General features: G+C 45.1%; 3 protein-coding genes and 3 long non-coding RNA genes across 13 annotated transcripts; 3 read left to right on the top strand and 3 right to left on the bottom strand.

Moving 5' to 3' along the window:
• The first annotated feature begins 7,946 nt into the window (after window positions 1-7,946).
• Window positions 7,947-20,014, top strand: LOC127345503 (uncharacterized). 6 transcript variants are annotated; one of them, XM_051371984.2, is made up of 11 exons: window positions 7,947-8,236; window positions 8,572-8,963; window positions 9,940-10,326; window positions 10,414-10,590; window positions 11,316-11,607; window positions 15,921-17,723; window positions 17,820-17,893; window positions 18,048-18,298; window positions 18,391-18,477; window positions 19,003-19,102; window positions 19,224-20,014. In XM_051371984.2, the coding sequence occupies exons 5-11, from the start codon at window positions 11,562-11,564 to the stop codon at window positions 19,779-19,781; spliced, it is 2,919 nt and encodes a 972-aa protein (XP_051227944.1). In that variant the 5' UTR covers window positions 7,947-8,236; window positions 8,572-8,963; window positions 9,940-10,326; window positions 10,414-10,590; window positions 11,316-11,561; the 3' UTR covers window positions 19,782-20,014. The 6 variants fall into 6 exon arrangements, with proteins under 6 accessions (XP_051227944.1, XP_051227943.1, XP_051227947.1 ...); XM_051371983.2 differs by having other exon boundaries at window positions 10,425-10,590; XM_051371987.2 differs by having other exon boundaries at window positions 9,940-10,279.
• Window positions 20,015-20,847: 833 nt separating this feature from the next.
• LOC127345505 (uncharacterized) lies at window positions 20,848-28,185 on the bottom strand. Of its 2 annotated transcripts, none has more exons than XR_007878724.2 (5): window positions 27,965-28,185; window positions 22,419-22,664; window positions 22,107-22,356; window positions 21,948-22,030; window positions 20,848-21,555 (listed from the first exon to the last, which is right to left on the bottom strand). It is a non-coding gene; the product is annotated as an uncharacterized lncRNA (long non-coding RNA). The 2 variants fall into 2 exon arrangements; XR_007878725.1 differs by lacking the exon at window positions 27,965-28,185 and adding an exon at window positions 25,788-25,924.
• On the top strand, window positions 22,428-27,298 carry LOC127345504 (potassium transporter 5). Its single transcript, XM_051371991.1, has 9 exons — window positions 22,428-22,592; window positions 22,968-23,190; window positions 23,565-23,813; window positions 24,378-24,428; window positions 24,523-24,783; window positions 24,935-24,987; window positions 25,246-25,360; window positions 25,451-25,705; window positions 25,923-27,298. Exons 1-9 carry the CDS (start codon window positions 22,428-22,430, stop codon window positions 26,900-26,902), a joined length of 2,352 nt encoding a protein of 783 aa, XP_051227951.1. The 3' UTR covers window positions 26,903-27,298.
• Window positions 28,186-48,180: 19,995 nt separating the features above from the next.
• On the bottom strand, window positions 48,181-49,335 carry LOC127345506 (uncharacterized). The gene has a single exon (XM_051371992.2). The coding sequence runs from the start codon at window positions 49,207-49,209 to the stop codon at window positions 48,541-48,543; it is 669 nt and encodes a 222-aa protein (XP_051227952.1). The 5' UTR covers window positions 49,210-49,335; the 3' UTR covers window positions 48,181-48,540.
• Window positions 49,336-62,215: 12,880 nt separating this feature from the next.
• LOC127345507 (uncharacterized) lies at window positions 62,216-64,021 on the top strand. Of its 2 annotated transcripts, none has more exons than XR_007878728.2 (2): window positions 62,216-63,382; window positions 63,498-64,021. It is a non-coding gene; the product is annotated as an uncharacterized lncRNA (long non-coding RNA). The 2 variants fall into 2 exon arrangements; XR_007878727.2 differs by having other exon boundaries at window positions 62,216-62,650.
• Window positions 64,022-64,556: 535 nt separating this feature from the next.
• Window positions 64,557-66,097, bottom strand: LOC127345509 (uncharacterized). Its single transcript, XR_007878729.2, has 3 exons — window positions 65,781-66,097; window positions 65,285-65,466; window positions 64,557-64,805 (listed from the first exon to the last, which is right to left on the bottom strand). It is a non-coding gene; the product is annotated as an uncharacterized lncRNA (long non-coding RNA).
• Between the last annotated feature and the right edge of the window lie 5,505 nt (window positions 66,098-71,602).

Genomic DNA, 71,602 nt, shown 5'->3' on the forward strand with positions numbered 1-71,602 from the left:
GCGTATGCGTAGCGGACAAGCACGCAACCACGTAGCCGCCTTCGCTTTGGCCTCCCTGCCGTCCACGTCGTCACACACACGCACACCGCTTCTTTTTTTCCGGTCTCCATCTTGTGATAGCAAATTTATCATAGTTGTGTAGAGTCTATATGTTGAAAAAGCTACTTTATTTTATTTTATATAATAACTGGTAGACAGACTCAAACCTTGGTCTCCGCCTCTGAATTCCTTAAATCGACACCCTGACAAAAGCGAGGCGGTGTGCAGGTCCTGGTCATTCGGTGATAAACCTCGACCCGCATATCCAACCGTCCACGTGGAAGGGGATGAGATCATTACCAAGAAGTCCAACTCGGCCATTTGCGTTGGTTCATAGAGTCGTTAACATGTGCACAGTCACCTTTGGGAGTTGTCCGATATCACTTGAGTGTGAGACCTAGACCGTCCAATGAATACAACGTCGAACTTTACGATGCAACATTTTCATGTATGGTTTTAGCATCGCTTGCAACATTTCTTTCCTATGAGTAGTACAAGTTGCGAAGAAGTGTCACAACATGTCGAACATGGCCATGTAGCAATAAATCAACATACGCAATAAATCCACTTTTGGAAATCCGAGAAAATGGAGACCCCAACAAATGCAACATGAAAAACTATCGTGCATACATAACCAACCTGTGCCTGTGTGGTTAGGAGGGTAGTGGCACCCCTAGCCCACCAGAGTTTAAATCCCAGATTTTACACGTTGGTGTCTTACTAAAAGATGAAATATTCTTCAGTTCGAGGCGACGTTCCCGTCGACAGCGAGACGTCTGTGGTGACTTCGTCAATCTCAAGACCCGTCGGATCAGTTTCTTGGACTCAGTCTCTCGGAGTGCTCATAGGCGTAAGGTGTGTGTGTGTGCATGCGTTCATATGAGTGAGTGTATGTACGTATGTATGAGCGTCTGCATCTGTACCGAGTTTCACAAAAAAAAAACTAGCGTGCATATGTGAACATCGTGGACAACAAACGCATAACACACTTGCAATGTTTTTTCTAAAAAAAAACGTGAAACATAACCCTAGAGTGATTGCAAGCTTACAACTATATGCATGCAACAAATGTAGGTGTGCTTACAACATGCTGAAATATCGTGCGCAACACAAAAAGGACTTGCCTGACGTGCCTCATGCATCAACAATGGGGGCTTGGGATCTTCGTCAATCCAAACGCGTCGACCGTGAATTCCACATGCTAGAGGCTCGCTTCCATGGTAAAGATCAGACACGCCGTTTTTTCATGGCGATCGCAGCCTTCACTCGGGGAGAAACAACAAGAGAAGAGAAGGGAGGAGACGACGGAGGCAGCGGCCAACGGGCGGGCAAAGGCGTGTGCTTGATCAGTTATCAGTCGATGGGGTGGTGGAGAGAGAGTGGTTTTCAATTGAGTTTTTTTGGGGGGGGGGGGGGGGTGGGTGGGGAGGTAACCAGAATTTGCCATCCAACACCATTGGATGCAAGATCGTGCGACCTAGACCGCGTCTCCCCGTGAGGATAGAATCCTCACGTGCGCGCGATATAATCTTGGCTCTCGAAATTAGTCGCCCCCAAAGATATTCTTCACTCATCATAATTCGTTCAAGGCGCTCACGTCGCAAACCAGAGAAGAAAAGAAATCGAACCGAGCTACGTGCGCACGTACGACCAGTGGCCCGTCGCCGTCGCAGATGGCCGTATCGCGTTCGCATCCGCCTATGGCCGATCGAGCAAAGGCGGGCGACGACCGTTCGGGCGATCCGAGAGGTGAGCCGAGTGGAATCAGAATCAGACGAAAGCGGGCGGCGAGGAAAGTTCCCAGAAGCTGGTGCCTGCCTGCCTGCCTGCGGCTGGCGGCAAGCAAAGGCGACGCCGACGTCGACACACACACAGCCGATTGACAGCCCAGTCTCGCAGGCAGGCCACCTTGTTGTGCCTCTTTGGCCTAGCGTCCCTCTCGCCCTGCTTGTCCCCTCTGCAGCTCTGCTTGTTGCGCTCGATCGGCTCCGTGCCCGCCTCGTCTTGTCTCCACTCGATCTGGCTAGTGGTGGTAGTACAGTCCAAGGGCCGTTTCCTTCCTTGTGTGCTTCTTGCACCTAGCGTTGGACGCTCCTGAGGTAGATCTAGCTTGTGAGTTGTGACTAGCGCGCAAGTGACTGCTGCTAGTTGCAACAGCGACCAAGGCACAAGGGCATCTTCTCATCCATTTTGAGTACAATTAATTTGGTTTTTTTTTTAGATTGGCTCCTTGATAGGAATGAGGACGTCCATATTTTTTTTTGAACAGTACCGGGGTCTAGAAGACCCCAGGGGAGCTTATATTCAACCACGTGGTAGGTACAAAATTACAAAGAGGCCCCTTACATCACTTGCCCTAATGAACCTATTATTTGAAGATAAGGCCTCTTTTTTTTTTTGCAGAAAACACCCTGTAAGAAGATTGGAAAAAGCAATCAAGGACAACGGGCACTCCACCACCAGATCGCCGGCGACCTCGAGGCTCTACAGCCGAGATCAGAGAGCAGACTGCTCGCAAGCTCTTCTCCAACGATTGGATCCCGCCGCCAGCTACACCAAGGACACCGGGGACGAACCACTTGGTTTCCTGGGCGTGGCGAGCTCCGGCGACGGATCCAAAGACCTCCGTTGCGGAGGATGAGATTAGGCCGCTCGAACGGCCGAAGATCGCGACGACGACGGTCACCGCGTGTTGTGCGCAAGGACTCCCATGGCACCTCCTCTGCTTGGTAGCCAGACCAACCACCGCCTGCTCTTCTCCCTCGCCACCGGGGCCGGCCAAGAGCAGCATCGATGCTGGTTGACCTCCAGAGAAGAGGAGGCAGATAGGATGCTTATTGTTGCAGGAGCTCACCGCGGAAGCAGGTCTCACCATCTCCCACCTCGGAAGCGGGGTGAACTCGCTCAGCGACGAAAGCCTGACGAGGCGTCGACACGCCAGGCTAGAAGAAGACCCCCGCCTACCTCGAGAATCACATATGCTGGCTCCATCCTTCCTCTTCTCCTCGCCTCCATGGCCGGCCAGAGGAGGAAGAGATAGCAGCGCAACATCCAAGATCCAGAGGTAGCAGAGCTGGATCTTATACACAGAGATCCCTGGGGTGACGAATTTTACCGTCTCCGACCGCCGGAGCTCGAGAAGACGCCGCCACGAGCACAGGATGCTCAAGATCTGATCCAGACGACCTTGAGCCCTACTCCAAACTACCGGCATATAGCCGAATCCTAGAAAACTAACCCTATCAACTACTCCGGCACCCCTCCTTCGCCATCTCCGGCCGGCATAGCCACCGAAGAAGGCTCGGGAGCGGCCCGACATCTTTGGAGAGCCTTTCAAGGAAAGGGGGGAGGAGAGAAAGAGAGGAAGGGGGAAAGTGAGCCCGATTATTTGGCTCTGAGGACGTCCATTCAGGAAGGGGTAAATCTAGACCCATTTGGTCCACGTTACCGATGACTTCATTTTTAAATTATTTACAACCTTACAAACAATATACTACCTCCTTCCCAAGGAATAAGATGCACGCGTATTCCAAGGTGAACTTTGATCATAAAAATTAAACAACAAAATCTTGGTTATATTATATGTAATTAGTATCATTGGATTCGTATTGAAAAACACTTTCTAATGATGTTAATTTCATACAAACAATCTTTATATATTTGAAGTGATTCTTAGTCAAACGAAAAGCACGTAAAACGAGGGCGTCTTATTCCTTGAATCGGAGGTAGTAGTTCACAATCAGATGTAGTTAACAAATCAATTAAAAACAAATAAAATGATAGGAGTTGACTACCGGTTTTTTTGCGTCAGCCCACATATGCTCGATCAAATCACATTGAAGTCAATCATGAGTGTGTGACAATCACGGATCTCATGATAGTATGGGGGAATTATGCAAACGATTGATGGTTACACTCCATCTCAACTAATTCATGTTGGAATTGCCACCATTGGTCATGAAGGCTACCATCACGCTCGTCCTCAACAATCATGTCGTGCATAGCCACACAAGCAGTCATCAACCTTCACATGGTTTGAGAGCTCCATGTTCTACCTGGTACCGAACAGTAACCCGCCTACATTGGAGCACACCTAATTCCTGCTCCATATTTTTTCTACAAGCCTCTTATTCTTTACAAAAACTTTTTTTTTCTCTTATTCGGGAGCGCAAATTGTCTTCACAATTGTTTAACAGTCACGGTAGATGCTACCAGCTTCATAATAACCCTTGTTGTATACATGGCCATTCACCTCATGATGAACCGGTGGAGCATTGCCTTCCGCAAGCCTAGAGAATATCAGAGAATGTTGATCACGTTGATGTCACTGTGAGAACCTATCGGGCTGACAAAAGAGTGCCAAATCCTAAGATCTTGTGATGCAACAACATCAAGAAATGACAGTGCACCCGTCCACATGACCGTTGTATTGCCCCTGCCAAGCAAAATCAAAGTTCTTCGACTCTCAATGCATACAATCTATTCTTCCAAATATCCCAGGAGACCCAATGCCTCGTTGATCGGCAACAACTGAACAGTGTCGCTAGCATTTGGCTCTCTCGAGTAAACATCACCAAACACCACAATCACGGCTTTGCAGAACTTATACTTGTTGTCAAGGCTTGTGGTCTCACTAATGCGCATGTAATCATCAACAAGATCACCGGCAACACCATATGCAAGCATGCATATATCCGCGTACCAATTTTGGTAAGAAGTGAAGCCACGCTTACGGGCGACATCGGTCTTCCATCGAAGTACGTGTCATGGTCCCTCGTGCCATCGAGAATTTGCATGAACAACTTTCTTGAGATCACAAAGAAGTGCGAGAATATGCGCTCCGAGAAGAGGGAATTGGTACACAAGAAGTAGTCTTTGAAGAGACAGTTATGGCCAACTTCTAGTTTACATTTGATATTTCCCTTACGTGTCATCGTCGAGCCCATGAACAGTGGCATCTACCTATCGTTGTGCTCATGGATGAGGGCTGCCATGGCAATCATCGCTTTGGTATCATTATCAAAGTCATCGTCCGATGAGGTATCGGTGACATTATTGTTGAAAAACATGATCGAGTGTATGTGGTCCATCTAGGTACAACATGAGAAAATGGTCATATAATTGTCACTCAATATCCACGCCAACACAAATGGCCGATAGCCAAGTTCTTACCTCAAATTCAGTTGCGCAAATGGCCGATTGGCCTCAAATCCGATCGTGCAAATGGCCGAACAAGTCCTGGGCGACTCTGTTGGTGGGATGGGTCCGAGTCGATGGACGAAGAAGTCGACATGTTCACGCGGGGGCAAGTGCATGCAAGAACACCAACAACAAGGTTGGCCTCCGATGAGCAAGAACCAAAGCCGCCGACGACAACAATAACGAACGACGCATGCATCGGCGTCAGGGTGGTATTGTGGCGCAAAGGGAGGGAACGATTTGGGTGTAGAGTGGCATGTGTGCCACTAGCGGGCGGGTCCAGAGAGAACGTAAACCGGGAGGCGCTATCCACACGACCGCATTCCAACCCAAATTTGGGTTGAAAATAGATCGGCACGCGCGTCTCGATCCGTGTGCGCAAGACCGTTAGATCAGGTATTCTGCGTCCTCGTGTCCACGCGAACCAATTTGAATAGTCTCGATTCGTTTGGATTGGCCTCGCGGAGGTACCTAAGACAAGCATGACCCATTTTAACGTATAAAAACAAATATCTAGCACACGTAGTTGCAGAAGTACTCCACTTATTAGGTTGTCGTTGTAGTTTATTTCTCTACTAAATCAAACGATTGATGTCTTTGCACTTTGACCGAGCCACCATGGGCATTGACTGGCTTTTGTCGCCGGCGAACAAAAGAAAAACCTGGGTTTGTGCTCGCGTGCACTCCAGGGCTGGGTGCTGCCCCACCATCTGTCCCCGTCGATGCAGTCCCCAATTCCCTAATCCCGGGTTCCTGTCGCCATTGCCTTGCTCACCTTTTTCTTTACTCCCCAATTTTTCCTTTTCCAACTTGCATAATTCTATATCCAGCTCAAAAGAAAAACTAGTGTAATCTTATAGACCCAAGACGAGTCCGGATTTTCCAACCAGATAGTAGATAGGTTGTCCATCAGAGTTAAGCCTGGCATTGACAGATACACTTGACTGATGCTGCTCCTCAGCTAAACTAGTACCGCTGCACAAGGACAAGTCGTCCTCCTTCATTTTCCTTGGTAGTACCTAGTCGTCCTCCTGCTCTGCAGCAGTAGTCCGATGCACGATCGGTCTCATGTTTGAAACCGCAGAAACAATACTAATGGTGAGGTTGAATAGTTCAAGCTGCAAATGTTCCGACCTTGACAGCTTGGTTGCCTCCTGGCATCCACATGACCGTATCATCCTTGCCTAATCACTGAACTATTTATCATATGGGCTGCAATCAGTTGAACATTAGCTGTTAGATCGAGCCTCGGATAATCCTTGACCGAGTCTTGGCTTTGACAACACGCTTATATCAAATAATCTACATGCATGGCACTCAGCTCACTACCTGCTTATCAAGAACAGGAACGCACGCACGAGTACAGCCGACAAGGTACAAGGCTCTACGCGTAGGCGTAGCTGTATATGAGATGGCCGGAGGATTCCATTCATGCATGGTTCATGGAGGTATGGTCAAATAGAGTCAAACATAGCTGAGACAATGATCTAGTTACTACCAAGAATCGCCACGTGCATGGCAAAGAAGAACAATTGCACCGAAAGGGGAAACAATGGAATGAGAGGTTGCCTTCGGAAAGGAGGAACGAACAAAGCCGCCCACTTGTAAAGGGCAAGAAGACAACACACACATACATACTGTATGTCCTAATTCAGAATCCCACTACCCAATTGCAGCATAATTCCACTGGGGCCGCCGCTATATCTATATAGAACTCGACATAGCGCATATGTAATTCCCTGGGGGTGGTGACGCGCTGATAGACAGGGACCTCCATGAACAAGAAGCATATCCTCATCTTGTATTTTTCTCGACCGAGTTTGGCCGTAATTTACGTGGCCTGGTCCACTTGTGGAAAGCCAAAGATAGCTCTTTTTCATAGGAAAATGGGAAAGCAAGGTCATCTATATGGGAGGTGGCGTTTTGGCTCGTAGGAGAGCAAATGCTCTTATTATACAAAATAATTAAAAAATAATTTTAAAAATGTCAAAAAATTCTGACATAAATTTTTTGGTGTACATCGTGACATTCTTTGTTAGTGCACAAGTTTTTATGGAGAAATAATATTTTATGTGGCGTGTACAAAAAAGACAAAAAATATCCTGTACGTAGTCGTGTTTTAGCATAAAAATTTGTCTTTTTTACAGGAGCCACAAATTTTTTTAGTTTCTTTTGAAAACTTGTGCACGAACATAAAATGTGTAGATGTACATGAAAAATTTTACTTTAGAATTTTTTGACACTTCCAAATGTAGATTCACATAGTGAGAGCAAATGCTCCTATGAGCCAAAGTGAATATACCATCTATATGTTCCTCTTATATGCATTTGTCCTCTTTTAGTGCATGCAAACTTTGGTTATGTGCTAGTGGAGACCCAATGATAGAGCTGGGAATGACAAGTTGCAACCATAATTTGGCAGCACTGATGTAGGTCAAGGGAAAAAGGCCAGTACAGGTGTCGTCCTAATGTTCAGAACTAAAATCCGGTCATCTGAATTCTGATGCCAGGAAAAAAAAGACATACAGTATATTAAAAGTTTCCATGCGTTGAGAAAAGAATTCTGGCCCAGGGGTCCATTAGCGTGCAGGCTGCTGAAGGAGTTAGGAGAACCAGAAATTAGGGCTGCCACAGCTGACGGCCCAGTAACTCCCCAACCGATGGGCTCCTGGGCCGGCCCATGCACCACCTACGCGTGCGAGCTCCGGCCGCCACGCCGTGTTCGCCGACCTCTCCCTCTCCCGCCGCCGCCTGGACACCGCCTCGTCCGCCGCTCCGCCTCCACGCCTCAGCACGAATCCCCTCGGCCCCATGTTGTCTCTCCGCAGGCGGGCCGCCGCCGTGCAGCCCTCCTCGTCCCGCCACCTGCAGCGCCGTCTATCCGTGTCTCCTTCCGCCGGACCGCGCCACCACGAATCATTCTTCTATCCCAGCCGCCACCGTCGCCTGCCTCTCTTCCGAGCTGGCGCCAGGGCTCGGATGATGTCTTCTTGTCTCGGTAAGGGTCCTTGCCTTGCCTCGAGTATTTTTCACTGCGTGCTAGACTGGTAATCGAATCCATCAACCTGTTGCGTGGTTCATTCTGTTCTGGTTGACCCTTATGCTAGCACTAGTGCAAACCTGTTATAGCTCAACAGAAAAAGTTAGCCAAACCCATGCGTCCAAAAATTAGGTCAAGTTCTTGCCAGTGAGCCGGCAGCCCGTACACAGGCTCGATACTCTACGTTTGCTTAAATTGATCATGCAGTTCTCAATTTTGAAATTTTGAAACAATTGGTTGCTGGGAGGCAGGTAATTCGTGTCAGTGTGTAACAAATGTTTCGGTGGCTGCAGAGCATCATGCTTTTATCACGAGGACTGGTTTGTCTGCGAAACCCAATGTTGTGAACACTCTTCGTAAAGCTGATTGGCAGCGAGCATCCATTATGCTATCGAATCTTCAGCAAACCAAGGAAGCATTACTTCGCAAGATTTGTTTCTATATATTGGAGCACTGTGCAGAAGCACCTGGTCCTTTGGTAAAATCTACTGCTGGATGCATATTTTACCGAAAACATGGAGTTTGCTAGTCATTTTGGGCAGTTCTATTTTTTGGGGATCTTTTTCCATATGTATAGTTTGCTATGGAGATGTTGGAGATCGTTGAGAAGAAGGCCATAGATATTGGTAAAGGCAATTACAGATCTGTCACTCGAGCACTCACTGAAGGAGGGTATTGCAATGAGGTACGCCATACTTCTCATGTCCCGAGTGCAAGTTTTTGTATTTTTAACTTGGTCTGCTGTTCAATCATAGAAAGACACATGTGAAACTGCTTTAAGCAGAGATTTTGGAGCAGTAACAATGCAGTGTACACTTGCACCGTCCAATTCACTGTGTCGTCTGTGTAAACTATCCTACTATTCATGTCCAACTTACCGTTTCTTAACGATACTAGCTAGTAGGCAGTCAAAATTTCAATACCACTGTGTCTTCTTTGTATAAAACGAAGCTTCAACACTAGGCAAGGCCTGTTTTCCAGGTACTCGATAATACTATTTCATCCTTGGCCAAACTGATGAATCAGTTATTTTCTTTCGTGTGCCAGTGTCTCTAAGTTCTTGCATGGTTATGTCCACAAATATTTTCATGCTCACTCATGACATGCAGCCATTGTTTCACTTGTAGACCTTGACTTTGGCCATAATTTGGTTTCTGTACCTAAACTTCAAATTACCATCTGGAAGTAATCCTGATCGCTCACCATCGGCAACCATTGTTTTTATATGACCTGGCAGTGGTCTTCCCTTAGGCAACAGTTTTTTTTTTTACCTTCTGGTTTGCTGGTGACTATCTGTTCTTTGTTTTCATAATTAACAGTTGATTACGTTAATTTGTAATTTGTATTCCCTTCTAGTCTATAACTGAAACTATCACTTAGATTCTGATGTTTTTATCGGTAACTGTTGCATGTTGATCTTAGTTTCTTTTACTTCTGGTCACATGTTTTTTCCTTTTCTGTAACTCATGTTTAGGGTGTCTCTTAGACATTGTTTTTCCGTTTCATGTTATGTTAAATTTCACATGTTTCTGGGTATAAATCAGCTCGTGCCACATATATGTTACATGCTATGCTGATTGAAATATGCTAAAATGTTCATCTGAACATAGTTTTAGATCGAATATTGCGCGAGCTTGCTTTTGATTTATGTATCTTTCCAGGTTGCAGTTTTGCAGAGAAATTTGTCTGCTAGGTATTATAGTCCAAGCATTATTACTATGAGGAAATTTCGTGAAGGCTTTCTCTACATTAGGTGACCTTGAATCTGCAGTGTATGGTCATATCTTGCAGCGTATGGTAGTCCTTGCTGGAGAAGGCACTGACCATCCGAGGGTGTCTTCTAAAAGGAGATGCCAATCAAAAAGATTAGACATTTCTGTACCTGCTTTCAATGGAGTGGAAGATCTCAAACTTGTATCAGACTATGATCTGCCATCGTCATTTCAAGGAAAGATGGGAACCGAAGAATATTTGGTTGATGCTAAGCCGGAACCGTTCCAGGTGGAAACTCAATCATCAAAACATAAGCAAGTCATTTATTTCTGCTGGTCTGTTCTGCATTCCAATTCCATAAGCCCAGTAGTATACTTGTAAACTCCTTTTTAATTATATTTATGAAACTTGTTTAATTTCAGTCTTATTCCAGGTGACAATCTTGCTGACAATTCTGGACTAGGCAGTGGGAGGGTGACAAAGACATTCAGTTTTGCACCAGTTGCAGTAAAGAACATCTTGCGATGGACTTTCAATGATATCTACATATGTGCTTGCAACTTGACAACTGCCAGTTGTCTGAGCAATTATTTCTAGAGGTAACACATATGTATGGTTTTGTTAGCTTAAGGTATATTTTGATTTGCCGTCTTTCTGCTAACTTATGCCTTCACCTAAGCACTTCCGTTAGTATGTTATATTTTAGGAAACTTTGCCAGCAGCCACAGTTATTTTCCAGCGTTTGCCAAAACACACCACCCTATTGTGCCTTTGCCAGGTATCATTGAAATGTTGTGTACTCCTTATAACCCAAAACAGAATGTTTCACTTTTCTCCGTGAAATTACCAGTTCTGTCTTCGAATCGTTTTCTTCTCCAGCAAACTCTAGAGACGAAGGGGAGGGTGCCGTGGTATCAAAGACAGATAAGCTGTAGAGGGTACCTCACGGTGGAGAGAGAGGGGGGGGGGGGGGGGGGGTGTTACCCGGCGATCCACTGCGGTTACAGCGAGGTTGATTCTCTGCCCTAAAGGGGCTGTCCCTGGACCGACTTATAAAGGTGCTGGGTGCTGGTCCTAGGGTTACAGTAAAGTCCTAACCGACCAAAGGCAGAGTCCTACACCGATACATGATTCGGGTGTACGGTCCAAGTCTGTGGGCTTCATCTGGATTCGGCTTGGGCTTGGCGAAGCCAGTTAGGCCTTTGTCTTGGACCCGGGCGGATGTGCTTTACAGTGGGTTCGCCAGCTTCACTCTTCGTGGCCATCCTGGTTCATTAATATTTGGCCTTGTTATGACTATAACCCTAAAATATATCCACAACAGAGGAACCCCCGCATCAACGAGAACCCTAGCGGCCGCCGTCCTCCATCTTGCTCGCCGCGGTTGCCGTTCTTCATCTCGCTGGCCGCGGGTGCCGTCCTCCGCTGCGGCCCCAACACCTTCTCTACGTTGTCTCTGTCCTGCGTCGCCGGCCAGGCCCCAACGGCGACCGGCGTGGCAAGGTGCCGCGCCGGCACCACCCAGTGAGGAGCCTGGGCCCTGTAGCCTGCGTTCTCGTCCGCACTCACCATGTCGCGCTGGACCATGTCACCAGCGCCCTCCAGTTACATGAAAGGTATCTTCTATCTTGTTAAATATGGTTGTGCACAGTAATTATTTTCTGAAACCCTGAATATAGTAATACAGTTATGATATACGTAGTTACCTACACTTGCATAAAAGTAAAATGTTGTATTGTCTGATATTATTTACAGATAATATAATTCTGATGTTAATTACTGTTATTACTCGCCTTGAAAGCTACCATGTCAAACTGGACTGTACCTGCTATATTGTGACCGCTAATCGCTATATTTAGTTACTCTCCATAAAACCTACTAGTACTATATTTATATTCTCGTGCTTTCCCGACTGAAGTGATGGAGAGAAGGGGTATTCAACCTTATGATGATACAGTTGTTGCTCTCTCAGTTGGCCATAGCAAAAGTTTAAAGTTGGGTCTGGCTGAGGACTTGTTGTGAGGAATTTCAGAACGAGTATATTCCTTCTTTAATGCTTTGCTTTCTGGTGCTGACATTATGGTAATGCGTTGATTTCTTTTGAGAAAACACAGAGGACCTTTGCGTTTCTTTTCATTGAAGAGATAGAGTTTGTTACAATCCTCCTAATAGGTGGAAATTACAAAACAATGACAGTCGTTGCGCATTTTCCATATCATCCGTGGGGTTAGGAGGGTCGTTGAGGCGAGGCCCTTATGCAGGGGTTTGGGAGTGCATTGCCTGGCCCTGAGTCTTGACCCACCACTCGAAGAGGGACTCCTCCTGGTCTAGGGGTGTGTAGGTTAGCTGCGGCCACGATAGGATTTCATGCCAAATCTGCTTTGAGGCAGAGCATGTGACCACCAGGTGTGACATCATTTCAGGAGCCTGACTACATAAGAGGCAGACTGAATGATGCTGCAGCCCGCAGCGGGCAAGACGATCAGCTGTCCAGCAGCGGTCTTGATCTGAGTGCCAGTGGAAGAATTTCACCTGTGGCGGCGCCCAATTTCTCCAGATTAGCTTCGAAGCCTTGCCTGCGATTGAACCCTGGAACGTCCGCAAGATCTTGTTTTTTTTCAGTTTATTCTGTTTTTTTTTTGCTTAAAAAGAAATAACTGTGGTGGACCTGAGATTCGAGACCACGACGTAATGCTACTTGACCTGATGTTGTTACTGCTGCGTTGCATAAACAGCCGTACTAATATACTTTGTTTGGTGCTAGAATTTTTTGAATTCAATTTTCATTTGAATAAACTCGTATGAAAAATTCCCAAGATTTCCGAGATTTCGCGGTAACCGTATTTTCCGGTGTCCTCTGGTAAAAAAATGTCACCGAGAAAAAAAAACCTTGGTCACAAGTACAGTCGGTGACAAGTTTGGAGCAAGGTGAGCTCTGAACGCACTATCTGGAAGCTGGCAAAAAAACGTGTTCTCATTCCCCATACCAGCCATGAACTCAGTAGGTTTTGGAAGCTTTAACACAGGACACCTCATCACCGAGTGCATCTTGTTGCAAATATAACAATAGTGATCCACCTTCCAATATTTGTTTGCATGTGGTTAGGAGGGTACCTATTGGTGAGAAGCTCTTCATAGGAGGAGACCTCAATGGCCATGTGGGTACATCTAACACAGGTTTTGAAAGGGTGCATGGGGGCTTTGGCTATGGCATAACCAAGAAGGAGAAGATGTCCTGAGCTTCGCTCTAGCCTATGACATGATCGTAGCTAACACCCTCTTTAGGAAGAGAGAATCCCATCTAGTGACGTTCAGTAGTGGCCTACACTCTAGCCAGATTGATTTTGTCCTCTCTAGAAGAGAAGACAGACGCGCCTGCATCGATTGTAAGGTGATACCTGGAGAGAGTGTGGTCCCTCAACATAAGCTGGTGGTTGCTGACTTTTGCTTTAGGATCCGTGTCCAGCGGGGTAAGCGCGCCAAAGTCGCTAGAACAAAGTGGTGGAAGCTCAAGGGTGAGGCATCCCAGGCTTTCAGGGAGAGGGTTATTAAGGAGGGCCCTTGGGAGGAAGGAGGCGATGCAAACATGATGTGGACGAGTATGGCGACCGCTTGCGTAAGGTCATTTGTAGAGGAGTTTGGGGTGACTAAGGGAAGTAGAAGGGAAGCTAAGGATACATGGTGGTGGAACGATGAGGTCCAGAAGGTTATTAGGGAGAAGAAGGACTGTTTCAGATGCCTATATCTGGACAGGAGTGCAACTAACATGGAGAAGTACAAGGTGACGAAGAAGGCTGCAAAGCGGGCGGTGAGTGAAGCAAGGGGTCGGGCGTATGAGGACCTCTACCAACGTTTAAACACGAAGGAAGGCGAAAGGGACATCTATAAGATGGCCAAGTTTAGGGAGAGGAAGACGAGGGATGTCAACGAAGTCAAATGCATCAAGGACGGAGAGGATCAGCTTCTTGTGAAGGATGAGGCGATCAAGCGTAGATGGCGGGAGTACTTTGACAACCTTTACAATGGAGAGGTTGAGAGCTCTACCATTGAGCTAGACGACTCCTTTGATGATACCAGCATGTGCTTTGTGCGACGTATCCAAGAGTCTGAGGTTAAGGAGGCGTTAAGGAGGATGAAAGGAGGCAAGGCGATGGGTCCTGATGGTATCCCCATCGAGGCGTGGAGAGGACTTGGAGACGTAGCGATAGTATGGCTAACTAAGCTTTTCAACCTTATATTTCGGTCAAACAAGATGCCCGAAGAATGGAGGCGAAGTATTTTAGTACCAATCTTCAAGAACAAGGGGGATGTTCAAAGTTGTACTAGTTACCGTGGAATCAAGCTGATGAGCCGTACTATGAAGCTATGGGAGAGAGTCATTGAGCACCGCTTAAGAAGGTTGACAAGCGTGACCAAAAACCAATTTGGTTTCATGCCTGGGAGGTCTACCATGGAAGCCATCTTCTTGGTTCGACAGCTGATGGAGAGATATAGGGAGCAAAAGAAGGACCTTCATATGGTGTTCATTGATTTGGAGAAGGCCTATGATAAGATACCTCGTAATGTCATGTGGTGGGCCTTGGAGAAACACAAAGTCCCAATAAAGTACATTTCCCTCATCAAGGATATGTATGATAATGTTGTGACAAGTGTTCGAACAAGTGATGGCGACACTGATGACTTTCCAATTAGAATAGGGCTACACCAAGGGTCAGCTTTGAGCTCTTATCTTTTTGATTTGGTGATGGATGAGGTCACAAGGGATATACAAGGAGATATCCCATGGTGTATGCTCTTTGCGGATGATGTGGTGCTAGTCGGTGATAGCCGAACGGGGGTTAATAGAAAGTTAGAGTTGTGGAGGCGAACTCTAGAATCGAAAGGTTTTAGGCTTAGTAGAACTAAAACTGAATACATGAGGTGCAGTTTCAGTTCTACTAGGCACGAGGAGGGAGAGGTTAGCCTTGGTGGGCAGGTGGTACCGGAGAGAGCCACTTTTCGATATTTGGGGTCCATGTTGCAGAAGGATGGCGATATCGATGAAGATGTGGGCCACCGAATCAAGGCTGGTTGGATGAAGTGGCGCCAAGCTTCTGGCGTACTCTGTGACAAGAGAGTGCCACAAAAGCTAAAAGGCAGGTTTTATAGGACATCTATCCGACCTGCGATGTTGTATGGCGCGGAGTGTTGGCCAACGAAGAGACGACATATCCAACAGTTAAGTGTAGCAGAGATGCGCATGTTGAGATGGATATGTGGCCACACAAGAAAGGATCGGGTACGGAATGACTATATACGGGAGAGAGTTGGGGTAGCGCCGATTGAAGAGAAGCTGGTCCAACATCGTCTCAGATGGTTTGGACATATCCAACGGAGGCCTCCGGAAGCGCTAGTGCATAGCGGACGGCTAAAGCGTGCTGAGAATGTTAAGAGGGGTCGTGGTAGACCAAACTTGACATGGGAGGAGTCCGTTAAGAGAGACCTGAAGGTTTGGAATATCGACAAAGATTTAGCCATGGACAGGGGTGCGTGGAAGTTAGCTATCCACGTTCCGGAACTATGACTTGGCTTCGAGATCTTATGGGTTTCAACTCTAGCCTACCACAACTTGTTTGGGACTGAAAGGCTTGGTTGTTGTTGTTGTCATTGATACTGTCCCGGCAGAAGGCCGCGGCTAAATCACTTTGCCTGCTATTTTTTCATTGGCAACTAATAATGTTCTTGCCAATGTTTTTATGTATCTCTACTGCAAAATAGAGGAGAAAGCATTGATAAATTGTTTATGTTGGTGTGCAATGCTGGATTACAACCAATGCCTTCCGTGTTTCCATTTTAATTCGCTTCCTTATTTAGCTTCCTTTTATTTAGCTGCCTCGTTAATTTGCAGAAGCAAATGCATTCTGTTAACTTGTTCTTGATCCTGCACCAGAAATCGTATCTGAAGATCCAGCAAGCAGCATGCCTCTATTCCCGGTGCTGGCAAGGTCTGAGAATGGCACCGCTGCCAACCAGTTCCACGTGCTCAACTCTAGCAGCGGCGGCTCTGCCAGACAGGCGAACGACGCCCCGAAGTTGGGCCGTTCGGTGCCGGTGCACGCCATGACCACTTACAGCCCTCCGGCCACCGGCTGGGCTTCAGCGATGGCAGTGGCCCTGCGTCCTCCGTTCGGAGCTGTGACGTCACCGATGCAACAGACGCCCCCGGCGCACCTGCTGCAGCAGCTCATGATCTTAGCGGGGTCGTCTTCGCGGGCGCCGTGGATGCAGAGCTACACGCAGGCAGGCCAGCCACCATCGCTATTCTCCCCTCCAGGAGAGCCCGTGGTATGCTCTGCTTCTCCACAGATACCGGCAGCTAGCTCTGGCGCCGTCCATGGCGCCATCTCCGCTGTACAGAGCTATGCCAGCGGCAGCCACTTCAATCCCATGGACATCGGTGCCGGCCGTGCCATCGCAGCCATACAAAGTGACGCCGGCGGAATGCACAGTAGTCCCAGGGGCAACGGCGCCGGTTGTGGCACCAGCGCCATTGAAAAAAGCGACGCCGGCGGTAATCCCAGGGGCACTGTCGCCGGCTGCGGTAGACTGGCGAGCGCGCGGTCACTCGAGATCGCCCCTGTCAGTACCACTGCCATGCCACAGGCCGTGGGTGATGGAGACACCGCTGCGATGCAAGTTCTGGGCCCTGTGTTGGCCATGCCGACCACCGGAGCTGCTGCCAAAAGGAAGGCTGCAGTTCGATCGCCAAACGGCCGCCTACGGAAGCCACGCACGCCCATGGTGAGCAGGGGCACTCCTGCGGGGCCTAAGAAGGTCCCCAACAAGAATGTCGTTGCCATCTCCGGTGAACCGGCAGGCACGCAAACTGGTGCCCAAGGCAATGAACTGCCGAAGGCTGTCTCCCCCGCGGCGCCGCTGACCAAAGGCAGGAAGAGGAAGAGCGTGGCCTCCGGCGCCGCACCCTCACTGGCATCAATGGCGCCGAGCAGCGCAGCCACCCGGTGCAGCCTCGTCACCAGGCGAAACAACAGAAGCAGCAGCACGGCGTCCACAGCGCGAGCAAAGAAGCACACCATCCTGACATGGCTGATGGACAGCGGTGTGCTCAAGGAGAAAGAGAAGATGTTCTACATGACGAGGCCGGAGCTTGCTGCTGCAGGCAACAACAGCAACTGCGGCACCGCAAAAGTCGTCACTGGCACGGTCACCCGGGCCGGCATTCACTGCAGCTGCTGCAACACCGCCATGCCGCTCCCAGCTTTCACCTCCCACATCGGCTTCAGTGACGAGACATCGCAGCCGCTAGCGTGGGAGCAGCTCCTGCTCACGTCCGGCAAGCGGCTGCTGTGGTATGTGCAAGAGGCGTGGAAGAAAGAGAGCATGAGGATATTCCCCGCGGAGGAGAAGGCGGTGCTGGAGCAGGACAGGGACAGTAGCGCGCAGGCGAAGAAGAAGCTGATTCTCAACGCCAGTCGATGCAGGAAATACGATCTCGCCGTTGAGGGGGTCAATGGTGGCGGGGACCAGAGTGACGATGCGTGCGGCGTGTGTGCGGACGGCGGGCAACTGCTGTGCTGTGACAGCTGCCCGTCGACGTTCCACCCGGAGTGCCTCGGCGTGCAGGTGCCTGAAGGCTCCTGGGTCTGCCACTACTGCCGGTGCTTTGTGTGTCTCGCCCGCGATGATTGCCATGACGGCGGCCTGTCCACGTGCCAGCAGTGCGCTCGCAAATGTAAGCAATCTATCCGTGGTGGTCGTGATCTTTGCTCGTACATGTTTCTGAAGAAAAACAAAGCTGATGGAAATTACTGCATTTACAATTCTGCAGATCACCAACAATGCCACCCGTCCCTGTTAGCCGGGCACGAGATCAGCCCCTACTGCAGCAAAACCTGCAACAAGGTGAATGTAACATCTTACAATTATTCAATAACTTTCTTTCACTATGCTGAATTCACTGATACTATTTTTAGAACTCCTGATCATGCTACTGCCACAGTGGCAATGACAGTGTGTGCCTTCTTCTTCTCAATGTCTCTTTGTGTGTTGATTCTAGATGGCTGCGAAGCTGGCTAATATATTGGGAGCTACAAATGCCGCCGGTGGAGAAGGCTTCTCATGGTCCCTACTGAAGATCCACAAGGACTCTACGCCTGGCTCCTCCTCAGATTCTTGCTCCGACATTGCCATACTCGAGCGCAACGGGAAGCTGGCGGTGGCGCTGGGCGTGCTGAACAAGTGCTTCAACCCCATGAAGGACAGGCGGACCGGCATGGACATGCTACACCAAGCTGTGTACAGCCTAGGGTGAGCTGAAATTCTTTCTCTCTGTCAGACAAATCAAGGTTTAGAGCTCTGTTCTGAATTTCAACACTGTTCTTTATGATGTCGTTGGGCAGATCGGAGTTCAAGCGGCTGAGCTACGAAGGATTCTACACCATGGTCCTGGAGAAGGATGCGGAGATCATCTCAGTGGCATTGGTCAGGTACGTATCGGTCAGAAACTCTGTTTTCATGAAGAAAAAAAATCTTCATGCTGTTTTGTTCACTGCATTGGATTATTGGATATGAATGGTGACGATATGGTTGAGATGGGCCTGCTGATGTATGGGTCTCTTTCCGTCAATCGTTGGGCCTGGGTATATTTGTTGCTGTGGCATGAGAGGAGGCATCTTTTCAACCAACTATGTTCTACCATAAAAAAAACCATCTTCTCATTTAAAAAAAAAACTATAAATATGTTTCCCAACTGCGTTTCGTTTCAGTTGTTCAACAACCAAACATATAGAATGGCTAGTAATTATCTTGAGCATAATGTGCTATGTTTTGTAACTTTGGAGGGTGATGGAGTTTAATGTGAGTGGGCAATCGGACAGTGGGATTCAGACTAATCCTAGAGTTTTAAGCTACCAAAGTACAGGCAGCAGATTCAGAGTTACACATGAGAGTACTTATTTGTCTAGTACAGATGAGCACGCTAAGATACGTACATCTCTCAACTAAATTTGCAGGTTTCACGGCAGCAAATTGGCGGAGATGCCGTTCGCGGGCACGCTGCCGCACTACCAGAGGCAGGGGATGATGCGCCGCCTTGTCAACGCCGTCGAGCAGGTGTTTTCAGAGACCGATCTGTACAGCCGGAAAGAGAGAGAAATCATTTTCACTTTGGTGGCTCAGAGATCACCTGCAAAGTTCTGTTCTTATCTCTGAACATTTCTCGTGTTGTTGCCAGGTGCTGTCGATGTTGGAGGTGGAGAACCTGCTGATACCGGCGGTGCCCGAGGTGGTGGACACGTGGAAGCGTTCATTCGGCTTCGCGCCCGTGGAACCGCGGCTGAGGGAGGAGACCAAACAACTCAGCATGGTCATTGTCACCGGCACCACACTCCTCCAGAAACGCATCATCGCCGCTGCTGCGTCACCCTCCTCGAAGCAGCAACCACATGCTGAGGACCAGGGTCAGGCGGCACCAGCGGCGCCGCCGATGAGCGAGGACGAGCTGGCGTTCCTGGAGATGGTCTGGCCGGTCTGCAGCTTCACCGACCTCGTTGCCGGGATTGCCTACTCCCCACGCCCATTCTGCGCAGACCCGCTGGCCGCGGCCGTCAGGGCTCCCGTGGGCAGTGGTTGTAGCCTGGGGAGGAGCTCTGCTGGTGGTGGCGCTGGGGAGCGGCGGTCCTGTGGCAGCCAGGCGGCGGGCAGCTCTGGCGGCGGTTGCAGTAGCAGCGTGTCCAAGATCTACGCTGCGGCCGCGCGCGGCGGCAGCCTCCGGCTCGGCATCAACAAGTGATCGATCGTGCCGTACGTGCGCGACGACGACGAGATTTCAGAAGACTCTGTTGCGACTTTGGTTTTTATTAGAGCCGACTTGCTGTGACTTTGATTCGGTCATTGTGTTCTGTCGGTGACGTGGACCTGCATGCTACACTGCTCTTTGGCGCTGGGTTGCAACAAAAGGACATGACTTGGTTACTCTGAAACTTTGACAATAATCGATGTTTTACATGTACTTCGTATATTAAACGTAGGTAGAGTATATCGAGATCTAATTCAGCTCACAGGAGCATATGAATCTATTGTGTGAAACATTTCAAAATGCCAAAAAAAAAACTGAACTAAAATTTGATGTAGGAGGTGGTGTTTTGGCTCATAGGTGCATATAAATCTATTATGAAAAATGCATAAAAACAAATTGTTAAAAAAATATGAAACAAAATTTCCATGTATATCCAGATATACTATGTTCGCACATAAATTTTCAGGAAAAGGAACATTTTATGTGGCTTGTGTGAAAACTAAAAAGATAAAAAATTGTCCCATGAGTAGTCATGTTGAGGCATGAAAGTTTGTCTTTTTCACCGGACACAAGAAGTGTCCGCTTTTCCAAAAATAAATTGGGTGCGAACATAGAATATGTAATGCGATGGTGTTTTGGCTCATAGGCATATGAACACCACCTGCTACATAGAAGAGGATGTTGTTTTGGCCAATAGGTTCATATTCAGCTTTTATTTACAACATATGCACCTATTTGTTACTTACTACAGTACAACCTTTGATCCATAATAGGGGTCAAAGGTTTTAGCTCAAATTAGCTCGTATTTAAAGTTTTAAACTAAATTTTGACACTAATTATAGATCAGATGGAGTATTTGGGGACGGAGTGAATATATGGCAAGGGAGTGGTTGCTGCCTGGGAGGCGATGGGTCAACATTCAAGGAGGGCGGTGGCATGCGCAGGAGGATAGGACCGGAACCCAAACAACGGCCATGACATCATACACACGCGACCATCAATCCATCATCATTGTACACATGACGAAACACCACAAACAATGAAACAAACACCACACGTCAAAGAAAGCATCGAGTATTCATTCATGCACCCTGCGTCTTGACGTGTTATCTTCAAAATGAAACTCATTTACCGGCACTCTGCATATTTTTATTCAGAAGTGGAGATGGAAGTCGACAAAAAGGTAATCCGACGGTGACAGAACGCAACAGCAGTAATATAATGGCGTTTACTAGTGTTGCCAGCCTAGTAATCTGCTGCCACGTTGTGGGAACCAGAAGAGACAAAACCTGGAATTTCTACAAGCAGCCAAGCCAAGCCGCAATCGATGCGCAAAGTGTCCATCAGACGTACTGCTACCTCCGAGAATCCGAGATCACGCGCGCATGGTCAAAAGAGCTTGGCAGCTTTAGCCAGGCAACTGGCTCCTCCCCTCGGATGCCACCATCAGCAAGACCGTTCTTCGCAAAGATCCTGCCGGCGTGCGCTCGCTCTGGCGAGCAAGTGTATCCAGTCAAGTCCACGTTTGCAGCAACGCATCAGATTTCAGCGAAAGGGAGTTGAAACCACCGGGCTTGCAGCGGAATCAACAGCTCGCCTAGAACAGCTGCTCGAGTTGGAGACACGGCAACGAGGTCAATACTGTTGGCTGCCACTTTGGGCCATCAGTTATGTACACACTATTCAAAGTTGTTGATGCTGATTGGATGGCCACATGGACGCCTTCGTCGTCGTCGACGCGTGGCTTCTGGTAGAGACAGGCTACGCCCTACATGGGGTAGCCAAGTGAGGTCTAGAACATTAGACGTACAGAGTGCAAGACAGAAATTATGTTAGGACAGATGATTTTTTGCTGAAACAAACGTTAGAACAGATAATAAGCAAGACAGAGCTTAATCTGCCCTGGGCAGAGAGAACTGTTACTGGTAGGGTTAAGTGGCAACTGAACTCTTCACCAACTACATGCCTACCTGGTGATCAAAGCTGCATCTATGAAATCTTTTTCCGAGGCATGATAATTACTACATGATACCCAGGAAAGAGCCTATGTTCTAACCTTCAAACTATATTCAACATTGAAAAGTCACGGGGAAGTGATTTCTTTCCCTCGTCAAGAAGTAAGCAGAAATAAGTTGGAACTGAAATACCATAGGCACTTACACTCACAAGTCCACATGTGACAAGAGATGCTACTTTTGAAAGCCAACGTGCATTCCCCCTTAGCCACCTTCCTGGCTTATTTGCTGCGGAAATAGTTGGCGTTTACACTCACAAGTCACAGATGACAAGAATCAAGAGATGCTGGTGTAGAAAAGTCACCGTGTCTTCCCCTGTAGCCACCTTCCTTAGTTGTTGCAGATCACAGGATTCCCAATTGCTGCACTGAAAGAGGACTAGCATGCGCAAAGGGGATGATAACAATATTTGACTTCACCCGCATTCAGTGACAAGTCTGTTTGTTGCACGAGGATCCCATCCTCGTTCAGACTCCAGCACCACAATTTCAGATCACTTCGTTGCAAGAAAAGTAGTAACAATATGTTGTCATCCTCGGCCCCACCCCGTATGCCTATAAAAGCAAGTCATTATTAAACAACACAAGAGGTAGGACCGAGTAAGATATCATCGTACCTTGAGAGGATGGCTGAGCCTCTGAAGACAAACGGCAATGGAGCTGCTGAAGGGGGTGCAGACTCTGGATTTGCATCAGAGAAGATGCAGTCACCACCAAGGAGGCTGCAGAGGTTTGATTCGCTGCACACAGAAGCTGGGATGATTCCAGGCGGCCAAAGCCATGCAGCCAAGGTCTGTTCTTCGGTTCTTCCCCTACTGTTCTTCGATCAGACAGTAGTCTTCATTTTCATACAAACACAGGAACTGCATCGACATATTTCATTTCCTGTTACGTTATGTACTTTCTCATACACCTTAACAATGAATTCTCACAGTAAGATAAAAGTACGCCCTTAACATTCCAGACAGCAAAGTTTGTGAAGGAAGACTGATAAAAGTAACTAATGCGTGATGACAGCATCCGATTTAGTGGAGTAACTAGGCGTATCAGCTGCTCTATCATCTTAGGCTTGCATAACTGGACATTTAAGCATAATAGCTGATATATCCTTAAGGTGAATGATATTGTAATCTGACTGCGAGTTCGTTCTTTTAACTGTAAAACAGGTCGGCTGGGCCACAACACTAAGCTTGGCACTTCAGAGCCTAGGTGTGGTTTACGGGGACATGGGAACTTCTCCCCTGTATGTGTTCTCCAGCACTTTTACTAGCGGGATCAAGGACACAGATGACCTCCTTGGTGTAATGTCCCTGATTATCTACACAGTGGCTCTCCTTCCATTGATGAAATATTGTTTCATTGTCCTGAGAGCTAACGACAACGGTGATGGTAAGTAAATACTTTCGATTCATCTTCTCCGCGGAACTTCTTATATGATAACAGACAAAAAAATTAAGAAGAGAAAATTATGCTTTTGTTAACAGCAGTGTTTCTGATAGAAGAATGTATACAAAATTAATGGTCACGAAGGCCCATAGGAGCAAACATGTATAAATGAAATAATCATCGTCCTGCTGCATTTGATTAGGCAGTATCTTACAGAGAGAGCCTAACCATGGTTGAAAGTGCTAGGGTTGTGAGTATTAAGCACTTGGTTGCAGATGAAAATCCAAAAATGTGTCAAGTACTTAGAGACCATAGAAGAGACAAAAATATTTTGTTAATGTGTGAGTGACATGTCTTATGAATTCACATCCTTGCAGGTGGAACGTTTGCACTTTATTCCTTGATATCTCGCTATGCTAGGATTAGCTTGATACCTAATCAGCAGGCTGAAGATGCAACGGTCTCTCACTACAAGTTAGAGTCCCCCACGAATCGTGTCAAGCGAGCGCATTGGATTAAGGAGAAGATGGAAAGCAGCCCAAACTTTAAGGTCATACTTTTCCTAGTGACAATTCTAGCGACATCAATGGTTATTGGTGATGGTGTGCTAACTCCATGTATTTCAGGTGAGCTTCCTCTTTTTTTTTTAGCTCATCTTCTCTTAGTATAAGATAACAAGCATATACAGCATAGTTAGCACACACGTTTTATGAACTACTTAAAGACACTTGAAACAAAACGTGTACCATTAAAGACATACTCCCTCCGTTCTGATTTAGTCTACATCCTAGAAAAAATGAGACAAACTAGTATTGCATTTATTAGTACTACTTAGATATGTGAACAACCAATACAAGCTACATTGAAAATAACAACGTCCAATGAAGAGAGCAAAACCACTTCGTTTTTAGTGTTGTTGTTGACTAAAAGGTAGAATGTAGAGTATTTGAGAACAAATTTTGGAGCTAGAATGTAGACTATTTCAGAACGGAGGGAGTACTCATTCTAAATAGCTATCATTTCTGACAAATGTCTCGGACGAATTTACCATTTAGAATAGCAGTAAAGGAGCTTTATTGTGCTGCTAGACAATGGAATATCCAATTTGCCACTATAATAGATTTATAAGGATGATTTCTTTCAGCTAGTTAAAATAAGATATTTATTTTGGTATTTTACCTATTTTGCAGTGCTTAGTGCAGTTGGGGGAATCAAAGAATCAGCGAAGTCCTTAACTCAAGGTATAACAATCATTAAGGCACATCTCAGTGTTAAGCAAAGGGTTACATCAAACTTCGCTAGCTAAAGTGATATTTTTATTTGACTCATCAACAGGACAGATAGCTGGCATCGCAATTGTCATTCTGATCGTCCTCTTTGCTGTTCAGCGATTTGGCACAGACAAAGTTGGTTACACATTTGGCCCAGTAATCTTGACATGGTTCATCTTAATTGCTGGTATTGGAATTTATAATTTGATCAAACATGACATCGGAATTCTAAAAGCATTCAACCCAAAATATATCGTGGAATATTTCCAAAGAAATGGGAAGGATGGCTGGATTTCGCTTGGAGGTGTTGTTTTGTGTATTACAGGTATATTGATCTCATGGGTTCATGATAGAACTTTGCAATAGATCTAATTTCTATTTGATCACCTTGAGATGTTGATGGACCATTGTTGGAACAGAATAGATGTCCCTTGTCTATTTTTTTTTAAATGGATATTGTGTCTCTTGTGAAACAGGAACTGAAGCAATGTTTGCAGACCTTGGTCACTTCAATGTGAGAGCAATTCAGGTAATTAAGCAAATCATCCGAATACTTTGGTTTTTCATGTATTTTTATTTTGAATGAGTGTGTACAAAGGCGGTAACTTGCAGAGAAACAAACTCTGTGCAGTTATGCTTATAGAAAACAATTATGTCGAGTTAGATAAAACAGTATCACGAAAAAGTAAAAACTACATTCTCGATTAATGATTTGTTCATTAATTTTATTCATGTTTTTCACTTAACTTCATTTAGACAACCAATATAAGATTCTATGGCCCTACAGATTGGCTTTTCGGTAGTTCTGCTCCCATCAGTACTGCTGGCTTACATGGGGCAAGCTGCATATCTTCGCATCTACCCTGAAAATGTTGCAGATACATTCTACAAATCAATCCCTGGTAAGATCGTAAAACAATAAGCTAAGAAATGGCATGGGTTAGACAGTGAAAGATTAGCAATTAACAAGAAACTCCTTATTTTTCTGTCAGGTCCATTATATTGGCCAACATTTGTGGTGGCTGTGGCTTCTGCTATAATTGCAAGCCAAGCTATGATATCTGGTGCATTTGCAATCATTGCTCAGTCCCAAATTCTTGGTTGCTTTCCACGGGTTCGTGTCACCCACACTTCAAAAAAGTTTCATGGGCAAGTCTACATCCCAGAGATCAACTACGCGTTAATGGTTTTATGCGTAGGTGTGACAGCTATTTTCCAAACTACGGAGAAGATCGGCAATGCATATGGTAAGAAAAGACTCAACTCTAAAAATAATTAGGCAGCCCTTATACCACCAAGATATAAATAAAGGAATAAATGATTCATTACCTGGAGATCATTTTTGCTATAAGACTGAGATATGCCATGCTTCTATTACTCTTTTAACAGCTCTTCATGCAATTTCTCTTGGTTTTCCATGACCCCTGTATCAGTTTGATATCCATACATTGCCATATTATGCAGGTATTGCTGTCGTCTTTGTGATGTTCATAACAACACTTCTAGTCACACTGGTAATGGCCATGATATGGAAGACAAGTCTTCTGTGGATTGCACTCTTTCCAATAATATTTGGTGGCGCAGAGCTCATGTACTTATCCTCAGCGTTCTACAAATTTAAAGAAGGTGGCTACTTGCCACTAGGTTTTGCAGCAATTCTGATGCTTATAATGGGCACATGGCACTATGTTCATGTTCACCGGTACAAATACGAGCTCAAGAACAAAGTGTCAAACAACTATGTGGCAGAGTTGGCAACAAGGCGTAGTCTCGCTAGGCTGCCAGGAATAGGTGTTCTGTACTCTGAGCTTGTGCAAGGAATCCCACCCATACTTCCTCATTTGGTAGAAAAAGTACCTTCTATCCATTCAGTTCTGGTGATTATCTCAATAAAGTACTTACCAATCAGCCATATAGAAACAAGCGAGCGGTTCCTCTTCAGATATGTGGAGCCAAGAGAATACAGGGTATTTCGATGTGTGGTGCGCTATGGCTACAACAATAAAGTAGAAGATCCAAGAGAGTTCGAGAGCTTGCTCATTGGGAATTTGAAGCATTTCATCCATGAAGAATCATTGTTCAGCCAAAGTAGTTCTTCCCTTGGAGGAGAAGATAATTCAATCGAAGAGTCAGGAAATGCAATGGAGCCTTCTGTTGAAGTTCAAGATGCAAGATTACCGAAAAGTTTTATAGATGGAATCCATGCTGGTCCACCAAACAGGTGCATGGATGAGATAGAGTTAATTCAGAGAGGGATGGATGATGGTGTTGTCCATCTGCTAGGAGAAACTAATGTGGTGGCGGAGCAAAATGCCGGTTTAGTGAAGAAAATAATAGTTGACTACGCCTACAATTTCATTAGGAAGAACTTCAGGCAACCAGAGAAGATCACATGTGTCCCCCATAACAGACTGCTGAGGGTGGGAATGACATATGAGATCTAGAGAGATGCTCAGAAGAATGATCAAGTTGACAACATAATCAGTGTTTTCAGTATCAAGTGCAGAAAGCATACGCAGAGGAAGGCGGTGACCACATAACGAGCCTCCCTGACTACTGAATATCAGAGGAGGGACAGACTTTACGAGTACAAGTGAGCACATCCAATGGTTATTTACCACATAATATTTTCATTAGGAAATTCTACCACATAAGTGTGTATAGCAATAAGTATGCATAGCAGTTAGACTCCTTTGGCCAACTTCTTGCCATCTTTTAGTAAACTAAAAAAAGTTAGTATATACAGTTATCTTTGAGGTACAGTATACACAGTTGTACACAAATATTGTAACCTACTGGCAAAATGCCAACAAAGAATAAATTATGACTTTGGGCACTCATCTCAAAGTGTGTAAACAAAATGTTACAGCTTGTATGGGGACTGATTTTTTATATAGCAAGCATTACTATTTAAACCTACATGTTTTTTTTAAGTAGCATTTGATTCACATGAAAATCAAAGGAATTGTAACATGATGTTTGAGTGGATGGAAATTTTCCTCCAAAACATAGCGCAATGCAATCGTATAGGAAAAATTCATGTGCATTCCTAAGGATTCAATCCTATGAATCAAACGGTGCACATAGGAAAAATTCCTAAGGATGAAAATCCTACAAAATTCCTATATGATTACTTTGAATCAATCAAGCCCAACACTTTGAACTTTTCTTTTCCTGAGACGAGCCAAAAGATTTACCAAACATGACAAAAAAAGGGAAGAGGTAATTATGTATATGAGATATTCTATCAGTATCCTACTACCACCCGGGTGATTGCAACAATTAGTTGGTTGCAGGTGCGAATTCAACAAATGTGCAGAGGCTTGGTTTGAAGCAAGGAATTGGACGACGAATTTATAACAGACTTGATTTGAAATCAGGAATCAGAGCCAGGGAGAGACCAATGTAAGAAAGCAGTGGCAGGCAAGGCATTCCATCAAACAGTTCAGAGGCATACTACAAAACGAAAAGCCAATCCTCTCAGTATAACGAGATCATACTCGTACCTATGCATTCCGCGTCGGCCGATCCACATGTTCAGCTTCCGCTTGCCACCAATCTGCAGCTCCAATCCTGCTAAGCAGCACGACTCCCAGCGATGCCTGTATCACCGTTCGTAGTTCAAGCGGAGAACGGGAAGCAAATTAAGGACGGCGTATGGGCAGCCGGCAGCCGATCGCCTCCGGCTTGCATATCAGGTCCGGATTGGGCTTGCCTTAGTTTCGGCTTACCCAACCGCCGGCCCAAGACCGGCCGTGCGGCAACGGCGATGACTGCTTCTACATAGGGAGCTCCTCGCCACCGACCTGGTCGGTGGGTGGAAGGCACCTGGTCGGCCCAGTTCGCAGTGTACTTCGTTTTCTGTTTCTTTTCTTTTCTTTTTTCCTTTTCTATTTCTTTTTTTCTCTTTTGTTTCTTTTTATTTTTGAGATTCGAAAATATTAAGATTTTTAAAAAAATTGTTGAGATTTCGAAAAGTATTCATATTAAAAAAATTATTCATATTTTCCAAAAAAAGATTTAAAAAAATCTTCAAATCTAAAAAATGTTCACAGTTCAAAAATGTTCACAGTTAAAAAATATTTAAATTAAAAAGAATCAATCTTAAAAAATGTTCAAATTTCAAAAATGTTCAAACTTAAAAAATGTTCAAATTTAAAAAATGTTAAAACATAAAAAATTGTTCAGATTTTGAAAAAAAAATTGAAAAATGTTCAGAACATAAAACTGTTCAAAATTTACAAATGTTCATATTTTAAAAATATCTGGAAAAATAGTTTTATAAATAATGTTAGATTTTGAAAAAGAAAAATATTAGTAACGAAAAGAAACAGAAAAAAGAAAAAAAATTCGTACCTGAGCTAATGGGCCGCGGCCTAGCCTATCCGACCTGGTCGCTGGGTGTGCGGCACCCGGAACGAGCTGACCAGGTCGGCGTATAGAAACTCCCCCATCCTCGCCACCGACCTGGTCGGTGGGTGAAAGGCACCGCACACCCACCCCCCCCCCCCCCCCCCACGATCCAGTAATTTAGTGGGTCGCGCCCCATTTCATTAGGTGAGTTTTTTTTATTCTTCCTTCTTTTCTGTTTATATTTTCGTTTTTAAAATCTAACACTTTTAAAAACTTTTTTCGAGAAAAAGTTTTAAAATTTTTGAACAGTTTTCTGAAACCAAAAAGTTTTTAAATTTGAACATTTTTTGGATTTGAATATTTTTCAAAATTCGAAATTTGAACAATTTTTTAACTCGAATAATTTTAAAAATTGAACGTTTTTTGAATATGAACAAATTTCGAATCTGAACGATTTTTCGATTTGAACGATTTTCATACTTGAACAATTTTCAAATTTTCAAATTTGAACGATTTTCGAATTTGAACGGTTTTCAAATTTGAATATTTTTGAATTTAAACATTTTCTCAATTTAAACAATTTTTAAAAATCAAAATTTTCGAATATAGAAAAAATATAAACAAAACCGAAAACAGAAAAAAGAAAGGAAAACAGACAAAAGAAACCAGAAAAGATAAAAAGAAAAAAGAAAAAAACGAGGCTAAACAGCCCAAATGGGCTTGGTCGGTGTATATGTTTTGCCTTCTACATAGGCCTGTTTGATCGGTTGGCTTGCTTCCTGGCCCAGCTAACAAAGAGAGCTGTAAACTGCAAAGTCCATTTCGAATTGAAATTTATCTTCCACTTACTTACTCTGTTCTTTTGTTAAAAAATAAATAAAATACTTACTCTGTTCTTATACTCCCTCCATTCGGATTAAATTGACGCGGGCTGTGCACAGAAAGTAGCTTATTATACATGAACAAAGGTAGTGCATGTAAAGTAGAATACACATGTAATTCGATATTCAAGTTAACCAACACTTTATATAAATGTCACTATTTCTGTGTCACATGCCCGCAATACATTTTGGGAGCGAAGGAGTATGTATAACCTATAGCAGCAGAAACTGTATGCGTTTCTATAATCCATGTAATCTCTCAACTATCCACCCAACTATATTCCATTATCACAAATTTAAACTCCTCGTTGAAAACTAAGAGTTGGACACTAACTCTAATAATATATACTCCCTTTGTTCCATAATATAGAATGCAACTACAACCAATACTAATTGTGTATAAATTAGACAAATGACGACAATTGTATTTTTGCAGTAGCTTAAGAAATTGAAAATTGGGATGAGACATTTTGGTTGACATTATTGCAATATATTTTATTACCTATCATGTACTTCCTCTGTTCCATAATTTTTGTCGTAGTTTTAGTTCAGAGGAAGTATTTTAGTGCTTCCATAATGTCAGAATTTTAAGACTGCATATATATTTCTAATCACAAGTGGTATATGTATTTTAAGATTCTTATGATTATGATATTTGAATGGCATAGGTAGAGGTAAGGACTCACTGTTTTCAATAATCGACAAATTATACTTGTTATAACTACAAAATTTAAAGGTCGGTCAGCGTGATATACAATGTTTAAACATGCATTGCTCATGCACAAATTCTACTCCTCCCTTCTTGAAAAGAAGCCGTATAAAGACACTTCCTAAAGCACTCCCAAGCTAGTCATGCATAGTGGCCACCTCGTGATAAATTTTGTATTACTCTACTAATGTGAACGGTGTCTGTGATATAGGTATGCCTACGGGGCATGTCGAATGAATACCTCTGGTCCACAGTAGATTAGGAAACCCATGAACTCGAAGCTTTGAAGGCCCAGAAGATTCAAGATCCTCGGATTAGTAAGATAGAGTTACTATAGGAAAGTTATATCAATATAGGGAAAGGCCCAACGTGTTGGGGATGCATCTCGCAGCCCCATCTTCTTCTCCCTCTCAAACTCTCGATCTCACTTCTGTATCTCTCAAGAACACACATACATACACTAGCCAAGGAAGAAGAATAAGCTTTGCCCACAAACACTTCCTTGGCACCACCGTGGCTACATCCTTCTGCTTTTCTCATTGCCAAGTAAACTTACTTACATCTATTAAATAGACACACCATGATATGGGGTAGCCCAATCTTCTCAGTAAGCAACGGTGGTGATGATGATCACGGGGTGATTGCAGCGGAGGTAACTTGATTGAGTGGATGATAACTTTTATGACACAACGGGATCTCTCGGTTGGTCCCTGTCGCCAATGCAACAGCTCTCAACCCTGGAAGATATTCGAACTCCACACACTTGCGCACGTAGCCGCCGACCACGAAGCGGTAAGTTGCAACCTTCTAATTCCCAATGGAACAACAAATTACACAAGACTTTCAGATCTACACAATATCAAGCAATATGGTGTAGAGAATTCAATAGTTTTGAAAAGCAAATAACTAAGAACTAGGGTTTATATTAAACGTGGTCTAAAGCAACTTTGGGGGCGTCCTGGGCACTTATATAGGCGTCCGGAACGACCTCAGGTCGAAAAAGTACGGAAATAACCGACCCAGAATAGATCTGGTCGAGACAGACTCGGACTCGGTCGGTCTGGGGGCCGTCAACCGGGCCTGGGACCGGCCGGTCTGGTTTGGACCGGGCCAGGGACCGGGTGATGACCGGGCGCGTGGATTTCGGCTCAGTACCCCGCCCCGTCTGCGTCAGCAGGCCGCCCGGTTGGCGCCGGGGTGTATCCGGCGTGCCGCCCGGTCGGACCGGGCCAGAGACCGGGCGTGTCGGCCGGTCTGACCGGGTGCTGGGCCGGCCTGGACTTCGTCTTCCCTTCTCGCGCATGCCTCCCGCTCCTCCCTCGCGCGTCCATGGGGTATCTTCATCTCCAGCTCCATGTCCAGCTTCACGTCCTTCTTCATGTCCAGCTGCTCCTCTCCTCCTCGTGCGTTGCTTGTCTCCTCTTCATACTTGATGATACATAAGTAACATGACTTAGGCAGTATAAAGTTCTCATCAATCAAAGTATCGTTTAGGAATAAGTTCACCTGTTGTTTAAGTAGCTTCGCACGAGCTCTTGTAATAGGTCCAATCCGAACTTCATTGGACTTGAGCTTTACATCAGCTTCATCTTCATTTGGTAATGACGGAGGTAGTAGTGTGGTAGGGATGTCCTCATCATCTCCCCCCCCTTCAAAAGGCGTTGACCCCGATGCTCCAAGGTTTTCTCCGTCATATGGTGTCAAATCAGCAACATTGAAAGAATTACTGACACCAAACTCATCAAGTGGAAGATCTATCGAGTATGCATTATCATTGATCTTGGCAAGCACTTTGTAAGGACTAGCACCACGAGGAAGCAACTTGGACTTCCGTAGCTTCGGGAACTTATCCTTGCGAAAATGTACCCAGACCATATCACCAGGCTTGAACAATATTTCCTTGTGCTTCTTATTAATCCTTGCAACATTGCTCTTGCATTTCTTCTCTATCAACTCTTTAGTCTTTATGTGTATCTTCCGTACAAAATCTGCCCTCTTTGATGCCTCCATATTGACTCTCTCATGTATGGGCAAAGGCAACAAATCAAGTGGAGTAATGGGTTTGAAACCATACACCACCTCAAAAGGACATAGCTCCGTGGTAGAATGTACCGCCTTGTTGTAAGCAAACTCCACATGCGGCAAACACTCTTCCCACTCCTTCAGGTTCTTCTTAATCATGGATCTCAACAGTTGTGACAATGTTCTATTGACCACTTCAGTTTGACCATCAGTTTGGGGATGACAAGTAGTACTGAACAATAGCTTCGTCCCCAGCTTTCTCCACAGCGTCTTCCAGAAGTAGCCCATAAACTTCACGTCACGATCAGAAACAAGTCTTCGGGATTCCATGTAGACGTACAACCTCCCTGAAAAATAGGTTAGCAATATGCGACGCATCATCGCTCTTGTGGCAAGCAATAAAGTGTGACATTTTAGAAAATCTATCCACTACCACAAATATAGAATCATGGCCTCTCTTAGTTCGCGGCAAACCCAACACAAAATCCATACTTATATCCTCCCATGGTGTAGTAGGTGCCGGTAAATGAGTATACAAATCGTGAGGCTTCAGCTTGGAGTTGGACTTGTTGCAAGTAATGCACCTTTTGACATACCTGTCCACATCCCGCCTCATCTTTGGCCAATAAAAGTGGTCAGCTAGCATGAGTAGCGTCTTCTCACGCCCAAAGTGGCCCATCAATCCTCCAGCATGTGATTCCTGCACTAAGAGCAAACGCACAGACGATTCTGGAACACATAGTTTGTTAGCTCTAAACAAGAACCCATCATGTATGTGATATTTTTCCCATGCTTTACCAAGAGCACATAAGCGATATGGTTCAGCAAAATCATGATCAGTAGCATACAAATCACATAGTACTTCTAATCCAGGAATTTTAACATCAAGTTTAGTTAATAGCATATTCTTCCTAGATAGAGCATCAACAACAATATTATCTTTTCCCTTCTTATGCTTAATAATGTATGGAAAAGACTCAATGAACTCAACCCACTTAGCAAGACACTTATGCAAAGTAGATTGAGCTTTCAGGTATTTTAAAGCTTCATGATCAGAATGTATGATAAATTCTTTTGGCCACAAGTAATGTTGCCAAACCTCAAGAACTCTAATTAAAGCATACAATTATTTATCATATATAGGATAGTTCAACTTAGCACCAGACAGTTTCTCAGAAAAATATGCAATTGGACGACCCTCTTGCATCAACACACCACCAATTCCAATACCACTAGCATCACATTCGATCTCAAATTGTTTATTGAAATAAGGAAGTGCAAGCAACGGTGCAGAAGTTAACAATCTCTTAAGTTCATCAAAAGCATGATCTTGGGCTGTGCCCCACTCAAATATTACACCATTTTTAGTCAAGTCATTCAAAGGTGCAGCAATAGTACTAAAGTTGGGCACAAAACTTCTATAAAACCCAGCTAGACCATGAAAACTTCTAACTTGACTCACATTCATGGGAGTAGGCCAATTTTGAATAGCTTCAATTTTAGACACATCTACTTCTACTCCATGCTGAGAGACAACATAACCCAGAAATATGACCTTATCTTTGCAAAATGTGCACTTCTCAAGATTACCATAGAGTTTATTATCACGCAACACTTGCAAAACATGTCGAATATGTATAGTATGATCAGATTCATTGCGGCTGTAGATTAATATGTCATCAAAGTACACAACCACAAACTTGCCAATAATTCACGCAAAACATGGTTCATCAGTCTCATGAAAGTGCTAGGTGCATTAGTTAACCCAAAAGGCATTACTAACCACTCATATAAACCAAATTTTGTTTTAAAGGCTGTTTTCCACTCATCCTCTTCTTTCATCCTAATTTGATGATAACAACTACGCAAATCAATTTTAGAGAAAACAGCAGCACCACTCAATTCATCTAGCATATCCTCTAAACGGGGAATAGGATGACGATATCGAATAGTAATATTGTTAATCGCTCTACAATCTACGCACATACGCCATGTACCATCTTTCTTAGGAACTAGAATAACAGGAATAGCGCAAGAACTAAGGCTTATGCGGATATAACCTTTGTCGAGTAGCGCTTGTACTTGCTTCTGTATCTCCTTCGTTTCTTCGGGGTTCGTTCTATATGGTGCCCGATTGGGTAGCGAAGCTCCGGGAATCAAGTCGATTTGATGCTTAATACCTCGCAATGGTGGAAGTCTTGCGGGTACCTCTTCCGGAAACACGTTGCCAAATTCCTACAAAACATTAGAAACACCAAAAGGAAGAGGGGTCATGTCGTTAGAAACCAAAACCGTAACCCTGTACAAGAGCACAAGAGGCATGGCCGAAGGATCCTCACTAAATTCTCTCATGTATTCTTTGGTGGCTAATGAGACTAAGGAATTCACTCTCTCACTTTTCGTTATATCACTCACGGCATTACAATTATCTCGCCTATCTAAAGAAGCATCCTCCAAGTTTACTTCAACTTTCTGACGAGATTCATTGACAATTTGCTTTGGTGACATAGGCTATAAGTTGATTTTCTTTCCCTTGAACTCCAAGTGATATGTATTGGCACGGCCATTGTGTTGCACAGAACGGTCATAGAGCCAAGGCCGACCCAATAGTAGGTGACATACCGTCATAGGAACCACATCAAAATCAATGGAATCCTTATACGGTCCAATAGAAAATTCAACACACACCATGTGGTTTACCTTCATCTCACCATTGTCGCTCAACCACTGAATATAGTATGGATGCGGGTGCGGTAGATACTTCAACTTCAGCTTGGTACACAACTCCTTGGTTGCTAAATTGCGGCAACTCCCGCCATCAATAATGACCTTGCAAGCCTTGTCAGGACCAACTAAAGCCTTTGTTTGGAACAAATTGCAGCGCTGAGTAGATGCACTAGGCAACATATTAAGAGCACGCTGCGACACAACAATAGTGCGAGCATCAGACGGATATGCATCTTCACCATCAGTGACATAGTCATCATCTTCTGGAGCATTTGGATCAACATCATCTCCAGTCTCATACTCATTGTCCTCATTGATAATCATGACTTTGCGGTTAGGACAATCTCTCTTGAAGTGACCTTTGCCACCACATGTATAACAAACCATATCACGATTGCGCGCAGTAGATATGTTAGAGCCACTCGTACTTGCAGCAGATTCGGATTTCTTTGTGTTAGACACATTGGAGACCGGCTTGCTAGACGAGGTAGAGTAAGGTGCGGAGCGCGTCGATGGCGCCGGCGCCGTAGGTGGGGGCGCACGAGGCGTGAAGCGCCCAGCTCCTGAAGCTCGACCTTTAACCTTTGCTTCACCAGCCAACTGTGATTCAGCTTCGCTTGCATGATGTAGCAACTCATTCATAGTCGTGTAACTGTAATGACGAACAATGCCTTTGATATCATATTTCAAACCATTGAGAAAATGAGTCATTGTCATCTCAAGAGACTCACAGACACGACCACGCTGCATGAGCATCTCCATCTCCATGTAATATTCATCAACAGTCTTCACACCTTGTCGCAGTAGGGTCAACTTGTCAAATATAGACCGCAAATAATTAGTGGACACAAAACGCTCGTTCATTGCCGCCTTCATAGCACGCCATGTGATAATGGCCAGGTCACCATCTTCTTCGCGAGCACGAAGCAAACCATCCCACCAACGCAATGCATAGCCATCAAATTCGGAAGAAGCAAGCTTGATCTTCCTATCTTCAGTGTAATTCGGGTGCAAGCGCCATAACTTCTCAATTTTCAGCTCCCAAGTGAGGTATTCTTCAACATCAGCACCTCCTTCAAATTTGGGTATGGAGAACTTAGGCTTACCCAGTCCATCTTCTTCCTCAAACCCACGACCTGGACGTCGGAGTTCCGCAAACCCACGAGGACGATTACCACGTGGTGCACCACGATTAGCATTAGGTGCTTCATCTTCTGCTGCGTCGTCGTCTTCTTGTTGTTGTTGTTGGGTCAAATTCTCAACAGACATTTGCAAAGCTTGAAGACTGCGCTAGATATCTGTCATTTGATCTTTCATTGTAGTGACGGTCGCACTAGTGGCGTCCCGCTTCTGGGAGATTGATGTCTACGGGTGCTTCTATTCTTGTAGACAGTGTTGGGCCTCCAAGAGCAGAGGTTTGTAGAACAGCAGCAAGTTTCCCTTAAGTGGATCACCCAAGGTTTATCGATCTCAGGGAGGAAGAGGTCAAAGATATCCCTCTCATGCAACCCTGCAACCACAAAGCAAGAAGTCTCTTGTGTCCCCAACACACCTAATAGGTGCACTAGTTCGGCGAAGAGATAGTGAAATACAGGTGGTATGAATAAATATGAGCAGTAGCAACGACACCAGAAAAGTGCTTGCTGGCGTGTAGTTGATGGTGGTAATATTGCAGGCAGTAGAAACGCAGTAAAACAGTAAACAAGCAGCGATAGCAGTATTTAGGAACAAGGCCTAGGGATCATACTTTCACTAGTGGACACTCTCAACATTGATCACATAACAGAATAGATAAATGCTAGACTCTACACCCTCTTGTTGGATGATGAACACCATTGCGTAGGATTACACGAACCCTCAATGCCGGAGTTAACAAGCTCCACAATATTCAATGTTCATATTTAAATAACCTTAGAGTGCAAGATAGATCAACATAACCAAATAGATCACATCAATACCATCATAGTAATAGTTAACTTCACAATCCACAAGAGATCACGATCATAAACTACGCCAAGTACTACATGATGCACACACTGTCCACATTACATCATGCAGGAGGAATAGACTACTTTAATAACATCACTAGAGTAGCACATAGATGAATTGTGATACAAAACTCATATGAATCTCAATCATGTAAGGCAGCTCATGAGATCATTGTATTGAAGTACATAGGAGAGAGATTAACCACATAGCTACCGGTACAGCCCCGAGCCTCGATGGAGAACTACTCCCTCCTCATGGGAGACAACAGCGTTGATGAAGATGGCGGTGGAGATGGCAGCGGTGTCGATGGAGAAGCCTTCCGGGGGCACTTCCCCGTCCCGGCGGCGTGCCGGAACAGAGACTCCTGTCCCCCAGATCTTGGCTTCGCGATGGCGGCGGCTCTGGATGGTTTCTCGTACCGTGGCTTTTTCGTCTCGAGGTTTTAGGTCGAGGACCCTTAAATAGTCGAAGAGGCGGCGTCAGAAGGTCAACGAGGCGACGACACCATAGGGCGGCGCAGCCAGGGCCAGGGCCGCGCCGGCCTACCTCCTGGCCCCCCTGTGGGTCCACTCTGGCGACTCTCGGGTGTTCTGGATGCTTCCAGGGATTCTAAGATGCTGGCCGTTGATTTCGTTCGATTCCGAGAATATTTCCTTACTAGGATTTCTGAAACCAAAAACAGCAGAAAACAGGAACTGGCCCTTCGGCATCTCGTCAATAGGTTAGTTCCGGAAAACGCATAAATATGACATAAAGTGTGCATAAAACATGTAGATATCATCAATAATGTGGCATGGAACATAAGAAATTATCGATACGTCGGAGACGTATCAGCATCCCCAAGCTTAGTTTACTGTCGTCCAGAAGCAGGTAAACGATAAACAAAGATAATTTCTGGAGTGACATGCCATCATAACCTTGATCATACTATTGTAAACACATGTAATGAATGCAGCAATCCAAACAATGGTAATGACATGAGTAAACAAATGAATCATAAAGCAAAGACTTTTCATGAATGGTACTTAAAGACAAGCATCAATAAGTCTTGCATAAGAGTTAACTCATAAAGCAATAATTCAAAGTAAAGGTATTGAAGCAACACAAAGGAAGATTAAGTTTCAGCGGTTGCTTTCAACTTATAACATGTATATCTCATGGATAGTTGTCAATGCAAAGCAATATAACAAGTGCAATATGCAAGTATGTAGGAATCAATGCACAGTTCACACAAGTGTTTGCTTCTTGAGATGGAGAGAAATAGGTGAACTGACTCAACATTAAAAGTAAAAGAATGGTCCTTCGCAGAGGGAAGCATTGATTGCTATATTTGTGCTAGAGCTTTGGTTTTGAAAGCAAGAAACAATTTTGTCAACGGTAGTAATAAAGCACATGTATCATGTAAATTATATCTTACAAGTTGCAAGCCTCATGCATAGTATACTAATAGTGCCCGCACCTTGTCCTAATTAGCTTGGATTACCGGGATTGTCATTGCAATGCACATGTTTTAACCAAGTGTCACAAAGGGTACCTCTATGCCGCCTGTACAAAGGTCTAAGGAGAAAGCTCGCATTGGATTTCTCGCTTTTGATTATTCTCAACTTAGACATCCATACCGGGACAACATAGACAACAGATAATGGACTCCTCTTTAATGCATAAGCATGTAGCAACAATTAATTTTCTCATATGAGATTGAGGATATTTGTCCAAAACTGAAACTTCCACCATGGATCATGGCTTTAGTTAGCGGCCCAATGTTCTTCTCTAACAATATGCATGCTCTAACCATTAAATGAGTGGTAAATCTCCCTTACTTCAGACAAGACAGACATGCATAGCAACTCACATGATATTCAACAAAGAGTAGTTGATGGCGTCCCCAGGAACATGGTTATCGCACAACAAGCAACTTAATAAGAGATAAAGTGCATAAGTACATATTCAATACCACAATAGTTTTTAAGCTATTTGTCCCATGAGCTATATATTGCAAAGGTAGAGGATAGAAATTTAAAGGTAGCACTCAAGCAATTTACTTTGGAATGACGGAGAAATATCATGTAGTAGGTAGGTATGGTGGACACAAATGGCATAGTGGTTGGCTCAAGGATTTGGATGCATGAGAAGTATTCCCTCTCGATACAAGGTTTAGGCTAGCAAGGTTATTTGAAACAAACACAAGGATGAACTGGTGCAGCAAAACTCACATAAAAGACATATTGTAAACATTATAAGACTATACATTGTCTTCCTTGTTGTTCAAACACCTCACTAGAAAATATCTAGACTCTAGAGAAACCACTTATGCAAACCAAATTTTAGCAAGCTCTATGTAGTTATTCATTAATAGGTGCAAAGTATATGATGTAAGAGCTTAATCATGAGCACAACAATTGCCAAGTATCACATTATTCAAAACATCATACCAATTACTACATGTAGCATTTCTCGTTTCCAACCATATAATAATTAACGAAGTAGTTTCAACCTTCGCCATGAACATTAAAAGCTAAGAACACATGTGTTCATATGAACCAGCGGAGCGTGTCTCTCTCCCACACAAGAATTTATTCAAACAAAAGCAAAAACAAAAACACACAGACGCTCCAAGTAAAGCACATAAGATGTGACCGAATAAAAATATAGTTTCAAGAGAAGGAACCTGATAATTTGTCGACGAAGAAGGGGATGCCTTGGGCATCCCCAAGCTTAGATGCTTGAGTCTTCTTGAAATATTCAGGGATGAACCACCGGGGCATCCCCAAGCTTAGAGCTTTCACTCTTCTTGATCACACTGTATCATCCTCCTCTCTTGACCCTTGAAAACTTCCTCCACACCAAACTCGAAACAAACTCATTAGAGGGTTAGTGCATAATCAAAATTCACATGTTCAGAGGTGACACAATCATTCTTAACACTTCTGAACATTGCCCAAAGCTACTGGAAGTTAATGGAACAAAGAAATCCATCCCACATAGCAAAAGAAGCAATGCGAAATAAAAGGCAGAATCTGTCAAAACAGAACAGTCCGTAAAGACGAATTTTAAAGGGCCACCAGACTTGCTCAAATGAAAATGCTCAAATTGAACGAAAGTTGCGTACATATCTGAGGATCACTCATGTAAATTGGCATAATTTTCTGAGTTACCTACAGAGAATTTTGCCCAGATTCGTGACAGCAAAGAAATCTGTTTCTGCGCAGTAATCCAAATCTAGTATCAACCTTGCTATCAAAGACTTTACTTGGCACAACAAAACACAAAACTAAGATAAGGAGAGGTTGCTACAGTAGTAAACAACTTCCAAGATACAAATATAAAACAAAGTACTGTAGCAAAATTAACACATGGGTTATCTCCCAAGAAGTTCTTTCTTTATAGCCATTAAGATGGGCTCAGCAATTTTAATGATGCACTCGCAAGAAATAGTATTTAAAGCAAAAGAGGGCATCAAGAGGCAAATTCAAAACACATTTAAGTCTAACATGCTTCCTATGAAAACGAATCTTGTAAATAAACAAGTTCATGAAGAGCAAGGTAACAAGCATAGGAAGATAGAACAAGTGTAGCTTCAAAAATTTCAGCACATAGAGAGGTGTTTTAGTAACATGAAAATTTCTACAACCATATTTTCCTCTCTCATAATAACTTTCAGTAGCATCATGAGCAAACTCAACAATATAACTATCACATAAAGCATTCTTATCATGAGTCTCATGCATAAAATTATTACTTCTCCCAACATAAGCATAATCAATTTTATTAGTTGTAGTGGGAGCAAATTCAACAAAGTAGCTATCATCAAATATAGGAGGCATATTGTAATCATAATCAAATTTACTCTCCATAGTAGGTGGCACCAAAAGGCTACTATCATTATAATCATCATAAATAGGAGGCAAAGGATCATCAGAGTAAATTTTCTCCTCCATGCCCGGGGAACTAAAAAGATCATGCTCATCAAAACCAGCTTCCCCAAGCTTAGAATTTTCCATAGCATTAGCAACAATAGTGTTCAAAGCATTCATATTAATAACATTCCCATTAGCATGCATATAAAGTTCCATGGTTTTTTTTAATTCTCTCTTCAAACACATCATGTCCTAATTCAAGATAAAGTTCATAAAGATCTCTCATATTTTTGTTGTTTTCCATTATGCCTAACTAGTGTAAACAAGAAACAAAAAGATGCAATTGCAGGATCTAAAGGAAATAGCTTCGAGCACAAACACAATGGCGCCAGAAAAGTACTGTTACCTGGAACCGGAGTATGAGTGCCTTTTACCTTTCCTCCCTGCAACGGCGCCGAGAAAAAGTGCTTGGCGCGTAGTTGACGAGGGAGGAAATGGTGTAGCTTTCCTTCGTTCCCCGGCAACGGCGCCAGAAAAGTGCTTGATGTCTACGGGTGCTTCTATTCTTGTAGACAGTGTTGGGCCTCCAAGAGCAGAGGTTTGTAGAACAAAGACAAGTTTCCCTTAAGTGGATCACCCAAGGTTTATCGATCTCAGGGAGGAAGAGGTCAAAGATATCCCTCTCATGCAACCCTGCAACCACAAAGCAAGAAGTCTCTTGTGTCCCCAACACACCTAATAGGTGCACTAGTTCGGCGAAGAGATAGTGAAATAAAGGTGGTATGAATAAATATGAGCAGTAGCAACGGCACCAGAAAAGTGCTTGCTGGCGTGTAGTTGATGGTGGTAATATTGCAGGCAGTAGAAACGCAGTAAAACAGTAAACAAGCAGCGATAGCAGTATTTAGGAACAAGGTCTAGGGATCATACTTTCACTAGTGGACACTCTCAACATTGATCACATAACAGAATAGATAAATGCTAGACTCTACACCCTCTTGTTGGATGATGAACACCATTGCGTAGGATTACACGAACCCTCAATGCCGGAGTTAACAAGCTCCACAATATTCAATGTTCATATTTAAATAACCTTAGAGTGCAAGATAGATCAACATAACCAAATAGATCACATCAATACCATCATAGTAATAGTTAACTTCACAATCCACAAGAGATCACGATCATAAACTACGCCAAGTACTACATGATGCACACACTGTCCATATTACATCATGCAGGAGGAATAGACTACTTTAATAACATCACTAGAGTAGCACATAGATGAATTGTGATACAAAACTCATATGAATCTCAATCATGTAAGGCAGCTCATGAGATCATTGTATTGAAGTACATAGGAGAGAGATTAACCACATAGCTACCGGTACAGCCCCGAGCCTCGATGGAGAACTACTCCCTCCTCATGGGAGACAGCAGCGTTGATGAAGATGGCGGTGGAGATGGCAGCGGTGTCGATGGAGAAGCCTTCCGGGGGCACTTCCCCGTCCCGGCGGCGTGCCGGAACAGAGACTCCTATCCCCCAGATCTTGGCTTTGCGATGGCGGCGGCTCTGGATGGTTTCTCGTACCGTGGCTTCTTCGTCTCGAGGTTTTAGGTCGAGGACCCTTAAATAGGCGAAGAGGCGGCGTCAGAAGGTCAACGAGGCGACGACACCATAGGGCGGCGCGGCCAGGGCCTGGGCCGCGCCGGCCTACCTCATGGGCCCCCTGTGGGTCCACTCTGGCGACTCTCGGGTGTTCTGGATGCTTCCGGGGATTCTAAGATGCTGGGCGTTGATTTCGTCCGATTCCGAGAATATTTCCTTACTAGGATTTCTGAAACCAAAAACAACAGAAAACAGGAACTGGCCCTTCGGCATCTCGTCAATAGGTTAGTTCCGGAAAACGCATAAATATGACATAAAGTGTGCATAAAACATGTAGATATCATCAATAATGTGGCATGGAACATAAGAAATTATCGATACGTCGGAGACGTATTAGAGATCCCTTGGACCGTCCCCTTAAGCTCATCATCTTAAGCGCGGAATTCACGTCGCAGCTCATTACGAAGAGCCTCATACTCCCTCCATGTCATAAGATCAGCAGAATCCTTGTTTTCCTGGTTAACAATTTTGGCAACACTAGCAGACATGGTTAGTAGGTTAGTGCACTAAATCAAAAATATATGGTGGTACTCTCACAACTCACTCAAAACTGATAAGAAAAGGAAATCTTACCGCTCCAAAGTGAATTAGTATTGCTTACCACTTGTAGTGACAACTAGTGCACAGATGTAGCGAAGCGAATATCAAGGGTATAAGAACAATCACTCGATAAAGTAGGGTATATGTGGGGTTGTAGGTAGGCTATCTATTTGCACCAATAACAAGCTCTACCACTGACCGTAGACAACCAATGATACTCACACCAGGCGATAAATGTGGCAATGCAACTATATGTAGGAAAAGGTTGCAATACACTAGAGAGACGCTAGCAAAGCTCAATGAGACATGCACAAAATTGCTCAACTACGGATGCAGTAAAGTAAACTTAGGCCTTCACTTGATTCTTCTAGCACTTCACGTTTCTTTTTGTATTTTATTTTTGTATAATACACAGCTATGTAGCTCTTTTTGCTTCTTTTCAATTTTCTTTTTTTTTTGATTTTAGGACTCAACTCCTTGATAACACGGCCAACAGATAATGCAAAGCACCAAAACCCTAATGAGCAGCCTGTCGAGCGGTAAAACTAGTCTCTTCTTGGGAAGTTCCTAGTCACGTATATCGAAAGGTTGTGGCTATGATTTGAAAAAACACACTGTAAGCTATATGGACTCGGAGAAACAAAAACTGAAACTAGATGATAAAAGAGACTCAAACCCTAACAATACTAGATGCAAGAAAAAGATACGCAAAAACAACTAGAAAAACAACTAAAACTTGAAATTAGTGCAATCTAAGGCTATGGCAAACCCTAACCCTAATTTTTTTTAGCTTTTTCTGGATAGAAAATACTCACAACTTAACTATGGGGTGGATTGTGGATGGCTTACCGAGGAAACCCGAGAATCTGATACCAAGATGATATGGGGTAGCCCGATCTTCTCAGTAAGCAACGGTGGTGATGATGATCACGGGGTGATTGCAGCGGAGGTAACTTGATGAAGTGGATGATAACTTGTATGACGCAACGAGATCTCTCGGTTGGTCCCTGTCGCCAATGCAACAACTCTCAACCCTGCAAGATATTCGCAACTCCACACACTTGCGCACGTACCCGCCGACCATGAAGAGGTAAGTTGAAACCTTCTAATTCCCAATAGAACAACAGGTTACACAAGACTTTCATATCTACACAATATTAAGCAATATGGCGTAGGGAATTCAATAGTTTTGCAGAGCAAACAACTAAGAACTAGGGTTTATCTTAAACGTGGTCTAAAGCAACTTTGGGGGCATCCTAGGCACTTATATAGGCATCTGGGACGACCTCATGTCGAAAAAGTACGAAAATAACCGACCCAGAATAGATCTGGTCGAGACAAAATCGGACTTGGCCGGTCTGGGGGCCGGTCAACCGGGCCAGGGACCGGCCGGTCCGGTTTGGACCGGGCCAGGGACCGGGTGGTGACCGGGCGCGTGGATTTCGGCTCAGTACCCCGCCCGGTCTGCGTCAGCAGGCCGCCCGGTTGGCGCCGGGGTGTATCCGGCGTGCCACCCGGTCGGACCGGGCCAGAGACCGGGCGCGCCGGCGTGGTGGGCGGTCTGACCGGGTGCTGGGCCAGCCTGGACTTCGTCTTCCCTTCTCGCGCATGCCTCTCACTCCTCCCTCGCGCGTCCATGGGGTATCTTCATGTCCAGCTCCATGTCCAGCTTCACGTCATTCTTTATGTCCAGCTGCTCCTCTCCTCCTCGTGTGATGCTTGTCTCCTCTTCATACTTGATGATACATAAGTAACATGATTTATGCAGTATAAAGTTCTCATCAATCAAAGTATCGTTTAGGAACAAGTTCACATGTTGTTTAAGTAGCTTCGCATGAGCTCTTGTAGTAGGTCCCATCCGAATTTCATTGGACTTGAGCTTTACAGCATCTTCATCTTCATTTGGTAATGACAGAGGTAGTACTGTGGTAGGGATGTCCTCATCACACCAGGGCGCCACACGGCCCACTAACACCACCTGCACGATGAACTCACGCACTACTAAGAGCTGACTCCATCTCTCCCCTAGAATTTCTCTAGGCAGGACACGACCTGACCACCAATACACACATGCAGCTAACAAACCTGTGCTCAGAAACTAACTAAGCCAATTTTCTAGACCAACACTGATCGTTGGGCCTGTGTGGCTCCAGCCTGCACACACCTTGTCGCTTCACACGACCATGCCGCATCACACAGCACCGCAGCTTCACGCTGCCTTCAGCATCTCGCCTTCATGCCGCATCGCCGGGCAGCCCGACACTCACCTTCTCTGCGTGCTCAGCTAGAATTTCACCGGCCTACAATCTTACAACCTAAACTACATGTCTACATGTAAACACTGAACATATGTAGATACAAATAAAATCAAGATTATAGCTAACACAACGCGGCCCGATAATTTGTAACTTGTACGGCACGGAAAATCCTCGGCTTCACCTCCTATATAAAGGGGAAACCGAGGGTGAAAGAAGGACTGAATCATTGTAACCCTAGCCACCGTAATATTGAGTTGAGCACCTTTGTTCGGCTGAAACCTCCGAGATCTACTTGCCCTCTACTTCTTACGAAACCGTAAGTCTACAATACGTAAGCATTGACGAGTTAATCCCTCATCAATTGACGTCATCTGTGGGAATTGGAGGTCGCAAGCTTCTGATTTCGATGGCATCGTCAACATCATCATCGGCAGCGAGCAACGTGATGGAAGGAGGTAAACGAGTCCAACCTGATCTCGTCGATTTTGTTATGCATGTACATGATTTCATTTTAGAGTGACCATTTTTTACCCTCTAGTTATGCATTTGTGACATTAATTACTCCATCAAGTAAAAATTTGTATATATTACTTATTTTAAAGCTTTGGACCCTTGTTTTCTGATGTTTATTCATTGGGCAAGGTGTTATGTAATGATTAGGGTCGAAAAATATCAAGACAATAACAAGGAATTGAACATAAAGATTAATTTTTTTTAGACATAATCGTCCATGAGGCCCTCCAATATTTACATATTTTATATCTTCGCATCCACGTATCATGCCTATCCTATCTAACAGTAAGAAGCAAAATGGTTAAATTGGAGCTAAATCATGTTTAAAGTATCCTTGATGGGATATTTTGGTAAAAGTTTCACTAAATGTGGTAATATGTATCACAAATGCACAACTACATAATAAAAAGTGAAGTTCACTCTTCTCTTTATAACAACACATCCACACAAAATATTTTTTCTTAGTCTGTTCCGCAATAAATAAACAATTTCTTTAATCTACGGCACCGATCTTGATAAGCTATAATTAGGCGAGCGTGGCTTCCATGAGAGAGAGGATCATATTAGGGTTCGACCACTTAGCTATGTATTTTTTCCCCTCTTATATTAATCCTATATATGCGTAAACGCATAGTCTTTCTTTCGCTCCGCTAGCTCGAGCATTAACAAATCGAGCCGCCCACATAATTGGAAATGTTGCGTGACGGTGTCCCAACACCCGGGCAAGATTGCCCATGATTGATGATTCTTTCAGCAAGCTAGCTAGCACCGACAACGTCTGTTGAGGGCAAGTCAGATTCCTGAGGGTACAACTATACAACATGCAAACAGCTGCGTGCATTCTCTAGTACTCTCTCTCGGAAAGATGATCAAATTTTCCAATTTCTTTGCAAGAACAACAGTAGATAAAGATGGGGATTGGATAAGATCGAGAGGGGATCGAGCATCCATGCATTATTTGCGTCCGTACCATAAAGTTTGGGCTCTTGCTTTGTTCAGTAGTTGTATACTTTGCGATCTACTTTCTTCAGCTACTGCACACTCCTAATTAACCTTTGATTATGTGCGATGATTGACTGCAAATTTTGTCCAGGATTAGGTCGCAACAGTAGCTAGTGTAGCAGTACAGTTTTATATAGCACTGCACAAATGTGGGAATAGCTTTGCCAAAATCTTCATTAAGCTACAGCTGCCTAGGGTTTAACAAGTCATGGCTGTTCGTTCATCATTGCCCATACCTTATACTCTAACGCTAGCAGCTGCCGTCCACCAAACGACAGCATTATACTGAGGCTACAAAGCCAACATATGGATTAGGGAGAACCTACGCCAAGGACACTCTCAAGCTCCGTGTGAGATGGCGTGGTGAACGCTATCCATGAAGGTTTTTGCTTATTTACGGTTAGCACGGATATCGAGGACATCGGATATTTACCAGACGAATATATGGAAATGAATTTTGTGTTTAAGTTACTTTACGCAGAATTTTGCGACCACTCGTGCTAGCACTTAGCAGTCCAACTTCTGTTTTCTCCAGGTCTGCTCAGAGAAAACCTTTTCCCAGTTTGACAGTACATTCTGCTACTAACACTTGAAAAAGGTACTTTTCAAGGTCTCGTTGCTTAGGTGAATCACTTGATTCCTAATATACATCTCCGTGCACATGTCCACTAGAATTTTGAATTCGGTCGAGCACATTTGCATTCGCGGAGATGCACCTTATTACAAGTTTAGTATTCTTCGTCAAACGTAAGATCCGATTTGTGAGTTTGATTGTGTATGTGATGAGATGTCGTCGTCATATGTTTCTTTTATGTAATTTGCCAAAATAATTGCACTCACATTACTGTTTTTGGATCCGCGAGATTCTATAAGTACCTTAATAGAAAGAGTACTTTGTTTCAATGGCAAGCACGTACTTGAATCCCGCATGCTTTTCTTGTGACAAAAGTTTGCTGATTGCACCACGTAAAAAGCAATGAATTATTTTCAAGAGGATTGAGGATGGAAAATTTCCATTGAAATATTGCGCAAGGGATTCATATGAAAATTTGTACATGATTCAATTGTACGGATCAAACGTCCTACATAGGGCAAAATCCAAATCATCCCAATCATCCAAATTCCTATGAATGTCCTTTGAATCAAACATGTTCTTTTTTCGAAATGGTTGAATCAAACATGTACTTTTGACTTGGATATGATGGGGAATAGGATCTCATAATTAGGAGTTGATAGATGACATAATTAACCAAACATAGTGAATGACTATACAGTGCAAAGTACTTGATTAGTCCCAGCAACTAAAAACCATGAGGGACCGATTTACATCTTCACATTTACATACATGCAAAAAATAAAAAAGAGAGCACATGCACATGCATGCGCAATTCATGCATGGATACATTCGTGCCCCGCGTCACACGCATGCAGATTCAGGGATGCACGTACAGAGGAGCATGCGCCGGTGCGTGCGTGTGCATGAAGCATGATCGCTCACACAAGCAAGGAATGGATTTCCGGCCGCGGGGGGCAATGTCGACGTAGCTTCATGCCTTCATCGCTCACGCGACGACGGCTTCCTGCACGTGGTAGGGGAGCAGCCCGACCATGTTCTGCCGGCGCAGCTGGTCGTAGAAGCGGGCGATGAACTCCTCCGCCTCGTCGTCCACGGCCTCGCCGCCCATCTGGTCCCCGTCCACCTCCTCCGCCGAGAAGTTGGACACCCGCACCGAGAACCCGCCGCCGTCGGCCGCGGTCGGCACCAGCGGCGACATCCGGCCCGGCGTGCATTCCATGTCCTCCCCGGGGGCGAGCTCCTCGTGCATCATCAGAGCCCCCGGCGACGACGGCGCCGGGGACGCGGCGGCGTAGTACTCGATCCTGCGCAGTGGCGCGGGCTCGGGGTCGGCGTGCAGGGGCTCTTCGAGCTGGGCCTCTGCGCCGAGGCAGGGGAAGTAGGCGAGCGGGCGGCGCATGGAGAAGGAGCCGGTGTCGGGGCTGTCGCTGCAGGAGAACTCGTACTCGCGGCGGCGGCGGAGCGCGTGGCCGTGGTGTCCGTGGTGGTGGGAGAGGAGGTTGGCGACGGTGCGGGCGACGGCCTTGTTGCGGCGCTTCATGAGGAGGTGCATGCCGAGGAGCAGCTTGCGCTTGCTCTTCCTCATCATGAAGAAGACGGCGCGCAGGTAGCTCCACATCCTCTTCCCCACCACCGGCGCCGAGTGTACGTCCATGCTGTCGTCCTGTCGCGCCGGATGATCCGATCACCTTACCGAGAGTCCGCGACCTATCAAGCTATGCGTTTCTGTTTGTTCGTGGTAGAGTTGTTGGCGATGGCGATGGCGATGTGTTGATGCTCGATCCGTTGCCTTGATGGGCGGTGGTGGTATCGGTATATATAAGGTCGATGATCGGGTGGCGAGAAGGAGAAGGAAGGAAGGAAGCAGGAAGGCTTCGCTTAGCCTGGAAGGCAGGAGCAGCAGAGGATGGCCGGGGTGGTGGACCTGGTGGTGCGTGTGGGAGTTGGACATTTGGATATTGTGTTTTTGTTAGGTGGCGCCAAGCTTTGGCTGCTTCTTCTTCGCTTTTCTCTCTTCCTTTTGCGCTCGCGTGCTCCACTCATCCCTCCTCTCGCCGCCGAACTTGGAAGGTGGGAATGGCCGGGCTGCCGTACCGTTGCCGTGGGCTTGGGGCGCAACGGAAAGAAGGGTATCGATCCAAGGATATATGGAAGATCAATGATATCCTGCATTACTTGACTGTTATACATTGATCTCTCACGATCTTAGAGAAACTCTAACATATACCCAAAAACCTGTGGAAACCAGATAACTCCGGCCATTTTTTCGGAATGAGGCCGATCGAGCATACCCGATAACGGCCTGGACGTTATCGTTAGACTGAGAATCTCCAACATCGGATTTGCATCGTAATTTGAGCAATTGAGTTGCAAGTCATGTTGCAACCGAGATATTTTATTTAGTCATAAGTGAAGTTGCAACTGAAATTTAGAATTGCAACTGGAAAGTTACAAGCGAGGCTACAACTACAAAAAAAAAAAAATACCTCTAAACGTGGTTAAATTTGCTTTGTGATCCATGGTAATGCTGAGTTGTAACATAGGTTGCAACTGAGATTTGATGATGTCATTCTACTGAGAACTAAGTTAGTTCTCAGAAGACTGAGAACTAAGTTAGTTCCCATAAGACTGAGAACTAGTCACATATAGATAAATATATCTAGGGTAATCGGCCCGACGGACCACTATATGCCAGGGTCAATCACCGATTTAGGGTGTACAAGCCTGAGTAGTCCTTCGCAATTCCTAACCTCCCCCCGCATCTATGGCGAGCATACCACTTAGAAATGGCTAGCAGTTGTGTATCTGGTCGCCTCCCGTGTAGTCCTCCCACAGACGAGGAGGCAGAATGCGCGAGCCAACGTCGCTCCAAGCAATCGTGGACCTGTAGAATCCTCTCACGGCGGAAGGTGACATCCCTAGTGTGGAACAACTTCCACAACATTGAGACCGCGTGCGCAAGCGCGTGGCAGCCTCTGTAGGGATTCGTAACATAGAAAACAAAAAAATACCGCAAGAACGAATAACAAGCTAAGATCTAATCTAGTAGATGATAGCAACGAGGTGAAGATCATCATACCCTTGAAGATCGCTAAGCGTTAACGAGATAGACTCGTGGTTCATGTAGTCGATCACTTGCCACTTGCAAAAGCGCGTAGAAGATCTTGACGGTGCTACATTCGGGGAGCACCTCCGCACTCGGTCACACGTACGGTGTTGATGACGACGTCCTTCTCCCCGTTCCAGCGGGCAGCGAAAGTAGTAGACCCTCCTCGGAATCCCGCCAGCACTACGGCGTGGTGACAGTGGTGGTGGAGATCTCCGGCAGCGCTTCGCCGTAAGCACTGCGGGAGAAGATGGAGGAGGGAGTGGCAAGGGTTTGGGAGAGGAGGCACTCGGCCTTGGGTGCCCTTGGGTGGTGCGGCTGTTGTGGCCAGCCCTCTCCCTCTCCCTCTCTTTATATAGGTGGAACCCCCTAGGGTTTGCCCAAAAACCAATCTGAAATCCAACTCCAAAACTGCCATAGTAGGGAAACCTAGAAGGAGTGGGATTGCTCCCCTTCCTTGTTGTTTGGCCGGCCAAGGTGGTGGAGTCCACCATGGTCTCCACCTTGCCTCTTGGCTGGCCGGCTAGGGTTGGTGGAGTCCACCCGGGACTCCACTTTCCATGGTGATTTATTATAGATGCTTCTAGAACCTTCTAGTACCTTCCATAAATGCACCGGATCATTTCAAAAGTTGGAAAGTGACTTCCTATTTATTCTCCGGACCATTCCGGAACTCCTCGTGATGTCATGGATCCCATCCGAGACTCCGAACAACATTCGAACTCCATTCCATATTTCATATCTACTTAAAATGACATCGAACCTTAAGTGTGTCACCCTACGGTTCGTGAACTATACAGACATGATCGAGACTCTTCTCCGATTAATATCTAACAGAGGGACCTGGAGATCCATGATAGCCCCCACATATTCAACGATGATTCGTGATCGAAGGAACCATTTACATACGATATTGATTTCCTTTGTCTCGCGATATTTTACTTATCCGAAGTTTGATCGTCGGTATCTCTATACCTAGTTCAACCTCGTTACCGATAAGTACTCTTTACTCGTACCGTGATATGATATCCCTTGTGAGCCAGTCACATGCTTGCAAGCTAATTGGATATCATTCCACCGAGAGGGCCCAGAGTATATCTATCCGTCATTAGGATGAACAAATCCCACTATTGATCCATGTGCCTCAACCTTATACTTTCCAAACACTTAATGCCACCTTTATAACAACCCATTTACGAAGTAGTGTTTGGTGTCATCAAAGCATCCATCCGGTGTAGGTGATTAACATGATCTCGTAGTCGAAAGATTAAGTTACTATGTATTTTAAAGTTTGAAGCACAACGAACTAAATGACTTGATCATACGCTACACTTACTATGGGTGTATGTCCATCACATCATTCACCCAATGATATGACCTTGTTATTAATAACATCCAATGTTCGTGATCATGGAAGTATGATCATCTTTTAATCAACAAGCTAGTTTAACAAGAGGCTTACTAGGGACTACTTTATATTTACAAAACACACAATTATTAATGTTTCTGGTTAATACAATTATAGCATGGAATGCAAACATTTATTATGAACACAAAGATATAAATAATAACTATTTTATTATTATCTCTTGGGCATATCTCTAATAGCCTCTTCCCCTGCATGGCCCTCTCTATGAGCAACCCGAGCTCTTAGCTCAACGACTCTAGCTAGGACCTCGCCAGGAACGACATGCTTCTCGCGCTCAAGCGATGTGAGGATGCTTTGCAGGTGTTTGTTGAGGCAAGAGATGGGACGAGGGTGACTCTTGGGACGCTGCATTGCAGTGTAGCGTCGAGGTGGCAAGGGAGGAGCATGCCATGGAGATGGTGATCCTCGAAACTCTCAACATCAAGCATGGATTGACCCATCCGTCTTAGCCTTCCGACGACGATATCTAGGCTTCGACGGAGAGGACGATGACGTAAATCTAGCATCTAGGGTTTAATGGTCTAAGAATCTAGGTAACAATCTAGATTTTGAGACATAAAATTTCCTTCTAATTAATGTTTGTAATGTATATAATGTGAACTGCTATGCACGAAGATGAACAAAAGGTGGGACTGCTTTTTCAAAATTACTGAGTAGCATTTCTAGTACTATTTGTTCTGCCCCAATTTTCTTAAACTCTAAGCACGTTTCAAGGTACTGATCCTAGATATCTAGCCAGGATCTGCTAGAGTTGCTCTTATCGGGGTCACGTAACACCGCTCTCGTTTTTCACTCACAATTCCCGTAGTTGACTGAGAAATTTCGCAAAAGGTTTTTCTTACCACCAATCTATAATATCTAAATTGGAGCAACCCACTAAAAATAATTCCTTCAACATGCAAGCATGCCACATCACCTACATCAGTTTCAGTCTAGCTGTAAGCCATGTCAGCTGGGTCCTGTTTATTTCTTTTATTTCTAGCAGCAAATCTCAGAGAATTTTTCCAGACGGGCTAGAGAATGAGGTCCTTCACCTTTTTCAAAGTTATCTAACCTTATTAACGAAGCAAATTGAAATGTCGGAGGATTGCAGCTTCTTCACCATGATGCGCTTTTCACTTTGTCGCTTGTTATGACATGAACCTTTCTGTGTTTATACTCTTGTCTGGACGGCTGTGTGCATCCTAGTTATGCAGAGGCCGGGTGTATTACGAAACTTTGAAATAATAAAGCGCCCTTTTTCAAAAAAGATGAGCCTGTCACCTCGCCTTGAAGCTCATCTCACCCTGTATCTATCTCCACCCTATATTTAGGTCTCAGCCTCAACCCAAAAGCAGCAAGGGCTCCTCTCCAAGAACCTCGATTCAGGTGAAGATTTATTAGATTTTTCCATTGGAACTTTTGCTATATTTTGAACTGCATGATTCAATTGATCATAGAAGCTATTTTATTTTCCTACTGGTGTTCGTTTGGTGAATTTCCTGCCTAATAGGTATATGCAGTATCAAATCATCAACATACTGATGCAACTGACCTTTGATTAACTTTTGTCACCAATGACTTAATAGCCGTGACAATCAGAAAATAGAAGCCCTTCAAATTCTATAGATTTTGTTTGTACATTCCTCATATATCTTGGATATTCTGTCTTATGTGTTTTCCCTTTTCTATATTTCTGTATTCTTCATGTATCCAAACTTCTATTTAACGAGATTATAACTATTATAATTACTCGGGAAGTAGCAATGAACATGTATATATGTAGCTCAATAGAGTCAGTTGTCTTATTTCCTCATTCAGAAATCTGAGGTGTAATTCATCTTATGTATCAGAGACCCTTTTTTCCTTTACGTAACAAGATGATTGGTATATCCAAAAAGATGCTTTCTTGCCCACTTAGCAAATTATATAAAAGGTATGCAGAATAAGATATATGCAGGTGCGGGTCAAATTTTACAAAGCATAGGTAGGCATTTTATATATGAGGCTGATGCTCATGTTTGTGCAGCAAATGAAGCAGGAGGCCTTCAAAAAAAAATTCAGGCCGTACCTGTACTTAAAAGATAATTAAGTTCGCTACATGCAAAATTATCTTTCCTGAAAGACACCATGATTGTTTGAATTAGTAGATTAGGTCTATTATGTTTTGGTAAATTGGCATACGTTTCCGAGTTTTAAAGATATTCATGTGGTCGAAAAGTAAATTCCATTCTATGATAATAAACATAGCCGATCTGGCCATAATTACCCACCCCTGTTGCTAATGGTATCCAGGCCTTCGGGCCTCTTCATTGTTCAGATAAAAGAGTTGGGCATAATTGTAACACTACGTTGCTTACAACAATGATATATGTTATAATGTATAAAAATAAAATAATTATATACATGTTATCTTTACACTTTCAGAATCTGCATGTGCAATGCTTTCATTCGCAATTTCCATATTTAATCATCTCCACAAAGAGTTATTTTACTTATCTTTACCAAATGCACTAATATGTATGAATTATTTCTATACAATATGTTTGCTATTGATATCCGCCGCGGAGAATCATCTAGTACTAATAATGCTAGGAGAAAACGATAAGCCTGACGCTCAGAGCATTTATTTTCAGTCGCGTCTTCCAAACCGTCACTCAAAGCGATTTGGGGGCACCAGACAAAAAAAACTTTCCAGCCGCGTCCTTCAAACCCGTTTTTTGTCCGGCGCGGCCCGATACGGTGTCCGGCGCCCCGAGCCCGTCCCCGCTACACACGGAATGCTCCGGGGACGCCGGACACAACGAAAAGCGAGGCGAGGCGTGGCGGGACCGACGCGTCAGCGGCACAAGAAAAATTCGTCCACCGCTCCCGCCTAATCGTGCCTCTCCCACCGCGCATTTCTGTCATCCCAACACATTTGACCTATCCCACCCGTCGATTCATTTCTCCCTCCCGCCGTCGTTGCGCTGTTCCTCCCGCCGCTACCCTCTCCACATCCATGGCGCCACCAACTGCCCCCAAAAAATGGCCAAGAAAGCGGCCAAGAAGCCACCGGGCAATGAGACGAAAGGGGCGAAGGCGCCGGCTCCGAAGAAGAAGCCGGAAGGTTGGACCGATGATCAGTGGCATCAAGACTGTCTGCGCCGGAAGATGTCGACGGCGGAGCGAAAAGGACGGAGGGCGCCGCAGCTGGGGATGTTGGCGGTGCGCGCGCACCAACACGCGCTGGCCGGGTGTATCGCTGCCACGAACGCGAGCCCATGGAGTACGATGGTGCCGCCGTACATTCCGGGAGTGCTATCCCCGTCGACATCCGGGTTCTGGAATGACGGCCCCTCCGCCACTCCCGGGTGCATGATGCCAAACTTTTCGCCGCGGTACGAGGATGCGCTTCCTCATGGCGGCTTCAACCCCAACGCTATGTTCTACTCTCCGACGAACGTGGCATGAGCCTGTCGTTGCCTAATCGACGGTACCCCGGAGGAGGGATCCTCACGAGGGGGAGAAGAAGTAGGGGCCATAGGGCGGAGTGCTCTCGGGATGGTGGTACGCGAGTTACCCAGCTTCGGAATACCTGCACGATGACAGGGCCTACTGCTGCTTGTCTGGAATTATCTGGGCGCTTTCGCGTTGTTACAATGAGTTGTGGTTGTCTCGCTTCTAACTCCAGATCTCCCCTCAGGGCTCCCGGGATCCGGCTTATAAAGGCGCACGGATCTAGGGTTTACATGGAGAGTCCTAGCCGGATTACAGGTCGCCTAACTACGGTACAAGGTCTTGCCGTGTATGTCAAGGATCTGCCTTCCTCCCTACGTCGTACTGGATCCGGGTTCCACATGGGCCTCCATGGATCCGGGTTATTCCTGGGCCTCCATGGATCCGGGTTACTCCTGGGCCTCCATGGATCCGACTTCCTCCGATGGTCGGTTGGGATCCGGCTTCCCTATCCTGGGCTGGACTTCATCCTTTAGGATCAACAGCAACTGGGCCGCCCGACGGGCCACACGCCACATCACCATCTATGGGCCACCCGGGCTTGCCGGATCTAGGCACTGTCGATGGTACACCCATGAAGTATACCCACAACAGTAGCCCCCAGAGTTCTCCGAGTTTCACCTGCTGTTTCCGCCTCACTAGTCCATCATGGTCTCCGGCAATATTGGTAACGCGGAGAAACTTGAAGAGCTCTAACTTCATATTTTCTTCTTTCCCAACTTTCAGTCGGAAAAAACCCTCATCCTGCGGGACTTCATCCATCGACAGTACATAACATGTCTCCGGGTTACTCCCCTGCTTGCGGACAAGAATTTGCTTATCTTCACGCCGTTACCCGGAACCTTAAAAGATTCAAACGGTTCCGCCTATCTTGGCGCCATTTTCGCGTGATTCGAGCGGTAAGTTGAGGTGCGGATCCGACTACCAAAAATTAGTAGCGGATCCGGCTACCAAAAATTGAGGTGCGGATCCGGCTACCAAAAATTAGGTGCGGATTCGGCTACCAAAAATTAGGTGCGGATCCGACTAGTTAGCCAGATTTTCGCCATCTTTGAAAATTTTCTTGACATAACCATATGTATGTAGCCCCCGAGCGTTGAGTCGGCTTGCTCCAAGGAGACACGATGCTCAGAAACTTAGCCCCCAAGCGTCAAGGTGGAAATTTTCCGGCTTGTTACTCAGAGAACTTCATCGATGTAGCCCCCGAGCGCCAAGGTGAATTTTCTTGAAAATCCGGCTTGGTGCTCTTAGAGTAGCTTTATCTTTATATGTGACTTAGGAATAGCGTAAATCCCAAGCATCTAGGCGGAAATTTCCAGCACTGATACCGAAAGGAAACACACTTTTCACCTAAGATCAAACCGCAGCCCCCGAGGGTTGGTTCCGGCTAAGCATAGCGGAATCAAGACTCAAGCTGCTTCTCCAGCTGTGCACGCCATGGATCCGCCTAACCTTCTCTCATTGGATCCGGCTAGCTTCTCCTGGGGCTTCGCGCGATGCTAGATCTGCTTGAAAACACCTTAAATCAAGGACTGTTGTACGTCCAAGTGTCATGTACCTGATACATAAACATAAAAACATATTTGTATTAAATTATTTCTTTGATCATGTTCAACGAACAAATGTAAGGCGGAACAAAAATGGCCTTTGAACAAATGTTTTAAAGCTGAAACTATGCAGCAGTTGAACAACATAAAACTGTCAAGGCGGAAACAACTCGACTATCTTGAACAGTTAATGTAATTTATATGTTTTAAGCAAGTGCTGGTTTATCCGTTCTTCTGGTTTATATGCTTGACTTTTCGCGAGACGGCAAACTTTAAACACAGAACATCTGCTGAGGCGATAGCGCTTAATAGCGAAACAATCAAGAACCTCAGAAACAGAGGCCGGCTTTAAGTACCGAGATGTCACTACTAAGGAATCCACACATAAAACAACAGAAAACGTGTAGGCCAGAAAACTCAAGCTAACGCCCGAAGGCGGAAATTGTGCAGCGTACTGGAGCCTTAAGCGGCAAAAACAGTACAAAGTTTTTCACGAGCGCAAGGCAAATCGTGGGAAAGATATGACCAACAGCGAAAGCGGTAAAAGACTCAGGATATGAGTGAACCAATCTTAATCTCATGATCATAAAATATTAAAATATGAAATATAAATAGGGATTTAGCTATTTGGAGCGGAGTCAACGTCGGTCGTGGCGGTTTTTCTTCGGCGTTCCGTCGAGCCGGTGCGAGATTGATTGTCGCAGTGGTCCTGTCGGTGCGGATCCACCTACCAAAATTTAGGTGTGGATCCGACTTCCAAAAATTTAGGTGCGGATCCATCTACCAAAATTTTGGCATGGATCCGGCTACAAAATATAGGTGCGGATCCGACTACCCAAAATTAGGTGCGGATCCGGCTGCCAAAAACATAGGTGCGGATCCGACTACCAAAAAGGTAGGCGCGGATCCGGCAACCAAAAACATAGGTGCGGATCCGACTACCAAAAAGGTAGGCGCGGATCCGGCAACCAAAAACATAGGTGCGGATCCGACTACCCAAAACGTAGGCGCGGATCCGGCAACCAAAAACATAGGTGCGGATCCGACTACCAAAAAGGTAGGCGCGGATCCGGCAACCAAAAACATAGGTGCGGATCCGACTACCCAAAACGTAGGCGCGGATCCGGCTACCAAATTTCGGGTCTAAGGCGGATTCTTCCGTGGAAAGCTCCAGCGACTCGGATCGGATCTTTGCAGCTGCGTCCTGCTCGGCGGCGGTCGTAGCTACATTACTTACCAGTGCGTTTCCGTCGAAATCAACGGTTTCGCCGATGAAGACGTGTATGCCGCCAATTGGGACGATGGAGAGCTTGACGGGGTTTGTCCTAGCCGGAATCCAGCACTCGTCCGGAGGGACGATCGGAAGGTTTCCGGCGTAAAGGACGCGCCCCACAGCGATGGTGTCGTCGCAGCTTCCCATGGCGGAACCCTCCCGGTTCCGGCCTCCAGACGCCACAGGCCCCACGGTGGGCGCCAACTGTCGTTGCCTAATCGACGGTACCCCGGAGGAGGGATCCTCACGAGGGGGAGAAGAAGTAGGGGCCATAGGGCGGAGTGCTCTCGGGACGGTGGTACGCGAGTTACCCAGCTTCGGAACACCTGCACGATGACAGGGCCTACTGCTGCTTGTCTGGAATTATCTGGGCGCTTTCGCGTTGTTACAATGAGTTGTGGTTGTCTCGCTTCTAACTCCAGATCTCCCCTCAGGGCTCCCGGGATCCGGCTTATAAAGGCGCACGGATCTAGGGTTTACATGGAGAGTCCTAGCCGGATTACAGGTCGCCTAACTACGGTACAAGGTCTTGCCGTGTACGTCAAGGATCTGCCTTTCTCCCTACGTCGTACTGGATCCGGGTTCCACATGGGCCTCCATGGATCCGGGTTACTCCTGGGCCTCCATGGATCCGGGTTACTCCTGGGCCTCCATGGATCCGACTTCCTCCGATGGTCGGTTGGGATCCGGCTTCCCTATCCTGGGCTGGACTTCATCCTTTAGGATCAACAGCAACTGGGCCGCCCGACGGGCCACACGCCACATCACCATCTATGGGCCACCCGGGCTTGCCGGATCTAGGCACTGTCGATGGTACACCCATGAAGTATACCCACAACAGAGCCGGTCCAGAGGGTGCCCCGTTCAATGGCCGTAGGGGCCCGCTCGAATTCGACGGTGCCAGTGCCGAGGAGGAGGAGGAGGGGGACGGGGTGGAGTGGGTGGAGGACGAAGAGGACGGCGACGAAGAGGACGACGAGGGTGCCGGTGAGGATGCCGATGATCTCGTGGAGGTTGACGCGGACGGCGTGAAGAAGAAGAAGAAGAAGAAGAAGAAGAAGAAGAAGAAGAAGAAGAAGGCGTCGGGCACACGAGGCCCCAAGTGGACGCCTCTGGAGGATCACTGTCTATGCAAGTCGTGGGCGACGGTGAGTCATGACTACATCATCGGCGCCAACCAAAAAAAGGGAAGTATTGGGCGAGGATCAATGCCGAGTTCGATGAGCGCAAGCTCATCAACATCGACTACAACAAAGTGACAGTGAAGAGGAGCCAAAAGGAAATGTCGACGCGATGGGCCATCATCCAGGCCAGAGGCGACAGCGGCGCCGACGTCAACCAACTGGTACGACTATTTCTTACATAATCTGTAGCACCTACATTGTGTTCGATGTAATGATTGTGCTTCCTTTGGTTTGTTTGACAAGGCCATGTATCGGAAGAACTCGGATGGGCATAAGTCGTTCGCGCTGATACATTGCTATAGCAAGCTCAAGAAGAGACACAAATGGAAGTTGACGCGCATTTCGTTGTCGAAGGGGAAAGACGCCATTGATCTGGATGCGCCGCTGGCAACATCGGCAGGGCACTCTATCGGCAACAAGGCTGCCAAGGCCGCCTTGGCCGATGCCGCGTCGTCCGAGAAGACGCAGGCGTCGCTCACGCAGAGCATCATCGAGGTCTCCTCGACCTTGCTCTCCCGCGACAAAAAGGCCGAGGAAAGGTGGGCGGCGCTGCTCAAGAGGCAAGAGAAGAAGATGGAGCTGAGAGCGTCGACAGAAGAAATGTCTCCCCGGACGTGGGCGGCGCACAATTTCTTCAAAGACCAGATCCTCGACGCCATCGAAGCCAAAATGGCGGCCACCGAGGCGGCGGCCCAGGCAGCGGCAGCGGCCCTAACCCCGGAGCAAGAGCCGGCAGACGCTACTACACCTGCGTCGGCCTCTGCCTCGACGTCGGCGACGGAGCATGCACACCGGTCAGATCACGACGAGTTCATCGTGATCGACGGGCCTACGTCGACTCAGGATGCGCCGTCAGCGTCGTCCAACCCCTTCTGTAATTTACGTCGGTCTGTAATTTACGTCGTCCCACAAATGCTCAATTCGACGCCGTTTGGGGGGCGGTTTGGGAGACGCGACTAGAGATGTTCTCACTGTGTCTTCTTCTCATGGTTATCTTCTGTGCAGCTTAATTCAGATTTTATAATTGAACCGATCCACCGGTCGATGATGTGCTTTCCGGAAATGGCTACTGCATACACATGTTTTTTTTACGGTTTTGTAAAACTTATTCTTAATTAATAGATTGAAACAAAGTTTTTACCTGCGTTCCAAAAAAAAATTCTACATACACATGCACCATACTCTGCTTTCCAACATCCTCAAGCAGTAGTCAGTGTATCCGCGCAGGAAGGTCCATGTAAGATCATGCAAAATTAATTTTCTAGAAAAAGAGATTCTGCCAAATGTAACCGCCCAATGTAACCCCCGTTGTGGTACATGGTGTTTGGATAACTCTAACATCTACCTATAAGTGACTTAACTTTTTCTAGATACCAATTAAAAAAAAACTTTTTCTAGATACCGATGCATCTATACACTAAATGACTAAAATGGGTGCCTATACAAAGCTCAGAAGAGTTGAGTCACTTGGCGCACCAATTTACACTCTATCCATATGTAACGAGCAATGATCCTGGCCGTCTTTTGCTTCGTCTCAAAAGGATCCTGTCCTGTTTTTTTCAAGGCGATCATATGAGCGAGGAAACGGAAAAGCTTGCCGTGCCCTGGATTAGAGATCGGCCGGTCACAGCAATGTTCTCCAGTCTCCACGGCAGCGCCGCCGCCGCCGCGTGTCGCCCTCGCCGTGTTTCCTTAACCCGGGTGTCCGTTTGACAAAACTACGGGATCAGGATTAGGATCGCCACCCCCAAAAGTGGAAGCCACGAGCAATAATCTCACCGGCCGGGGACTCGCCGGATGATCATCGGTCGTCGCGTCGTTTTCAGAGAGCACAAGGGAAAAGGCACGCACTGATAACAACGTGGAGGCGGAACCACAAGTTGCTCAAACGGTCACGCTCCACAACTTTGGTTGGTTTCTTATTCAAAAAAAGGAGGGCCGAAAACCGAAAGCGAAAGGATGGGGATTTCGTACTCCTGAGCACCAGTGCTCTCACCAGGTGGCTGTGCGTGGTTCGCTGCTTTGGGCCTTGAAATCTGTGCCAGAATTCATTTATACAGAATACAAGCAGCTGAAATATAAAAATACGAGCAGATACAGAGGTTAGAGACAGTCGATACTACAGGAGGTAGGTGGGATGTTGGGACCATCAATTCGGGTGTGCAAGCTTTCGTGGCACATTTCTCAGCTATGGATAAGTAGGATATTAAATTGAGTGGACCATCCAGCAGATTTGAACAGTAGCTTTGAGCGGTTTATTATGTGTAATCCAGACAATGGCTGCTATGTTGCTTAGGGAAAATAAAATATATTAAAAAGTCATAAATTAGACCAAAGGAATTCTGTCTACTAGAATAAAAAGGCGCTTTCGAATTGATCTCATCCTTTGTAATATAAGATTTTTTTTCTTTATTCAGTTAATAACTTAATCTTGGAACAAAACACTTGTTATAGTAATTAAATTAGAGCTCTTTTACGGTGATTGGCACGGAACTTTAGTTCCGTCTAATCTAATTTGGGTTCCGTCTAATCTAATTTTTTGTGACCGTCGATTAAATCAAGTGATAACTACTATTTAACTGTTATCCTTTCGATGTATTTGGCACGGTCAAAACTATGATCATAAGTTTTGGAAGGAAATAAGTCTCGTGCTAGTTCCAACCAATCAAAAAGAATACTCGTGCACCAGTCCAGATAAAAATGAAAAATGTATGGTGCAAATCTTCTCCCAAAACTCCTCCCCGACGACCTCCCAGGTCTCCGACGAGCTCACTCCATAGATCTCCGACCCAGGCTCCTCCGACTAATGACGCCCCTGTGCCCTGGCTCCGCCGCCCCGCCCGAGCGACGCCGCCGTCATCCGGCCAGCCACTGCTGGCCTCCGATCCACACGCCACAGCCAAATCGAACACCTCCGGCTCTTCAACTACGGGATTGGACATCAGTCCTCCGCGTCCAAGTCCGGTGGATTGCCGCAGCTGTCCTCAACGGCGGGATCGGGCCCCCAGCCTCAACAACGGGGTCGTAGTCAGCGGCCACCGCGATCCTCGCCTGCGGGATCGGATGCCACTGCCGCAAGGTTTTACCTAATTTTGTTCGACTATTTGAAATTTGATTCGATTCACGCTTTGAATTATAGCCTGGTTTTCCTTTGCTCTGACCATCAACAATACTCTCAAATTTGTAGTGCTGAAAGAGATACATATACCACATTAGCTACATCAGTTTTTCTGTTGAGCTTCTGCATAGAGGAGTTTGAGCAACGTTGTCTCTTTATTTTCTTCTGTGCCAACATTCATAGTATTGGCATTTACATATTCTTGTTTACTATCTGTTATCTACCAAACATGTCCCTGCGTGTGTACCATGATAATTGCATGGTAATGCAAACCAGTTCTGAACCAGATCCTGCTGGATCACAACTTACAAGTGCTGAATTTTCCCAGTTTTTACTGATAACTGAAATATCAGTACACTCTTCACATCATCACAAAGTAAAGTAGTCGATACTGACGGCTAAATTTAGAAGGGCAATCGGTATTTCTTAATGATCATACACACCAAGTTATCTACCCAATCAGTAACGATCAATTAGCACTGGTCCCTAGAGTTTGCGGTCTAGCCTGACAGTACTAGTTCTTGTTCTTTGCATGGAAACTGATTGCTAGCTAGCCTGGGTTATTAAACGTGGATATCATGTGCATAGTTGTTGGAAACAAGGCTCGGATGCGTAGTACATGCCCACTATTTTGTGGACATTACAAGTTCTAGCTGCTCCAGTTTGCAAGATTGTCCGTTAGGTTTCGTTATAGTAAGTGTATACTATATGACTTTGAGCAGTTCAGCAATTGACTTTAAAATCCTTTTTTTCTTAATTGTCTTCGTTAATCCCGAGACTCGATCATAGTCCCAGAGTGTATTTTCAGGTTCTTTGAACCTTGATGCAGGACCCGAGAAGGAGGGAGTGTGACACTTCGAGTATAGATGGCATACCTGTCAAAAAGGCCAAGTCTGATGATAACATCTGCAAGATTGGAGTTAGCCTTGCCCACAAGTTGAAAGAGCTTCTTTTTTTCCATTGTGAAGTCCGCAGTCTTCTCCTTTTATCCATGTTGTCATGGATGGCTTCGTAACCTAATTGCCATCACGTGATAATATAGTGCATATTCAGTGTTACAAAAGTGGATTAAGCGCTAAGCACTTTAGCCGCCATTATTCTGTCTGGGCAGCTAGTAACATAAGAGGCCAGAGAGACTATCATGGATGTCGTAGCAAGGAGCCGAACTGGGGAACTTCTTTGTTCGCCAGTGTTGGTGCACACAAGTCCGAAATCTGTATCCTCGTTGTAATTTTGCATTGTTCAAATAGTGAGTGGATATAGCTGTCAGATTTTGGAGGCATCATGTAAAGCTGGTAAACTTTTGGTGTTGATGAATTAATATTTTGGAAATTTTCTTTTGTCGATGGTAAAGCTGCTATATTGAAACTTTGTTATCACTTAACATCACAATCCATGTCTTGTGTTTTAAATGTAGATTTATATGCATTATGATATTCTACTTCTATTTAAAATGTTGTGGGTGTGAAGTACTGCAATGAAGCTTGTCCAGAGGTAAATGTGCAATCCGAGCTTCTGTTCCCGAAGGACCTGTCGACCTTCACTTTCGGGAAGGGCAAGTGAAGGGCTGGGCATTACCAAGACGCATATACTTCAACGGCGAGAGCCCTGCCATGCCTCCACCAGATTCGTACCCAGTGTTTCCAAACTCCTATCCTTGATTGAAGAAGACACCATTTCTTATTATATCTATTCGCGTCTTAGCAATGGCGGCATTCTTGCACAATCATTTTGTGTTGGATAAATACTGCGGAAAGTCCCCACCGATAGATAAAAGGCATAAGAATGTGCATATCAACTCGCATCTTCTGCGGACACATCACGAGGTACAAATATTTTGAACACCATGGTTTTTACAAATGTACCAAATAAACACGAAAATTTATAAGAGAATAAATTTATCAACATAGATAAAATGCTTTTAATCGTTCGATCCTTTTGATAAGTAAAAAAGTGAAGTAGATGTCACTAAGAACACGGTCCGTCCACTCTAGCAAAGACACATGTTGACTCGTTCATGGCGATGACCTATCTTCGTCCAAGGCTCTCGGCCCAACATCAGGTCGCCTGAAGGGGCAACAACACTCCACGAATCTTCGTGTGGTTCGGACGGATCCTGGCAAAAAAGCATAGATAGTATTAAGATCAACAGAAAAATGATGCAGGTAAAAACACTACTCGACTGCGGTGTGCCTGTCACCCCAATTCACGCCGCCGGCAAGCGCCATTCACCCAGCAGGTGTTTCGTGACGATGACGCACTCTTCTTCGCCAACAAATCACCACTACCGCCTCGGAAACAATGTGCTAAACAAGAAAAGCTCCCCCTCAAAGGTCGATTAGCTGTCTTCGACTGGTATCTTGTTTTATATTACCCAGTCAGGAGCATTGTTCATCTTGCTACTTACAAATCCAATACATTAAACAAACAAATAATGAACCCCAAGAATTACTTCTCCGTCAGGTCGGTAGATCAACTGCGGAGGATTAAACATTGTGACATGCAAAACTGTGATCCCCAAATGCAAAATTTGGAGACAACACAACAACAAAAAATACTCCTAGATAACTTAACTTAACAGGAAAACAGAATCACCTTAGCAATCACATGACCTTCATTTTGTGCCAACATTTACCACCTTTTTCTCTGGCTTGTGGCTGCAAAATATCCATCTTAGAGGAAACCAACAAGTCCATTTATCCTAGCACCAGAATTCCATTTATCCTAACAATGGAAATGCCACAACCGCACTTGAGTAATCAAACAAATGGCCACCACTGCCAAACAAGAAAATGGCACAAAGCTTCAGTAATTGAAGTTCAAGACAAAGTATGAAGTGAATCGTGAGAACAATTTATTGTCCATAACCCTACAGTTTCATGAGCTTGTATCTCCCAGATACGCTCAACCTTAAATCCTAGTGTTGGAAACTAGAACAAAACGAAAATCTTAGAAATAATGGGTATGCATTGACTATGGTATGTTCATATTCTATAGTCAGGTACCTGGCAAGGACCATAGCGAGAAACATATTTCAATTTCCCCAGTGACATCAAGAACAAATGCATCTACAGGAGGAGGACAACCTTACCGGGATGTGAAGTTGAGCCGCCGCCGCCTGCTCCTTTCTCGCCTAGCTCCGACGGGCGACAGCCACCCAACACCGCCGCCGCTCCTCTCCTCGCCGGCCACGACCAACGCCACCGCCGCTCCTCCCCTCGCCGGCCCGGCCATGTTGATCCAAGTTGATAAAGAACGCCACCGCTCCTCCCCTTGCCGGCCCGGCCGTGTTGATCCAGGTTGATAAAGAACACAGCCGCCTCTGCCACTTCCCTCCGTTGCGGGGATCGCCGGGATAGAATGATTGAGAGATTGAGAGGATGAGAGCGACAGTGATATCTACATATATTTCGTTCATGAGAGATTGATGTAGGTTTAAGATCTGTGCACAAATGCTCAATTATTTGTTGCTTTAAGATTAGTGTAGTTTCATCTGTTGTCTTGGCCACTTAAAAGGATGTTCGTCTTTTATAATATTCGCAAAATATATTTAAGGTTCCGGTCCCACAAATTTTGGTTCCGGTCCCATATTTTTGGTTCCGTCACTTTGGTTCCATCTATTTAGCACCGTTAGATCGAGGTGGATGGAGGGTCATTAAAAATGTCAATCGCCATAAAACTTGTAATTAAATTAATAAATGAAAATATTTAGGCATTATAAGGAATTTTGTATGTATATGTATTAGAGGAAGTAATCTTACATCTGCGAGGTTAAAATTTGGGTCCATTCCAAACTTAGAGGCCTGACGTACAATGATCGGATTGTTCGTGCGAAAATATTTTCTGGCTTAAATTTGGACTGCGAATGCATCCACGCGGACAGTCAGGTTGCACATCCGCTTGGGAGGTTTCCGGGACCGCCGAGCTATCAGATAAGCCAAAAAGTTTTTTTATTACTATTAGTTAGCTTCAAAGACCATCTTTACAAAGATGGTTAGAGTCGAATTAACCTAAAAAAATTACGGCCGTATCTACTATTGTTTGGTTTACTCGCAATCGCGCGGCCTACTGGCCCCTAGCGTGCCCTGACGACCCGACGCCATCCGAGCTCATGTGCAAGGCGTGAGCCTAGCGCACCCGACGGTTGTTGAGGCGGGCGGCGAAGGCCTCTCGGCGGCGCATGGTCCTCTCCTCGGGGGAGCGGGGACCCCTGGCCCCGGTTGTGTCCTTTAGTTGGCGGCGTGCCTACCCCTCGGCCAGAGCGGACTCCTAGCGGGCTCTCTTGGTTGTTGCCACCGCCGCTCTAGTCGCCGCCGTGACCGCCGCCTCAACTTTGGCCTCGTAGCGGTCGCTGCGGCCAACTCATCCAGCTCTAGGTTATTGATGGCGTGTAACTCACACGTTCGTTGGGAACCCCAAGAGGAAGGTATGATGCGCACAGCAGCAAGTTTTCCCTCAGAAAGAAACCAAGGTTTATCGAACCAGGAGGAGCCAAGAAGCACGTTGAAGGTTGATGGCGGCGGGATGTAGTGCGGCGCAACACCAGAGATTCCGGCGCCAACGTGGAACCTGCACAACACAACCAAAGTACTTTGCCCCAACGAAACAGTGAAGTTGTCAATCTCACCGGCTTGCTGTAACAAAGGATTAACCGTATTGTGTGGAAGATGATTGTTTGCAGAAAACAGTAGAACAGTATTGCAGTAGATTGTATTTCAGTAAAGAGAATTGGACCGGGGTCCACAGTTCACTAGAGGTGTCTCTCCCATAAGACGAACAGCATGTTGGGTGAACAAATTACAGTTGGGCAATTAACAAATAAAGAGAGCATGACCATGCACATACATATCATGATGAGTATAGTGAGATTTAATTGGGCATTACGACAAAGTACATAGACCGTCATCCAACTGCATCTATGCCTAAAAAGTCCACCTTCAGGTTATCATCCGAACCCCCTCCAGTATTAAGTTGCTAACAACAGACAATTGCATTAAGTATTGCGCGTAATGTAACTAGTGACTACATCCTTGAACATAGCACTAATGTTTTATCCCTAGTGGCAACAAAGACATCCATAACCTTAGTGGTTCTTGTCACTCCTCCCGATTCACGAGGCATGAACCCACTATCGAGCATAAATACTCCCTCTGGGAGTGACTAGCATCAACGCGGCCAGAGCATCTACTACTAACGGAGAGCATGCAAGATCATAAACACCACATACGCAGAGCTTTGATAATCAACATAACAAGTATTCTCTATTCATCGGATCCCAACAAACGCAACATAGAGAATTACAGATAGATGATCTTGATCATGTTAGGCAGCTCACAAGATCCGACAATGATAGCACAATGGGGAGAAGACAACCATCTAGCTACTGCTATGGACCCATAGTCCAGGGGTAGACTACTCACACATCACACCGGAGGCGACCATGGCGGCGTAGAGTCCTCCGGGAGATGATTCCCCTCTCCGGCAGGGTGCCGGAGGCGATCTCTGGATCCCCCGAGATGGGATCGGCGGCGGCGGCGTCTCGGGAAGGTTTTCCGTATCGTGGTTCTCAGATGCGGGGTTTTCGTCACGGAGACTTTTTATAGGCGAAAGGGCAGGTCAAGAGGCGGCACGGGGCCCCACACCACGGGGCCGCGCGGCCAAGGGGGGCCGCGCCGCCTAGGGTGTGGCCCCTCCGTGGCCCCTCTTCGTCTCTCCTTCGGACTTACGGAAGCTTCGTGAGAAAATAGGCCCCTGGGCTTTGATTTCGTCCAATTCCGAGAATATTTCCTTACTAGGATTTACGAAACCAAAAACAGTGAAAACGACAATCGGCACTTCGGCATCTTGTTAATAGGTTAGTTCCAGAAAATGCACGAATATGACATAAAGTGTGCATAAAACATGTAGATAACATCAATAATGTGGCATGGAACATAAGAAATTATCGATACGTCGGAGACGTATCAGCATCCCCAAGCTTAGTTACGCTCGTCCAGCGGGTAAAACGATAACACGATAATTTACGGAGTGACATGCCATCATAATCTTGATCATACTATTTGTAAAGCATATGTAGTGAATGCAGCGATCAAAACAATGTATATGACATGAGTAAACAAGTGAATCATAAAGCAAAGACTTTTCATGAATAGCACTTCAAGACAAGCATCAATAAGTCTTGCATAAGAGTTAACTCATAAAGCAATAATTCAAAGTAAAGGTATTGAAGCAACACAAAAGAAGATTAAGTTTCAGCGGTTGCTTTCAACTTGTAACATGTATATCTCATGGATATTGTCAACATAGAGTAATATAATAAGTGCAATAAGCAAGTATGTAGGAATCAATGCACAGTTCACACAAGTGTTTGCTTCTTGAGGTGGAGAGAAATAGGTGAACCGACTCAACATTGAAAGTAAAAGAATGGTCCTCCATAGAGGAAAAGCATCGATTGCTATATTTGTGCTAGAGCTTTGATTTTGAAAACATGAAACAATTTTGTCAACGGTAGTAATAAAGCATATGTATCATGTAAATTATATCTTACAAGTTGCAAGCCTCATGCATAGTATACTAATAGTGCCCGCACCTTGTCCTAATTAGCTTGGACTACCGGATCATCACAATGCATTGTTTTTACCAAGTGTCACAAAGGGGTACCTCTATGCCGCCTGTACAAAGGTCTAAGGAGAAAGCTCGCATTGGATTTCTCGCTATTGATTATTCTTCAACTTAGACATCCATACCGGGACAACGTAGACAACGAGATAATGGACTCCTCTTTTATGCATAAGCATATAACAACAATTAATAATTTTCTCATTTGAGATTTGAGGATTGTTGTCCAAAACTGAAACTTCCACCATGGAACATGGCTTTAGTTAGCGGCCCAATGTTCTTCTCTAACATATGCATGCTTAACCCTATGGTGGTAGATCTCTCTTACTTCAGACAAGACGAACATGCATAGCAACTCACATGAAATTCAACAAAGAGTAGTTGATGGCGTCCCCAGTAAACATGGTTATCGCACAACAAGCAACTTAATAAGAGATAAAGTGCATAATTACATATTCAATACCACAATAGTTTAAAGCTATTTGTCCCATGAGCTATATATTGCAAAGGTGAATGATGGAATTTTAAAGGTAGCACTCAAGCAATTTACTTTGGAATGGCGGAAAAATACCATGTAGTAGGTAGGTATGGTGGACACAAATGGCATAGTGGTTGGCTCAAGTATTTTGGATGCATGAGAAGTATTCCCTCTCGATACAAGGTTTAGGCTAGCGAGGCTTATTTGAAACAAACACAAGGATGAACCGGTGCAGCAAAACTCACATAAAAGACATATTGAAAACATTATAAGACTCTACACCGTCTTCCTTGTTGTTCAAACTCAATACTAGAAATTATCTAGACCTTAGAGAAACCAAATATGCAAACCAAATTTTAGCATGCTCTATGTATTTCTTCATTAATGGATGCAAAGCATATGATGCAAGAGCTTAATCATGAGCACAACAATTGCCAAGTATCACATTACCCAAGACATTTATAGCAATTACTACATGTATCATTTTCCAATTCCAACCATATAACAATTTAACGAAGGAGAAACTTCGCCATGAATACTATGAGTAGAAACCAAGGACATACTTGTCCATATGCTACAGCGGAGCGTGTATCTCTCCCATAAAGTGAATGCTAGGGTCCATTTTATTCAAACAAAACAAAAACAAAAACAAACCGACGCTCCAAGAAAAAGCACATAAGATGTGATGGAATAAAAATATAGTTTCAGGGGAGGAACCTGATAATGTTGTCGATGAAGAAGGGGATGCCTTGGGCATCCCCAAGCTTAGACGCTTGAGTCTTCTTGATATATGCAGGGGTGAACCACCGGTGCATCCCCAAGCTTAGAGCTTTCACTCTCCTTGATCATGTTGCATCATACTCCTCTCTTGATCCTTGAAAACTTCCTCCACACCAAACTCGAAACAACTCATTAGAGGGTTAGTGCACATTATAAATTGACATATTCAGAGGTGACACAATCATTCTTAACACTTCTGGACATTGCATAATGCTACTGGACATTAGTGGATCAAAGAAATTCATCCAACATAGCGAAAGAGGCAATGCGAAATAAAAGGCAGAATCTGTCAAAACAGAACAGTTCGTATTGACGAATTTTAAAATGGCACCAGACTTGCTCAAATGAAAATGCTCAAATTGAATGAAAGTTGCGTACATATCTGAGGATCATGCACGTAAATTGGCTTAATTTTCTGAGTTACCTACAGGGAGGTGGACCCAGATTCGTGACAGCAAAGAAATCTGGAACTGTGCAGTAATCCAAATCTAGTACTTACTTTTCTATCAACGGCTTAACTTGGCACAACAAAACACAAAACTAAGATAAGGAGAGGTTGCTACAGTAGTAAACAACTTACAAGACACAAAATAAAAACAAAGTACTGTAGGTAAAAACATGGGTTGTCTCCCATAAGCGCTTTTCTTTAACGCCTTTCAGCTAGGCGCAGAAAGTGTGTATCAAGTATTATCGAAGGGTGGTACTTCTACAGCGGGGTGTGGGGTTTTCTCAACTAGGCATAGTATATTGGATACATAAGTTTCAGCATCTCCCTTTTCATTAGTCTTAGGCGTGCTATTCTCATCAAACAAATTTTCAGGAACTAGCCAAGCATAGTTATTTTCTAGTGCATCATTCATAGCCGTGGAGCTTACATGGTATTGGTGCTTTGATCTCCCCTCTATCATCAATATTATTAGTGAATCTTATTCTATCCATATCCATCTTTTCAAGGAGACTAACAAAATTAGTAGGAGAACCAAGCATATTAAATTTAGCAAACACCTTTCTAGCTTCTCTTGCTAGACCACCAAATT

This window comes from Lolium perenne, chromosome 3 (assembly GCF_019359855.2).
Source record: "Lolium perenne isolate Kyuss_39 chromosome 3, Kyuss_2.0, whole genome shotgun sequence".
Lineage (NCBI taxonomy): Eukaryota > Viridiplantae > Streptophyta > Magnoliopsida > Poales > Poaceae > Lolium > Lolium perenne.

Coding starts and splice junctions, on each gene's coding strand:
- LOC127345503 (XM_051371984.2), top strand. CDS start 11,562: ATGTCGCGCTGGACCATGTCACCAGCGCCCTCCAGTTACATGAAAG. Junction 17,894..18,047: donor GCAGCAAAACCTGCAACAAG/GTGAATGTAACA, acceptor TGTTGATTCTAG/ATGGCTGCGAAGCTGGCTAA. Junction 19,103..19,223: donor TTGTCAACGCCGTCGAGCAG/GTGTTTTCAGAG, acceptor TGTTGTTGCCAG/GTGCTGTCGATGTTGGAGGT.
- LOC127345504 (XM_051371991.1), top strand. CDS start 22,428: ATGGCTGAGCCTCTGAAGACAAACGGCAATGGAGCTGCTGAAGGGGGT. Junction 23,814..24,377: donor GCTAACTCCATGTATTTCAG/GTGAGCTTCCTC, acceptor CCTATTTTGCAG/TGCTTAGTGCAGTTGGGGGA. Junction 25,361..25,450: donor ATTCTACAAATCAATCCCTG/GTAAGATCGTAA, acceptor TTTTTCTGTCAG/GTCCATTATATTGGCCAACA.
- LOC127345506 (XM_051371992.2), bottom strand. CDS start 49,209: ATGGACGTACACTCGGCGCCGGTGGTGGGGAAGAGGATGTGGAGCTAC.